The sequence below is a fragment of the Macrobrachium rosenbergii genome, chromosome 56, assembly GCF_040412425.1.
Source record: "Macrobrachium rosenbergii isolate ZJJX-2024 chromosome 56, ASM4041242v1, whole genome shotgun sequence".
Classification (NCBI taxonomy): domain Eukaryota; kingdom Metazoa; phylum Arthropoda; class Malacostraca; order Decapoda; family Palaemonidae; genus Macrobrachium; species Macrobrachium rosenbergii.
Genome location: NC_089796.1, coordinates 11,627,488 through 11,699,576, shown reverse-complemented (window position 1 = coordinate 11,699,576; position 72,089 = coordinate 11,627,488). Strand labels below are relative to the sequence as shown.

The following is a 72,089-nucleotide window of genomic DNA, read 5'->3' as shown; positions in this document are numbered from 1 at the left end:
TTTCTACACTATAAAAGAGTAAATAAACATAAGTGGCTGTAACAAGATGGAACTACAGCCACCCATTACAAAGAATTTGTATTGCATGTTTAATGAAACACTAATTTCAATTTTAAGCAAAAAGTCACGTTTCTATTTTTGGGTAATAAGGCATTATTTGTACTTGTATGATGCGTAATGGCTACATAAGCCTTATTTCACTGGCCTCTGCCCTAAATACCACATACATCCATCTTACCTTTTCTAGTGTCAAATCACCTTCCTTTTTGGGACCACTGATAGCCCTGAGCACTCTGTCAGAAGGCTCGCTGATAATTATGTTCATATTTTCGTCCAGGATGTGAAGACCTTGGAAGCGTTCCACTTGGGGACCAAAAACCTCACGCTCTATGTCCCATTCTCCCTCCTCTTCCTCTTCATTGACGTCATCGTCATTGACGTCATTTTCGTGCTTCTTTTTGGCTTCGATCTGGTACGTATAAAACAAACGAAATGAAGGAGATACCAAATATAAAGATATCAGATGGTAAAATGTGATATGATGGCATACTTACAATTCTAATTTAAGAATGAAATTACATATAGAAAGAAAGCCATTTTTTAGGTCGAAAATCATCAAGTGCAAGCAGTGGCTTCAATTTTATGTACGCGCAGCTACAGGAGCAAGAGTGCGTGCTGGCATAAGGCCGGTTCTGGTAACAATTTTCAGTTTTACAGTCTCTGCTGGTTGGACAATACCGGGGGAACCACACCAAGTCTCTTATTCCCTTTAGCACTTTACCTGGTCATTTACCACACTTTAGTTAAGGGCCCGTGTAGTAGCATAAGCCAACTACGCCAAACCAACCAAAAACCTCGGGTACAATCAAGAGCTCGGGTTGGTGCAATAACTTGCTTGTGCAGCAACAGCAGCAGTGATCACACTATGTGTATAATCAAGCAAGGTAAATGATACACTTAATATAAACATGCAATGTTTCCACATATTTTTCCTTCGTGTAATAGCGACAGTGCACGGGTGATATCTCCACGTTCAGATCTCCCATCGTCCAACCATGGGCCAACGTCTCTCACCAATGGCTCCTATGCAAGTAATGCAAAATCAAGGTATCTTGGCCTGAGCTTTTAGGCGGTACGTAAGTTCCTAGGGTCGAACTTGCCTTCTTGACCCTCCCTTTCATTCATTTGTACAGTGAACAGTTTAAGGACCCCGCATGCCACGCTAGCTGTGATGACATATGATTGTATCAAGTGAATCTAGTGAAATAAAACTGCGACATCAGAGGAGAAAATTCGAAATATAATCAATGCTTTCACCTGCGAGCATCTCTTCGCTCATGGTACAGTATCCTTAATTATTTAAAATCCTTCAGTATGCATTTGAATGCTATCTTAGATTAAGAGAGGATGGTTTATATACAGTATGGCGTAAAATATGTCGTTTTCCTAAAGCACACAAAATTGCTTGTGCATTATCTGTCCTTATCTGGATAATGGCTCTTTACCCAGTTCTGGTGTTAAGCAGTACTGTTCGTTAACACAGAAGTTTCGACAAGTAGGCTACTGCATAGTCAACTTCAGTGGTTTGACGACACTCACTTTTACCGAGATCATGACTTCAGAGGAGAAAGTCTGTTGGAGGACTTTCAGATTTAACTTAACGTAAATATCAACTTAATTTTCCCTCGGGCTTTTGGGAGCGTACACTTACGTAAAGAACTACTCATCATTCTCAAATCGGGTACCCTGTGATAGTCCTACAAGAAAAATTTGTGACAGAAGCATATCGTAAAGCGTGAAAGTACCCAAGGGCTGATGGCCATGTGCCCTAGTCTAATTTTATTTAAATGGGGTTTAGGAGATTGTGTCACTGTTTCTTTGTGCTAAAGAAAAGCTAAGTTATTTTTCCTGGTCCTACTCAAGAAGCACTTAAGTAAATTCCATAGTTCCTGTGTTGTTTTAAATTGCTCGGATCAGATATTTTGTTTGCAAAAGCGCCGTTTGTGATTGTTATAACAGAGATACGGACTATCGAAGTATATAAATGTATTAAGCTATTTAATAAATGAAAATTTGTCTGATTTTCAACTAATCATTTTTCAAAAATAAGTTAGTTAATAAATATGATAATTTCGTATTCATTTAATTTCAGAATATACAGAGACAAACTATAAACTGCTAAACTGTGGTGAACCATTATGTTGGGTAATAGCACCCTTCGATCACTCGTCACTGGTGGGCGTTAGACTTACGTATTGAAACGAGACCGATTATCGACCGACCACAGGTGCACATGAGGTAAGGAATTTTAGTCTAAATGACAGGAGGATATTAATAAAGTCATCCTCGTTTCGACACCATTCAGTGTATCAAGTGTGGCCATAAGTCACTAATAGTTTTTTGAATAGGTAGTTTTATCGCTTCTACTTTGGCTTATCTACGCGTGTTTAGTACTAGCCCCTTGGGGATCAAAGATATCGTTTATTAATATAAAAGTTGTCGACCTCGCACTATAGAAATGGGTGTATATAATACTCTCAGGTTTAGTACTATAACCTCGCAGATGAGTAGATAACAACCCAAAGTAGCACCGCGTTATCGTATTGCTGTTTTTAGGTAGATCCGGAATAAATTTGTTCGATATTTTTGAAGGACTGCTTTTTTTATTATTACCAAGCAGTCACTAAAATCAACTATTCATAGGGCATGACATATTGCCGTCAAAATACAAATTCATATTGTAATGAGCTGGTAGTTACCAGGCCCTCATATTTATTATCTCCGTAGTCGTTTGCTGAAAAAAATACTGACATTGGGGGAAGGTTATTTCAATGACTGTACTAGGTTTATGTGATGAGAATGGAGTAAAGTAAAAAAAATGTCCTTTAGAAATTTAAAATGATGACCGTAAACGTTCAGTTGTGAAAATGTAAATTATTTATTTTATTGACTGCATTAGAAATAAAATTTTCGGAGAAATATATATATATATATATATATATATATATATATATATATATATATATATATATATATATATATATATTATACACATATATATATATAATATATATATATATATATATATATATATATATATATATATATATATATATATATATATATATATATACAAGAGAGAGAGAGCGAGAGAATTCAAGTCACTGTCACTAGATTCGCAGTACTCCAACACCATCAATTTGGATAGACATCAGCAGGACTGTAGAACTCAGAAAATGACGTATTAGAATTACCAGGAATAATTTGATATTTTCAACGCCACAGTCAATTTTTGCCCACTGAGTTGAAGTAACATATTCTTGAGTCTAAAACAAGTAAAAAAATTAATATCCATATGTATAAACACAATTAATTACATATCCACATCTGCGTCAAGCAAAAAACCATAAACCGGTCAATGCTACATCCACGTAAGCAAAGACAAACAAAAAATATTTCCCGCTAGTTCAACTGATCAAAATCTGCTTTACCATGTGACGATATGGAACTCATTAATACGCGCAGGTTTGATTTTCAAACGAACAATACCTTTTCGGCGAACGTCACTGCAGGAAGCACAGCCCCTAACAAAAGAATGACTAAGCTGGTCTTCATGTTGGTCTCTGCGAAAGCAAGGCAACTTTGTCACTGAAGTCGCTGAAGGAATTCTCTCAGATGTGTGTTAATGCCGAGGCCATTAATTCAGGTGACTTAATGAACTAGTGAAGTGCCAGGTATTTCAAGAGCATTTTGAATTCAGCCAGAGCTATTTAATTACGTTAGGGTAGTTCTTGTTTAATTCTGAAATAGTATGAATTCAGCTATGCTGGTGCGTATAATAGCGTTCGAAAAATATGCTGCAAAGTTACTTAAAAATACAAATTTTCGACATTGATGGAGACAACCGACACAGATTGGACAGGTGATCCCTTTGGGCACAAGTGTTCCCGTGTCAAAAGTATTAAATCTTTGGTGATTCCACCATCAGATTGTGAGGTTATTACCTCATTTCTCTTAATTCTACTTGTGTATGGAAAAGTATTTTTCAATATGTTCTTGATAATATCACATTCACTTATGGTTATGGCATTGTTCTTTTCTTCACATCAGTTAGGTGATTGTTTTGCACAACGAAGCGTATTTTGAAAATTGTCTCAATTGCCCGACTTGTGTAATGTATTAGACATAATTAGTGACGAATATGAAATATATCAAGGTGTACTACCATATTCAAAGTCCAGAATTTTTTAATTTTTTTATTTTTAACCCTCGATCGGGAAGTAAAAAGACCAAGCAGGACATTTGCACAAATAAAAGACAAGCACGTATTGCTTAAAATTTTGACATGAAAATAACAGAAAAGCAATAATAAAAACAAATGCCCTAATTTCCCATGATCTCTAAGTCGTTATTTATACTGATGATGCTCATTCGACGTTATTAACAATAAGGCGAACACTTGTCACATTGATGTTTTACACGGCTGTAGTTTACAAAGTAACTACGCAGTTATCCTTTGTTTATTACATGTAGATCTTGAACAACGTTATTAGCACGAATCTTGATTAGCTTTGCGCTACTTTCATAGCAACGAACGAACCATGATAGTTTTAATATGTACAAATGCTAATTTTTCCGAACTGCATAATTTATTTTTTTATCTTGTTAAATTGGCAAGCAGTAACCAATCTTTACACAATCGTCTCCAGCAAATAAAGAGCGAAGAAGAAGTAAAAGTCTTGTCTAGCTAATGTCGAAATTTGCACTGCTCACTGCCAAGCTAATTGTAAAGTGTCAGGCTGTCAGCCTCTCCTTGTTCAGTCATTTGCATTCCTTCCTGGTCTGAGGTTTCAGCTTTGTGTCGTTTTGTGTTGTGTACCTTGCTTTACAACATTAGTAAGTATATCATTGTAGAGTTTTTAAAAAGTATTTCTTCGTTTGGAGAAAGTTTTCATTACGTGTATAATTAGCATTTTTATCGTACATGACTTAACTCCTTGTTAGTGTTGTCCATTGCTGATTTGCTCAAAATTTACGCTGTAGTGTTTTAGGATCGTTCAAGTTGTGGTTTACAAAATACGACAAAAATTATTTCCTCGGTAGAATAATGGACACGTAACCTATAAGAAACTGGGACTATAGGCTATTTATGAATACTCAACTGGCAGAAGCGCAAAGAAGGCCTCTTCACTATGACGAAGTTTTCAGGTATTTTTTCTTTTGTAAGCTCCCAAATTATGCCGAAACGCCTATATTTATTTCAGGAGAGTGTAAGTCCTAACTCGAGAAGCTTCGACTGTAAAGTTTTACATTAAACCATCTTAGCATTTTGGACCAGAAAATTTGTGCTGTGAACGTTTCTGGCATTCGGTAGTCAACAAATGACCCAACCAACCAAACTTAACCTAACCTAACCTAAACTAGGGTATCAGTTGTTTCCCCTTGATGCATATTAGTTTGAAAACATTCCATAAACTTAAGTTAATCTGAATGAAAACTATCAGTGGAACTGACGCCCATGTATTATTCGACTTGTTTTTCCTCCCACTATTTCTCGAAGAACAGAATTATTTGCCAGTGAAACAAATACGAAATGTTCAAAGCACACTTAAAAATAAAAGTTCAACATGCAATAATGTACCCGATAATGATTTAAAGTAAAATAATACTGCAGCTTTTTAGCCAGAAAGCCTTTTTCTGCTTTATTAGCATTCAGCTGCCTGGCAGAGTTTGGAAGAAATGGAAGGTTGATTATGCTAAGATGATTCAATTGCTATGAGCTAATACTTCAGAAAAAAATTATTTCCCCCTAGACTTATGTATACATAGGCTTTATTGTTGAATTCATTGTTGATGGTTATTGTTGGTGAAAACTGCTCATTTAAGTTACCCCTTACCTTCATACTATGGGGAGAGAGAGAGTTGAACCATTTGAAACTGGATTTTCAGAAGAATACCCAGAAGTATGAATTGCACTATGGGTATAGTAAAATAAAAAAAAAAAAAGGTAGATCAAAGTAGTAGCTCCATGGCGGCAATTTCCTTCTAACTTGACTTTTTCTACAGTTTTTTGGTTGTAATTATGGATTACTTTCAATTTTTGTTGCATGAATGTAATTAACTTGTAATTAACCCCTAAAGTCCATCCAGTGGGGTTTCCATACGTGATCTTCACAAGACAGAGCACAGGTACGTCTGTTTGGAATGTTCATATCCCGTCCGGCAAGTGCAATAACTTGTTAACGTATGGGTACCTTCCCCCCCTGGCCAGTACTAAACACGGCGAAGGGACATTCCATTTGGCCGACAACAAACAAATGCAACGCCAGTATCCAAAGCCCGAAAAGTGTAGAAAAAAAACCAGTTTCCAAGGTAAAAACAGGCGCGGAGCTAATATTTAGAAATACCAAAAAAACATGCAACACAGGAAAAACAATGAAAAAATATGGGTTTAGTGTATGTACCCAGTAAAAGTCATAAAATGCACAAAAAAGAGAAGCATGAAAATGTACTAGGATACATCCCAACGTAATCTTCATTATTCAAATGCAGCTTAGGACATCATGTTTCAGTTGGCCAAAGGGGAGGAAATCTTCACCCCTTGGACCCCATTACTTTCATAACCTTACTTGGTTTGGTTGTGATAGTAAATATCACAGGGTTGCATCCTAACATAATCTGGATGAAGGGGTTATACCCCTTCTGAACCCCATCTTAATTTAGCCAACATGTGTAGTAGTGGTATTTAAAAGGTCTCATCTTAACCTAACCTAGGACATTGGCTCACACCTAACCAGAGTTAGACGCCCCCTTCCAATAGCATTGCATGTATGGGTACTGTACTGTTAAACATGAGTGTTATGGGTCAAATGCTGTGGTTCATCAGTCTGGGGAGATTTTACTAACTCTTAATGTTGGTAAAATCTCCCTTGGATGCAGTCACTGAAAGATATGCATGAGCAATATTAGGAACTTTCAGTGAACGATTGTAAGCCTACTGGTTCTCTTGGTTCTAAAAACTTGGCTTTTGGTAGGTCGGCTATTTCACAGTCGAAGGGATTATTCCATGGTCCTGAAAAAACTGGATTGCCTCTGCACTTTTTTTTATTAGATTTTCTAATGATATGCCTCTTGCAATCAGAACATCCATCACAAAATGATGACGTGATGGAACTGAATGTGAATTGAATGGTGAAAACTGAGTAGAACCTGAAAACATCTGGGAACTTTACTTTGAGAAGTTATGAAGACTTGATTGGTTAAAAACTGTAGGTAGCTGCTACATCATAAAAAGATATAAAAAAAAAAATTTAAATAAAAAAAATAGGTTACTTAAGCCAAGTTCAGATATAAACTGCATTTAGAAATTTAATGATAATGTCTTGTATAGTAAATGAATAAGTAGATTATTAATTCCCGAATCCTTTGCATAGTAAATCATTATGACTCAAACATTCGTGTTATTTGTCGTTGATGAGACAGGAATTTATCTTAGTACCTGTAAAAGTAGTGATAAAGAAAGTGAAAGTGGAGTTACAGTAGTAAATGTTAATGGGAGAGTGTTTTATGGAAATTTTCAGAAAGGGCTTGATTGTTTGAAACACTTGGTTCCCAATAAAAATGGTGATGTAAAGTACGTTATATTATTATTACAAGTAGAAGGAAGAGGAGGAAAAGGAAGTTTTGGTTGATGGATGTGTTGGTGGGAAGTGATTTGTTGAAGAGAAAGGTAGTACACATAGAAGTTTAAGGAAGGGGTAAAAATGATGCTATGTAAATGTAAGGAAATGTGAAGGAAAAGATTAACTGTGGTTCTGTTGCATGAAAGAAGAAAAGGTCATAGACAGATTTGTGTGTAGACATTGTTATTTCAGTTCTTATGGTGGTAGCTGGGACCATTGAGAGAGTGACCAGAGGAAGTTCTGTATTCATGAATGTTCTCCAGTAATTTCATGTAAACAGTGCTAGGGGGGATATCTCTAATAACCCTTTGGGTAGATGTTATCACTGACTGTTCCATGCAGCTGAGCAACTTTTCAGTGGATTCATGGGGTTCACACCCAGCTCCAAGGTCTTTGACCAAGTCACTTCTGATGAATCAAGCTCTTCCTCTCTCTTAAAAGGAGAGATCTTTAGCTCTAGTTGCCTTTTGTCCTCAGCTACTCAAGATAAGCAGTCAGAAGATCACTGTACATCCTCAACTAGAACTTCTTCCCCAAGGTTGTCAACCATGCTTAGAAACTCCAGTGTGCTGAGGACCTCAAGTACAACCTCAAAGAAGGTGAGATATGATACTACCAAGGACAAAGTTTCACTTTTAAGCATTGTGATGAAGAAGCTGGTAATGACTCAGGCTCTGCAGGGTGAGGTTTAGATCCCATAGGTTCTGGACCACAGCTGCAAGATATTTCAATACTGAACACCCAAATTATTAAGAAATAATGACGGATATAACTCTTAAGTGTGTGAATTTGATCATCCAGTGGCAAAACCCATTGCTCAGTTATATTGAAGGACATTAAGCTTCTCTTGGAATTATCAGGGGCTATGGTCATCTTACGGTTGGTCTGCATTTGTTTTATTCATGCAATCAAGGCCAACAGAGTTCTGTTTTTCAATTTAGGCCCATCACCCTTCAGTTGCCACAGAAGTAATTGTGAAGGATGTCCCAGAGTTTTTCTGCTGCCTCTCTCAGCAGAGGTGGACTTGAACAGTCATTTCTATAGAGAGATTTTTGTCTTTCAGAACTGACAAGTTTGGAGCTAGGTGGTGGTAGTATAATTCTATGCTTCCAGGGGAGTATGGGGCTCGGAGGGGTAGGCCAAGGCTCCATTCTGCAGATGAAAATGAGTTCATATACCTAATAACAATGCTGTGGTGAATAAAAAATGATGGGGCCATCAAGAACTTGTCCAGTCTTCTGTCTTTTGGAATTGCAGGTCACTGGTCCCTCAGACCATTCACTATAGTATAGGAGTCTGTAGTCTGTACTCTTCTGTAGCTTCTCATTATCAGTCTTCACCAGTGAAGAAGCTGATTTTCATCCAAGCCATTCACTCCTTAGCATTTGAGACAATCACAACTTGGGCAGCTCCCCAGATGTCCATATCCAGAGGCAGTTTCAGATGAGAAGACTTCTTTCTCCCTTCCGTGTAGATTAATGGGGGTACTAATTTTAAAAGTCATTTGCCAGAGGAAGGAGAAGAGGATTTGGACTTTGCGGAACTTCAGTTACCAACTTTCATCAAGGGGGCTCATTTCGCTAGTTATGTGGGGGAAGTATCTCAGTGTGGTCAGTGCAACTATTCTGGTATTGCATAGTTCTTTGTCTTTTTCTGCCTTCATGATTAGTTATTGCACTTCGCAGTCAAAGGTTTTGGGGCTGTTCTCTTGCAGTTTTTGATTATCATGTTCTAGACTTTATTGATGACGGAGGTTAACAGACATTTTTGGAAATTATTTCATCAGTGAGCTCTACATCCCCTTGATTGGGACCTGGTACTAATACTGTGGATCATCTTAAAACAAGTATAGACTTCTACAGGAAGCACCTGTTTTAGATGTAACTATGAAAATGTGTTTCATTTGGCTTTAATTTCTCTAAGATGGTGTCAGCGAGATCCACACCTTGTCAAGAATGCTGCACATACAAAGAAGTGGTTGTCAAAACTTGGTTCCTTGGTGGCTCAGATAGTTGCCCCATTGGCCGACCCAGTTCTATGTGTATTCACTTCCAGCAAGGAGGACCTCTTCCATTTGATGGTGAGAGCTGTTAAACTGTTTATGAAGGACTTGGGACATCAGAACTGAATCTAGATTTGCTGAATACAGGTCATAGAAAAAAGTAGATTTTAAAGAAAATCTTTCCTTTTTTGTGGATTAGATAGTTGATTTTGATGGCATACTTAAAAGTTTTACACATAGAGGCAGGCAGAGTCAAGTGCTGGAACTTGAGGACAATACTTCCAATGTCTTCTTCCTTAGCCTGTGAACATGGCATTGTTAGCTATCTTGTGAGTGGATACTGTATTCCATTATACCTTGACTGAACTTTACCTAAAGGATATTATGCATAAAACTGGAACATGTCTTGACTTTGTCCAGTTGTTGCAGCATGTTATGTCATATCACTGGGGAGGGATAGCAAGTCTTCACCACCATTCACCTTATCCTAATTCACCATGTTAATGTTGAGTGCTCTACAACTGATGGAAGATTTTTGGATCTAGATTGAGCTTCTCATGGTCTTGGACCAAGCAGCAGATGAAATACTGTGGTATGATGAGTGACAAACAGTGAGGTAATCACATGTACTCATGCATGAGTCATTAAGCTAAGGGAGGTAACACTGCAGTTTTGGTCTCATCAGAAATCACTGGCTCAGCTTTAGCAGGTCACTTTTGGTGGCTATTTTCTTTTGGGAAGATTGTACCATGTGAGATTATACCTTCTCCCTGAGGCAGCAGCCAGCCCAATGTTAGTCAAGTATTTTGATTTGGTGGTCTGATTAAACTACCTAATACAGTACTGTATTAATAAAACATAAGGAGTGAGTCCAATTTAAAAGATGAGTTTTTCTTGTTGGAATCAACAGTAATGGTTTAAATTAAAATGTATATTTCCTAGACATAAGATCCTGAAGTCTCTTATCATAGTTTACCTCTAACCATTACCACATTTGTTCCTGTAATCAAAGGTAAAAGTAAGGGTATAAAGACAAGTGAATGGGTAGGTACTCTCCTAACTCGCCCACCTTTTTGATAAGCTTTAGTGGATGAACCAGATTGCACCAAGAATACTTAATGTTTCATTCATTCCATGTTTTATCCATTATGGACCACCCTTCTGTTCACTCTGCCAATGTTCCATAAGGGTATCTGAATCATATCTTAGCCAGCTTGCCAGGTCCCAAGTCAGAGCTGCCAAACTAGTTAGCTGGTTTGTCAGATTCCAAGTCAGAACTGCCAAACTAGTTTTGTTTAGTTGTAAGGCTGATTCTCTAGTGGGTTCACATGACAATATTTGATGTTGACTTTATCCAAAACAGAACCCTGCTCTTTGGTTAAGCAACCTTCCACTCGGGTAGATAGAGTACAGGCAGTCCCCGGTTTACGACGGGTCCAGCTTACGATGTTCCGAGGTTACGACACTTTTCAAATATATTCATCAGAAATTATTTCCCGGTTTACGACGCGTGTTCCAGGGTTACGACGCGTTGCATGCCAATCGGACAGAAGAAATATGGCTCCAAAATGGCAGAATAATAAAAATTTGGAGGTTTTTTTTATGAAAAACTCAATAAAAATGCAGTTTACATCGTTTTCTATACACCCAAAGCATTAAAAGTAAGATTTTCTTATAATTTTTGACGATTTTCAGTTTACAACACGGCGTAAAAATGGAACCCCCGTCGTAAAGCAGCAGTTGTCTACATAAGATGAAAGTGTCAAAAAAAAGCGCAAACTTCACTCATCACTGGTTACATGCAAGTATGTTTTGTAGACTCTCTCTCAAGAGGGATCTGTTACTAGGTTTTTTATTTTTCTTTCTTACTGATTATACACTTCTCCCACTGCAGAACAAAGCATGAAGAATCAGTTTGAATGCATAAAACAAATATTTTTCCGAAATTATTTTTCAAGTCCTCGTTAGTATATTTATCTTTGTTGAATAATTGCTCTTTCTATAAGCTCCATTTATAAGGGTAGTGTTGGTACTGAAAAATGTAGTGTTAATGGTAAGAATCAAGCTATTTCTTATTTTTTGTTTTCACTTTGTAGTTATAAAGTATTTAGATATTTTTGTATTTTCTACCTTGCCATGTACTGTGCTTACATGGGATGCCTTTATATTTAGTGTAGTGTGTATAATGTTAGTCTGAAGTAAGGGTCGACCCATTTTATTTTTATACAGTATACTGTTGTATGGTATCTTAAAATCTTATACTGTACAGGTATGAACAGGCATTTTGAAAACTGATAAACAAGGACTCCATTTTGTGGAGAGCTTTAGATGCTTTGAAAGTTTAAAGTACTATAATTCAAGAACTTAGTACTCTTGTAAAAATTTTGCATCACCACTTCAGAGGGTTAGTTTCCATTTTCTTTGTTTTAAATGTTAGCCACTGTACTGATACAGGCACAATAACTGCAGTAAATCCCAAAAATAACTACAGTATTCATACAGTTTTTTTTTATATGTTATGAATTTGCTTTCTCATAATATTGAAAGGTAATGTAAATCACAAACTTGGAGGAATGAAAATTTATTCAAATTCTATTTTTGTACAGCGAAGTAACATCAAATATGTAAATTAATTGATTTCCATATAAAATTGCAGCATAATCAATAGCAAGTTGGAATGACCTGTATGTAATAAATTAGACTAGAGATCTATCACATATTGGACGGAATACATTACAGTATTCAAGTTACAATTGTAAAACAGTATTATACTTTTCATATAATTTTATAAAGAAGGCAAGGTGATCTAACCTGTTTTAATGAGTGTTTAATAAAAATTTATTTAAAATTTGCCTTATTTAGCAGAAATTCCGTTACAACATTTTGTAACTTAATGAAAGTGAAACTACTGTATGAAAGTGAAACTACTGTACCGGACTATTTTACTTTATGTATTATTTCTTACAATACTGGAAGCATGTAGCCACTGAAAGCATATTAAACAAAAAATGCAAAAGTAACAAAAACATTGGAATTTCTTTTTCATGAAACTATTACATGCAGTAATTTTACATTTAAAACTGTGCTTGAACATTAGTGAATACATTAATTTGGTTTACTACAATTCATTAACATTCTACTAATACTGTTTATTTGAAAGAAAAGATCTTAATTGTTTTTAAACAAGCTAATGCACAATGCTCTTTTTTAGCCAGCAGTTAAGCATCTTAGGAAGAGGTCTCTTACTAAATGGAAAACCAGTGTTGTCACAGTTTATTTCATTGAAGCATGTTGGTAAAGCAGTAGTAAAGAACAAGGAATGGATTCGTAATTTAAAATTATACTTGATGGAGCATTGAGAGTAAATAAATCATGCATATCTTACAAACCTAGTAATATACAGTACCATGGTTAAATAAATGGCTGTAGGCAAAATATAACAACTTCCAAATGTTGTGCTAAATGATTTGAGGCAAAATAATACTACTACACTAGGGTAGATATCATTGTCCAGACAAATATAATCTGGATTGTTCCTCTTACTACGGTAGTTGATCATACATAAGCCTTATTCAGGTAGTGAAAAAAAAGGCATACTAACCACAATTAATTAATAGCTAAAAGGCTCTATTTGTTAGCTAAATAATAGCTCAAATTACCAATAAGCATTGCTTATTGGTACTGCTGAGCTTGCACCATGTTGGGTAAGCCATTTAACACCAATGTTAGTCAAGTCTAGTCTGAATACCTTACTTCATAATACATGAACGTATGATGCTACACCTGGGTAAGCCATTTAACACCAATGTTAGTCAAGTCTAGTCTGAATACCTTACTTCATAATACATGAACGTATGATGCTACACCTGGGTTTTGGGTTTTTAACTTTCACTTTTCCATCTTACATCAGTGTCTGAAGGAATTTCTGTATGGTTGTTGTGAATTAAGAGTAAAATTTTTCTCTAATTATTCTCTATTGCAATTTAGTCTCACTATCTATGGCCTACCTTCTGCAATGTATACTGTACTCTACATGAGTCCGTTCATAATATTTCATTCATTTTTTCAGAATTCTGAATGTTGTATGTAATGTATATAATAAACTTTCTTAGTTATGTAGTACACTAATGGCCATTGTTATTACTGTACTGTACGTTCTTCCTTTGTTTTTAACTCATAGTCTTGTGTTTCATTTTGCAATTTTACTCCAGTCTTTTTCTTGTTTAAGCATATTTAATGTTGCAGTTTTATTTCATAATCTTGTCATTATTTAAGCACATTTAATTTTGCAAAAGTTTTACCTTTGTAAGGGTGTATCATTCAAATATTGTACTCAAGACATTTCACTGAATCTTGCATCAAAGGACTGGCCATTCAAGAATACTTTGGTAAGAAATACCATACATCACTAGAAATATGGGTACTGACAAGTCACATGCTCCAAAATGTATTTTAGGATTTATCGAAAGGGGATTTCACTTGATGTAGCACCGTGGTAGATGATGGCAACAGCTTTTGGGGGGTGCAAACTACTTGGAGAGGTAGAGGAAAAAACAGATGCAAGTAACACGGAAAGGATCAAGTGTAAACTTCTCCTTGGACAGACTTGCAGAAGTGGTGATAACCTTAGCATATGGCACAGGAAGACCCCAAATTATTGAGCAGTGATAGAGAATAAGTACAGTACAGACCACATGGATATGCATCTGAAACTTGGAAAGAAACCGCTTCGTAATAGATTTATAGGGTAAAGGATTGTTGTTAATTGAAGTTCTGTTTCTTATAAATTGATATGTTAACCAAATGGCTTTGCCTATAAAAATGTGCAGTCACTATCAGGTAGGTCTAATAATCATTGGTGCAACTGTAAACTGTTTTAATACTGTACTATGAAAGTGTTCCAGGGAATTTGTACTCTTTATGTTTGTTATTCCCTAATATTTCAGAACTCTTTGTACTAATTCATTCTTGCTTGAGCTATTTATATTCAACCATTTACACTTCCAGAATCTTACATTACCTAACTATTTCTTGCTTGAGCTATTTATATTCAACCATTTACACCTCCAGAATCTTACATTACCTAACTATAACTGTCCCATCATAAAATGCAAGAGGCTTTTGGATTGAAAATCTAGACATTTTATGTTTTGGATATTTTTTTTCATATTTGTTACAGTGCTTAGCAAAGAAGCATGTCCTTTTGATATATGGAGTGTAACTTTTGAAACTGAAAATCCTCCATGAATTATTTGAAGCAATTTTATTATATCTTCTTGGGAGTTACCTAGTTATGATATTTTTAGACAAAAGAATTTGTAATATAAAAACAAATGGCGTGCATCAATTTCTGCATCTGTTGTATTGTTTGTGTATTCTTTACATGTGGTTTTGTCTCAGAAATATATATAGTCACTGAAGCTACCAGGTAAAAATTTGTAAATTTTAGTCAGAATAAGAAGTTGAAAATTAAAATTTAACACTGATCATTGAGTTAGTGTAGCTTGCACATTTCTTGTACAAAAATAGTTCCTTATCATTTATTGAGCTACAGTTCAACATTATAAATTAGGTGTTGCAAACAGAACATGGTGTTGTGCTTTTTTGTGGTTAAACGATCCACAGTTATATGTGCATATGTATATTTGTAACTAACAACAGGAGCTTTTGCATGTTTTTTTCAGCATGGCTTCGCTTGAAGAGGCACATTGAGAAAATTGTGAAAACTTTAATCATTAGTGTTAGAAGTGTACACATCCACATCACATACAACTGTGGATCTCATAACCATTATAAATACTGTTGTATAAAGAGAAATGCAAGAGTTGGACACACAAAATCCCAACATGACAGTAAACAATTTCATAAACTACCAAAAGAAAAAGGGATAAAATAATACTTATTAAAGTCAGCTCTTTCTTAATTTTGCATGGCCTGATTTGACACTTCAAACAGAAACAATAAGGAATAGATAGGCAAGTGTAGTTTATATTCAAGATGAAGTGAGCTAAACCTAGCGACACTGAAGTTCATCAATATGCCTCTGAAGTCTAGTGACAGTGAGTTTTGCTTGCCTAAGTTCATGGATTAAATGAGCAGCAGGTGTATCCTCTGATACACTTTCTAACAGAGTAACTCTCTTAAAGAGTGACTCTTTATCTCTTAATAATGATTCTTCTCTGGCAGCAGCCTCTCGAACTACTTGTTTGACGTGTGCAAGCAATCGAGATTTCTGCCTGACTTCTTCTTCTAAAGAAAGGATTCGAGATTCATATTCCAAAATGACAGCTGCACCGCTCCTTCGTTTTGATGCCATGCTTTGATATTCACTTATTCTTCTTTCTTCTTCTTCCTCTTTTTGTTGCAAGTTTTTCCTAAGAGCAGCTACTTCTTCCACTGCACCTTTGAGTTTGGTTTCAAGTCTTTGTTTATCTTCCAGAGATTTTTTAAGCTGTCCTCTCAATTTCATTTCGGCATCATCATCTTCATTTGCAATTCTTTTAGCCATGACAGGGCTGGTAGCCCTCGACATGGTTTCCCTTCTTGCTCTAGGTCTGTCGGGGGAGGGGCTACTATACATTTGCCTGAAAGTTTTTCCATGGGATCTACTTGTGTGGGCTGGGGATGACTCTTCCTGGACAAGAGAACTATTTCCCAACTCTAATGGATTTAGAGTTTTCAGGCATACTCCACACATCTTATCTGTAGATACTTTGTTAATGTTATTAAGTTTGAACTGTAGTGATAATTTTTCTTTTTCAATTCTGCTCAACAGTTCTTGACTAGTTTCTAATTTTTTCTTATTTACTTCTAATGACTCTTCAAGTTCTTTTACTCTTGCTTTCAGTTTGTCTATTACACCCTTTGATTTCTTCCTTTCCTCCCATCTCACTATTTGTTCTTGACTTCTGGCTCTGCGGTTCTCGCTGTCTTCTATTTCTTGAGTTGCATCCATTTTCTCAAGCTTTTCTTTCAAGCTTTGTATGGTTCTGACTATAGCTGCAGGAGACTTTCCTTCTAAATCTTCAAGTTTCTGCTTCATGCTATTATTGCTTCTTTTTAGTTGAAGCATTTGTTTCTCAATCTTTAAATTCTGACTTTTAAGACCCTTGAGCTCTTGTTTCAGATCCTCTATTTCTTGAATACTCTGTTCATTTTTTATGGTAAAGGAGTTAGACTGTTCATTCAACTTGTATTCCAAATCTGCTTTTGCTTTGGAGACTGCTTCAAGTTCTGTTTTAAGAGATTCCACAACTCTACTCATTGACTCGGCCACATCCTTCTCAACTTCTGAATCCTCCTGAATTTCATCTTTGGCAGTACTATTTGACACTCTCTCTTTCATTTCTTGCACAGCAAAGCTCAGTTTTGCTACTTGTTTTTCTTTCTCAATTAGTTGATCACGTAACTTTTCTACCAGTGTGCGAAGAATTGCAGAAGGTGTACGGTTTGCAGACTCTTTCAGAAGAGTAATCTCTTTGCGGAGATCATCCCTCTCATTTCGAATGTTATTGATTTCTCCTGACAGTCTATCTATCTCTCGCTGGTGTTGCTGAGCACGTACTTGACTTGATACTTCCATGTGTTCTTTCTCTTCTGAATATTCTCGTCGAGTGACAGTTAATTCACGTTCAAGTTGGGCAACTTTACCTTCAGCAACTAATTTTCCATTTCTTGTTTCTTCAAGCTGGACATCTAGCATTTTAACTGTGTCCTCTAAGTTATGAATCTGAGTAATTTGAGCTTCACTTAAAGCAGACATTCCAGGGTCACGAGTGGGGATGTTATTCAATTGTGACTGCAGCTCACGAACTTTTGTCATTGCTTCTTCTCTTTCCTTAGTTATACGTAAAATCTCATCTTTGTTTTTAGAAATTATACTTTGATTTTCTGTATGAGACTTAGAAAGAAGATCTTGGTAATGGCTGACAGCCTCTTGACTTAATGCAAGTCTCTCTTTCAAACCATTAATAATGATTGCAATACCTTCATCTTCAGGCAATGCAACTTCAGATGAACTACCATTTTTAGCCTCATCAGTAAACTGGGCTAGACTTTTAAGGTTACTTCCTTTGATCCTTAATTCGTTGATTACCTGGTCTCTTGCAATAACAGCAATATCCTTTTCCCTGAGTTCTTTCCTCATATCGTGGGCTTCATTTTTTAATAATTCAATTTCCTTTTCAAATTTCTCTAAAAGGACACTTTTATTCCTTAATGCATCTAAAGCTTTCTCCAGTTGCTTGGCTAAGGGTTGAGACTGATCTGGCAGGTCTTGTTGTTCCAGTGTTTTTAGTTCCAATACTGCTTTCTGGTGTCTATATTCATGTTCTTCAAGAGCCCTACTCATTTCTGCTTCACGTTCATCCCACACCAGCTGTTCATCCATCCAAGTCTTCTCCATACTGGACAACTGTGCTTGTAGCTCTACTAAACGTTTATCTTTCCCCTCAATCCGGGCTAGATACAGAGATTTTTCTTCTTCAAGACTCTGAAGCTTTTCATCCAATTCAACACTCCGTAGTTTTACTTCTTCAAGTTTACTGCACCAGCTTGAAACTTGCTTTGTTACATTTTTTGATGTAAGAGCACTCTTTAACTCATCAAGAGCTTCCTGTTTGACCTTCAACTGTCGCAAAGCAACTTTTGCTTCCATCTTATCGTGTTGAGCACTTTGAAGGGCATTCAAAATTTTATTTCTTTCTAGTTTCAGTGTTTCTAGAAGGTCTACCAGACGCTCCTGCTGTGAGAGAGGAACAGCACCTGCATACTGTTGCCTGTTAACAAAGAAGATACCATATATATATATATAAATATTAGTGTTACTTAGTGCATCAAATAATCAATTTTAATAGAAATGATTTATTTAAAGCCTTTTACAAGCAATTCTTATGGTACTAACATTGTAAAGCAGCTCCTTTTCTGTGAAGTACCGTAAACATTTACATTTACATATAAAATACTGAAAGAGATATTTAAATTAACAATTGTAATTGGTTAAAAGTAACGAACCTAAATCCCTGACTATGGCATAAAGCCTTATGGCACGACTCCTGCTTGAATCAGTTGCTGTCTCAAGGAGTCTTTCACGATCCCGTAATTGATGGCTTAACCGTATAATCTTCATGCCTTGTTTTTCATTTATAGCTTTAGTTTCCTCCAATTCTGATAATAACTCCAAATTTTTCACTTTCAGCAGAACAATATCTTGATGCAACTCTCCTGTGAAGGATATGTATAGCATTAGCAATTATTATTATTTTTTTTTTTTTTTTTCAAAATAATTCATTTATCTGATAAATAATTTTGGCCACTTGTAAAACATCAAGCTTTTATATTGGAACATTTTTCCACACAAAGCAATTAATCATATAGAGCCCTAATTAATAGACTGTTAATGTTCTAGACACCTATTCATGTCTTTAGACAAAAAAATGGCAGAAGAGCTAAGAGTGATTTCATCCATCAGGAGGTTTGGATGAAAAATAATTTAAAAACTTTATTTCATTACAGACTTATTAATTTTTTGCAGCCTCGATCACAGTTAAGGCAGAGACCAAGAAGTTAGGATTTCCAGACTTTTGTGAGGGACTGATGGATACCATGGAACACCTGGGCTGCATAATTGAAGAACCAAGGCTCAGAAGGCATTCTTGTGAGGGTACCGTAAATAGTGGACACCATGAAAGTAAAGTAAGATGTTCGTATCTGGTGAAATGTTAAAAGGCAGCAAAAATCAACTAACCGTTCTGGAGAGGCTTAGACATTCATTCTTACAGAACTGTGTCAATTGTGGATGGATGAAGTACAAACAAGGGAGATGGCTAAAAGCAGAAGGAAGAGGAAGACTGCCGCACTTTTTGCTGCTGGTAAAACTTGTCCCACTAAGAATAACAGTCCCAAGAAGTACAACCCCATCTTTTTGTGAATAGAATCTCAAAGGAAAAATCTAACTGAAAAGTAGGTATGCTGTTTTCTCATGTACCTTGAAGATATGTAGGCTTGCAGTAGGGCAGTTTTCATGGTCAAGTGCTGATAGGACAACTCTCTAGTAAAACTTCAGAGAACTAAATAGAGATCCCACTTAGGTGGCAGGAAGCTGTCACTTAAGTATCTCAGAGTTCCTACACTTAAGAGAGGGCTGCTAATAACACTTTATTGCAGAAATATATCTTATTCTGGAGATGTAGATGAAAAGGAAGTTTGCAATCACAGGAGCAGGTGCATTAAGTGACCTAATGGTTAAGGATTGGCAGAAATGGGGGATGGCTACAGAAGCAACCTCTGAAAGCCCTATAAACCCAGAGGCTACCTGAGCCATCATGGAATTTGCAGTATGGTTGCTTCAAGAATCTCCAACAGGGCGGTAGGTTCCTGGGGTGGTCCACAAAAAGCAGAAAAATGTTTACAAATCAGTAATGCTGTAGCCGTTATGGTGCAGTCAGTGTTAACATGGTGTGCTCTGATGCCCTGATCAAGCTGAATAGAGTGAAGGCATAAATGTCTAGGCTGTTCCAGGCATGTAGCATGGTGTTAAGTCTCCAGGCCACTGGGTCAGGCTGACCCAGTGGCCTGGAAACTGGACATAATGCTACATGCTTGGAACAGCCTGGATATTTGCCTTCCCTCTGTTCATTGCATAGTGTAAGTGGTGAAAAACAATGCCAACATGGAAGCTGCAGTAAAGTTTGTGGATAAATTTGCACAATTAGTGGGAACAGCTACTCCCGGAACAAATTGTACAATGCAGACGAAACTGCCCTGTTTTGGCATCGTATGCCATGCAAAACCCTTGCTCAAGATATTGAGGCAGCTCTAGTTGGAGGTAAGGATTCCAAAGATAGGGTAACAGTTCTCACCTGTTGCAATGCTGCAGGAACACACAAAACCAGGTTGATGGTTATTGGTAAAAGTGTTAGTCCAAGGGCCTGTAGAGTGGCCATTAAAGGAGTGAAAACTTTTCCACTTGTTACCATGGAAATGAGAGAGTGGATAACAAACAAAATCTGTCTTGAGTGGTTTGAAAGTCACTTGTGTGCACAAGAAGTTAGAGCGCACTGTAACTCGGTTGGCCTTGATCCAAAGTGTAAAATATTCTTGATCATGGATAATTGTTCGGCACAACCCAAAGCAGAATTTTTTTATTAAAGATGTTTATGCCTTATACCTCCTGCCTAACTGCACCTCTCTGATTCAGCCCTGTGACCAGGGTATATTATGGTAACTGAAATCTAAATACAGATCTGAGTTGATGCACTGTTTCACTGTTGCACTAAATAATGGGAAGCCAAAGGATATGGTTTCATCACTAGCTTCTACCTGGAATAAATTCGAATAAAGTCGAGAAAAGTACACTTCAAGGTGGCTGGCATAACCTATGGCCAAGTTTAATTTTTCAAAAAGACGAAGGTAAAGAAGCTGACTTCTTTGGATTTACTGTTCCGAATGAAAAGGCTTTGGTTGGGGAATTGGTTGAGTACACTAGGAACATGTCAAACCCAAATTCTCTTGAAATAACAAAAGAGATTACAGAAGAAAGCACTGAGGAATGGATGAGTATTGATAATAATGAGCCTGTTGTTTACCAGCCAACTGATCAAGAAATACTGGAGATGGTAAAACAAGGTGAAAAGGAGGAAGTGCACGAATTAAGTAAAGATGACAACAAAGACGTGGAAGAGAGAATTTCTATAGATAAGTGTATCCAGCTGACGAGATTCAATCGAAGAACTTGGGTAAAGGGATTTTATAACTGAACAAGAAATCATGTCTTTTTATTTGATACAAACAAAATCAATTAGGGAGAAGCCAAAGTGCCAAAAGCAAGCTACCCTGCAACAATGGTTGAAGAGGATTGGAACAGTGTAGAAAATCCACTTCCCTGCACCTTGTCTACCCCTAATATTCAAGTAGGCATACCTGCAGACCTTAAGGTTTCTCCCGTCACAAGTCCAGGAGGCTAAACCCCTCAGTTTCTCCCACACCTTAAGCTTTGGATTAAAAAGGTTAGGGTTCCCCTGTATGCAGCACTGGCAGGTGGTTTTGTTACTGAATCACATTTGAGCTTGGGTGAACTTTCAAAGTATATGTCTTATTGTTCATAAATGCACAGTAGCTGGTTTTGTTATAATCAATGGTTTTAATATTATCAAAAACACTTAAATGCAACAATTTTCAAGGATAGCAACATAACTACTCTCAGAATGAATTTACTGTGATTCTGAAACTTACTTAAAACTTGGTTTATGCTCACATTATACTTTGAGATATGCTGTTTTTATATATGTTTGCCCAAGACTCTTACATAATTCTATTTTTGGTTATAATGAAGACTAGCATTACAAATTTTAAAATACTAACCATGTATTCCCTGGATCTACTCCCCTCCAAGCTACCTTAAACCAAGAACCACTCTACAGACATTTTTTCTTTCATACAATCACTGCCCCTCTACTGTTGAGAGACAGAGAGAATCAAGTTCTATAACCATTGAAGAACTGAACTCAAGATGAGGGCATATATCTTTCATAATACAAAAGGACCATATTAACCCTTAAACGCCTACTGGACGTATCATCGCCGACTAAAATTGTCTGTTGGGTGCCAAGTGGAATGTGCCGTGACGTCGACTACAAAAAAATTTCAACCTTCGGTCAACTTGACTAACTGAAGTGGTCAAAACGAATTGTAAGCTAAACTCTCATTCTAATAATATTCAATCATGTACCTTCATTTTGCAAACAAATTGGAAGTCTCTAGCACAATATTTCGATTTATGGTGAATTTTTAAAAAAAACTTTTCCCTTACGCCCCACGCCGTAACTCTGGCTTAAAATTTCAGAAATTTTTACGTCATTTTATCGTAATTTTGCACTGTTTATATTAGCCGTTACATAAAGTTTTATATAAGAAATGTGCAATTTCATGTAAAAATACAAAAAATACAACCATGGTTAGCTGATCGGTTTGGAAATATTTTCACATAAACCACAATAAGCACCAAAATTTCAACCTTGTCAACTTTTGACTCGACCGAAATGGTAAAAACGCAATTGTAAGCTAAACTCTTACATTCTAGTAATATTCAATCATTTAGCTTCATTTTTCAACAAATTGGAAGTCTCTAACACATATTTCGATTTATGGTGAATTTTTGAAAAACCTTTTCCTTACGTCCGTGCCAGAAATTCTTTTCGTCCCGTTATCGTAATGTTTGCACTGTTTATATTAGATCGTTACATAAAGTTTTATATATGGAAATGTGCGCAATTTCATGTAGAATACAATAGAAAATAACTCATGGTTGTAGCTTTTATCAGTTTGAAATATTTACATATAAATCACGATAACTGCCAAAATTCAACCTTCAGTCAACTAGACGAAATGATCAAAAAACGCAATTATAGCTAAAACTCTTACATTATAGTAATATTCAATCATGTACCTTCATTTTTGCAACAAACTGGAAGTCTCATACAATATTTCGATTTATGGTGAATTTCTGAAAAAAAACTTTCGCACGTCTGCGTAGGTAACTTCGGCGAACATCTCAAATTCTTTCCTCATGTTATTAAGTAATGTTTTCATCGTTTACATTAGTCAATACATAAACTTTTATATATGAAAATATTACTGTTTAATGTAGAAATATAACAGAAAATAGCTCATGGTTGTAGCTTTTATCAGTTATAAAATATATTCACATAAATCACAATAACTGCCAAAATTTCAACCTTCGGTCAACTTTAACTCGACTGAAAATGGTCGAAAAACGCAATTGTAGCTAAAACTCTTACATTCTAGTAATATTCTAGTAATATTCAATCATTTACCTTCATTTTGCAATAAATTGGAAGTCTCTAGCACAATATTTCGATTTATGGTGAATTTTTGAAAAAACATTTTCCTTACGTCCCACGCGTAACTTCGGCCGAACATCTCAGAAATTCTTTCATCACGTTGTCGTAATATTTGCACCGTTTTATATTAGTAGTTATATAAAGTTTTATATATGAAAATGTGCGCAATTTCATGTACAATACAACAAAAAATAGCTCATGGTTGTAGCTTTTATCAGTTTTGAAATATTTTTATATAAATCACGATAAATAGAAAAAATTTGACTTTCGGTCAACTTTAACTCGACCGAAATGGTCGAAGACTGAAATTGTAAGCTAAAACACTTACAGTCTAGTAATATTCAATCAATTAGCTTCATTTTTCAACAAATGGGAAGTCTCTAGCACAATATTTCGATTTATGGTGAATTTTTGAAAAAAACATTTTTTTACATCCTCGCATTACGAATTCATGCATCATTTTGTGATATTTTCATTGTGTTGCTTTGATCGTTTTACAATTTGTTATATACCAAAATCATCGCAATTTAGTGTACAATACAAAGAAAAACCAAATAACCCGTTAGCTTTAACCGTTTTGCTCACAGCACGATTTGTATAAAATTATATATGAAAAATTTTTTGCGCTGTCATATATTTCCAATATTTATATATGATAATGATATTTTTTCATTTCTGATGGTTGCATACTAAACTTCAGGCAATGACAAAAATATTGAGCCAAAAATGAACTCTTAATCGTAAAAACTAAGCATGCTGTGATTTTTTGAAAAAACTTTTTTTCCGCTTCGTCGCTAACTCCCGAACACTGCCGGCATACGGGAGACGTTTTTGTAAATAGAGGCTCTGCGTTTAAGGGTTAAATACAATTTAACAAATATGCAAACCAGTCGCCAGCCCAGAGGGTAAAAAACCATATATTTTCACCTACAGAGCATTACACCATAATAATTAAATGCTCAGATGGCTGATGAACCAGCGTCACTTATTAATTACTTAAAAGGAGTTGGAAATTTCTAACTTGGAGTAACAATCTATCATTAACAAGAAGCAGCAGTTCTGCCAGTGGTAATAATTTTTTTTTTTTTTTAAGAAAAGGAATGCAGTTAATTTAGTACCAGTAGTTCAGTTATATTAAGTAATACATATAATGATAAACTTCTTGCCCTTCATTTTGTCATTTGTCACCAACTTCGATGACTGACCAAAGTCAATTGTCCAAGAATGAGGGAAAATGCGAAAATTTTATACTATGTGTCATTAATTTAGTAAAAATGTTTGAATATTATTACAGAATTAGGTTTCAGTGTGTCTTTATATATTAATTAAACTGTCTAACTGTGAAAATGGAAACCCTGTGTAATACTGTACACAATGCAATATCTTACCGATCTTAGCCCGTTCATTACTTATTGCAGCTAAATCATGTGCCTTTTGCCTTAGTTGTTCCATCTCTAAATTTTCTTTTGTTTCCATGAACTGCTTCTGCTTCATTTGCAAATCTGAGACTTCAGTCAAGTTCTGTAGTCTCTGAATATCAGAAGACAGTTGGGCCTGTGAAAATTGAAGATTTTATTGAATATTACTGCTTAACAACCACATTTATTTAATAAAAAAAAAGTACATAGTAAGACCTCTCAAACAAAAGTTTGTAACCCCACAGTCTGTATAAGCAGTTATAATCATTAATCTGAAATTACCCCATTATACTCTACCTATGAAGTAAGGGTAAATAACTCCTTTTCAGGCAATCTCATTTGTTAAGTTACTGTACATAACTAGACTGGCAGTAGAAAATTTAAAATTTATTGAGGCTGAATTACCAGGACATTCAACAGAAGCAATCTGTAAAACATTGGTTTGTATTTTTTTATAACCACAATATAACTGATGAAAAACTCAAACGAGAAGTAAAGCCATGCAATCTATGGTTGAGGGGCAATTTTCCCATTTCCATTACAGTACTGTACAGTAACTTTTATAAAAACTCTTGAGTGTAAGTTGGCAATATGTGTACTATATGTTTATTGAAACTGTCAAAGCACCTTACTTTTTCATCTTTCAACTGCTGAAGCTCTTTCAAGACATGTTGATGCTCCTCTTCATTTATGGTACCTTGCAATTTCTGTCTTAAATCCATCTCAGTTGTTTGTAGGGCAAGGTTCATTTTAGCAATACTGTCTACTGTGTTTTGTAGCTGTGTGGCATGTTGCTGCAGTTCTTCACATTCCCCTTAAAGATAAGATCAAATGTAAAACCTTGCTTTGCATCATGTAAAAGATATCTATGCAAGTAGAGACACTACTCGTAAAAATGAATGTGAATACAAATTTGATTACCAAGGTTTATTTCCATGTTTAGGAAAAACTGAAGTTTATACAGGACGTACTGTAACAGGTGTTTAGGGAAACTTGTAAAATGATGACTAATTCAACAATGGTAGTCTATGCACAATAGTATTTTCAGTTGTCTTTTTACCATTTAATATTAGGATCCATAGATAATGGCAGACAAAAATTTCTTTATACATTACTTATATTTCTACCAGATGTTTAACAAAACTAACTTTAAAACAAAAGAGGTACAGCACTTACTTTTAATATTCTGGTACATAACAGTTGAATGTTCTGCCTTTTGTTTTTCCCTCAATTCACGCAGCTCAACAGCAGCTAGTTGTTTGGAAAGAACCTCAACCTGAATACAATGATCAATGAAAATTCTCTTCAATTAGTAATTTTAGCATAAAATTACTCTGGATTATATAACTGCCATTTTAATGCTACTTTCAGTAATACACATCTTCATTGCTGACAAATTAAATGTAAATTTTCATCACAAAATAAACCTGATCAACGAACAACAATGCTGAATTGATTAACCTGGATATGAGAATTAGTAGACCCAACAAGATTCAAGGATGCTTGAAGTGAATGTACTTTTTCTCTAGCACTTTCCAATAATTGGCCGAGTTGTTCACGTTCCTCGGTCAACTGCTTTATCTGCAAATCTTTTGCATGCTCACCTTCTTTCTTTTGTGCCTACAATTGAATAAAAGATAATTAATGTTTCTTAACTATGCTTACAACATCTGTTTCCAAAAATAATATCACAAATATCCTTTTAATACTTTTATCAGTCGCTTTTCTTCTTGTCTGTAATTATTAGCAAAATAATTTAAATTACACTAAGCTCAACTGCCAACAAAAATATATTTATTTACATTCAAGAAAAACTTGGGATTATAAAAAAATAACTAGTTCTCTCAACATCATCATAAATGTTTTCATGTCAGATTTTTTCCATTGACAGTTAGATGTGAAAGGAATTCTCTCTAATCTCTGTCTTCTGCACTTTGTCTAAATTCCCTTCTGGTCTAGGGCTAAACCCTTTTCCACAATTTTTGGACCATCACTCTGATACTTCTATATTTGTTAATTCTCTTACTAATTGGTAAAATTCCAGATTTTCTTGCCTGTGGCCACCAGTCTGAACAATATGATAGCCCTACTCTACTCTAACCACAAATCTTGGCATTTTATGGTCACACCTCTCCAAATCAAATTTTGCCCTTTTTCCTAAGTGCTGATGTTTCTGCTGCGTACACTAATGTAGGCCCCATAACTGCATCATGAGTTTATTTCTCTTTTCACTAATTGGATAATCTTATTTATCAAAACTCCCTTCACTAATTGGATAATCTTATTTATCAGTCTTGCAATCCTTCACCTCATCCATGCTGTTGTTACACTTTACCTCATACTTTATTCTGTACTTCAAAGAGATATTTTCTCACTTTTCTAAGGCCTTCCCTTCTACCACATGGTTCTCTTCATCCCTCATTCTCTATTTGCACTTTTTACACTCGTAATGTTCACAATATGTTCTGTAAAACCAGATGTTAGCTGGATTGGATATTTTCAAGACATTACCATAGTCAATATAGGGTACTCTGCTGTAAAGTAACCCATACCTTTAAGCAGTTTTAAAGATTACGAATACTGTTTTATTTTAAATAATAATATGGATTAAAAAAATGAAAACATTTAGTACAGTACTGAAAGAGAGAGAGAGAAAGATGTACATAATTTGAGTACAACATATATTCATCATGAATGAATATGTTTGTTAATTTGTAATGACTGAACATATAAACTTGTTCCTCAGAATGAAGCCAAACTGATCACTTAATTTTAACAGCTCTTCTAAGGTTTCCTTCAACACTTTTTCCAATACTTTTGAAGCATGCTCAAGGAATCTTATTTCTCCAGTTTTCATTTTCAATTTTCCCTAGCACTTTCCCAATTTACAGTTTCACATTTGCTTTTGGTCCTGTCAACTACTGGTCTCAATTCCCTTTAGTAGATTTTCAAAATGCTGCTCCATTGTTTCATTCCTGTCATCTCTGATTTTTCCATTTTCACTGTTTATATGTTTTGCTGATTTTCCATCTTTCCTTGTGCTTTTGTGTCAAGAATCTGATTCTATTCCTCCCAATTCATCTTTGCCTTTGCCACCTGCCATTCAGTCTCCCAACATTTCAACTTTTACATCACTCCATCCTCTTCTCTGCCTGATATCAAGCTCCCACTTTAAAATACCACTTCCTTAAGATAAAAATTTACCTTTTAATAATCCTTAAATCCTTTACCAGCCTCAAAGTGTTTTACATTACACACTATGTATTCAAAAGAAAAAAATTAAAGTACCATGAGTGCCTGGTCTTGTAACAGGGAACGATATTTTGCAGTGATGTTAGCCATTTGTGCTGCAGTTTGATCAGCCATAGTTCTTGGCACGCTCTGATTCAGTTCTTCTTCAAGCCTGCTGATGCGGTGCTTTAGGAGCTCTACTTCTTGTTCATATTCATTCCTTATCTGAAAAATGATAAACATGGCATATTGTGATACATCACTTCTCTTATGGTCAATGTGTGAGTGTAACTAGTTATGCTTTTATCAATATATTTTTATTTTATTTTCAGGCCGAGGTCAAGAACTTCGATACTTAATGGATGTTACTAAGAGGAATAAATAGGCATTCTTCAGTGGGAATACAGTAAAAGCATTACCAAAATTAATATATGAATAACAGCATGACAAGATTTTAAATGATCTTGGAACCATGCAAACCTCTAGGGCCATGCAAATTAAGCCACTCAGTTTTATACAAGATGGTTAAGCAATTGGTAAATCTTACAGTACTATGAATAAAATTTTTAAGTTGCACATGTAATGTGAAATGAATGTCATGAAATATCTAACATATTTAACGTAACATTTTGCAGTGATAAAACCTTGTTTTCTGGCATAATGACTTTTATTTAAAGAAACTGAACCTTGTCAGTAATGCCATATGACTTTTACCTTTAAAAGTCAAAACATGCTAATAAAGCCATGTGATAAAAATCTTTACTTCAGTCTTCCTTTTTATAAGTGCAGTAATGTATCCATGATGTATTTTTCTAATATACTAGTGTGATTTTACTAGCAGTTGTGAAGAAATAATGATTCAGTATAGTGAAGAGTGAATTAGATAAAGATTAATATATTAAAATGCAATCAAAACTCCGGAATACTTTGTATTCTTGTTTTTATACATGGAAGGACTTGGTCTTGGCTGTACAAGTTACATATAATAAAATCTATTAATGAAATCTCTCATGATACCAGAACTACCTCATAAGAAAACATAGATTAAATGAAATATGGAACACAGATGACAGATTTCCTAATCCAGGGGTTAGTGGTATGGACAGACCTACCATACTGTACATGGTTAAATCTCAAATTTGCAACTTCCTACAAGCAAGTAGTGACTGGAAAACCTGATATTTGAAATGGACTAATAAAAAGCACTAGACCTAACGTTATATGTTAAGGAGATACGATCACTAACAGAAGTGCACATGCAAAACATTTTACTTCCATGCAGTATGAGGTTAAGTATACCTTAGTTTTACCAGACCACTGAGCTGATTATCAGCTCACCTAGGGCTGGCCCGAAGGATTAAACTTATTTTACGTGGCTAAGAACCAACTGGTTACTTTAGCAACAGGACCTACAGCTTATTGTGAAATCCAAACCACATTATAGCGAGAAATGAATTTCTATCACTAGAAATAAATTCCTCTAACTCTTCATCAGCCAGCCAGAGACTCAAACTCAGGCCTAGCGAGTGCTAGTCCACAGCTCTACCGACCCGCCCAACGAAGCAGTATGAGGTACAGTATTTCAATTCTAATACTTCAATATAACATCATTTCAGAAGTAAACTCAGTCATCAACAATTTTATAATTACAATGTAGAAAGATTTCAATAAATGTAGATATAGAGACCTTAAACAGTTGTCTAAAAGTCCCTGAAATATTCTATGAATTATTGATATACAATAGCCAACTTTTTATTTTAATATACTTCATTATTTTTTTTATTAAAATTTCTTCATTATTAATAAAATCTGTTATCCTGTTTAATACTAATTAGCAAATAAAACAGCTTTAAACATCACTTCAATGAAAAAAATATTATTCAAGGGGCACTCATACAGCATGACTAGTAGCACATGCAGGAAATGACAGGAATTTACTAATGAACACAAAGACCAAAAATACCAAAGGAAAGGATTTGATATGATGGAACCACATACAATACCTTCTTTTCCTGAGTACATTTTGAATGAAGTCCCTGAAGCTTTTCTTTCAAGTTTTGGTTAAGATCTGCGATTTCTCTCCCCTGGCTATTATTTTTACACTTAGAAACTTCAAGATCATACCTAAGTTCTGCTAGCCTATTAGCAATCTGTAAAATAAAGAAAATTTACCATTAAATGCTCATTTAGCAAAATATTCCTGTCAGATTATACCAAGAATTTTAATTTACACTTCATAAAATAGGTTGATTTTCATTCCTGGAAAATTTAATGCTTAAAAGTTACCCTACAAAACATCAACAAGATATACACTAATCACAAAGTATGCTTGTCATTGTCCAGTTTACTACATATTCAGTCAACATACAGAAGGCCTCGATTTTCACTATGCATCATAATTTTCCATTGATAAAACTTTTAATAATCTTCCTAGCATTTCTACACATGCTGGTAACAGTCTTACAGAGCTCATTCCAAAAGAATGACCTTCATTTTAGCGTAGGTTTGAAAACTATAACACATAGAAGTGCTCTTGACAAATCCAGTGTAATGAAATGAATTTTCACTGCATACAAAACCTGTTAAAATGAAATGTCACCTTAAACAAAATTTAGCTGCAGTGTGAAATAAGTATTATGAGAATTCTGATAAAAGTAAAGAGTTTTTTACAATAAAATAATTTATTTTTACAACCTATGTGGGAAAATCCAAGTGTAAGAAGCAAAACACCTCTAAGAGAAAAATCCCAGCACACATGCCCACCAACTCTTGAGTCCTTGGGGGACACTGCAGCTGTTTCTTTTATTTTGTTTCAATTCCATCTGCAAGATAGGGGAAGCAGGGGATGGCACCAGAATTCATGATTAATGGGCTGTATAAAAATGTTTAATTGTGAAACTATAGTTTGTTATCACAAACTCATTAATCATAAAAGAGCCTGAACTGCTTATTTAAGAGTGAGTATTAAGCAGACGAATCCAACAATGGGAATGTAGCTGTAAGTAGTCTAAAACCTGGAAAGTCCATAGGAAGTTGATAGAGGCAAGTTCAAAAGAAGTGCCTTCATCAGTAGTAACTTTGCACTGGAAGAACCTCCAGACATCAGGATTTTTGCAAATAATACGTTTGTAGAAGAAAAACCCAAAAACGGACACCAAACCACTATCCAAACAAAAGGATGGCAACAAGCTCCAGATTGTATCTGAAAGTCAGAGAGGATGAAAGGGCACAGATCTCATGGGCTTCAAAATTGAGGGCAGCAAGATCCACTTTTGAAATCGCAGAATAAGCCCTTGAAATAAAAACCAGTTTTTGGACATAATAATTTTTGTTTAGGCACAGGTGACACAGGGAAGGGTGAAAGGAAATCAGTGTTGGAGGTAGAATGAGAAAGCTCTCACAGGACACAGCAATTTTCCTTCTAAGCTATAAAAAGTAAGGAAGGAATTTCAAAGGGACTAAAGAGGGAAACGTTTCTGAGATCGAGGCAGGAAGGACGTGAATAGTCTAAGTACACATTACTCGATAAACTTTGAACACCCCAGTAAACAAAATGGGAAAAAGTTCTGTTAACAAGCCCAAACTACAGTATATGAAGCACATTCCCAATTACTCAAATAACTAGGCAAAGCCAGTGAATACACAACCAAAACACTGATGACCCTGAGTGAAAAATACTAAAAATAAAAATAAAGGCAGTAGGCTCTTCACAAGAACAAACAACAACAGAAAGTTGCCAGACAAAAGATAAAACACAAAATACTGTTACATTATGTTAAACACTAGATAAAAATGAATGACTTCTGTCAAAGACACTTCACTAAATGCACTGCCATCACTACTGGTCAGGGAAGCACACTTAGATGATGTGCATAGAAGAAAGAGCTTTAAGAACATTATGCAGGGACTTAGAAGTTGGTGGGCACTTGTGTTGTGGCTTTTTGAGACCCTTTGCTTTGTGCACCTAGGTGCATTCTGCAAAGTTTACAGCTCTTCTTCGATTAATGGGTCTGTGATAACTTGAATTTACAGGCTGCACAAAGTTTTTTACCTGCAGTTATGAAACAGGAGCATCAAGATATGGACTGAAAGCCTAGTATTTTCCATATCAATAAAACTCATCCCTTCAAACTTCTCATTCACAAGATTTTGAAAGGGAACAGGACTGTACATTTCTTAAGTATTCATTACCTGATGCTTACTCTATTATAAAACTCTCTTTCATGGATATACAATTCCCATTTCAAACAGAACACTACAATAATCGATGGTGCACCAAATATTCGTTCCTTAAAGAAATTTCAGAACCATGCTTTGAGTAATGATTTAAAGTACAGTACAGTTATGGCATGCAAAATTAAGGAAGGGTGAGAATAATGTATATTGAACTTTATTCAAAAACAGAAAACCTGGAAACAACTCTTAATTATGCCTTATAACTGACAAACAAAATATAGGCTGGGACTATTAAAATGGTAAAATGTGTATATAGTTTGTTTTTTCAGTTTAGACTGAGTGATGAAGCTGTGTAGAAAGGATAAGGATTGCAGGTACCATTACTCATTGAGGGGTAAAGACACTGAAGAACTGCACATAGCTCTTTAGTTGTTTGTCCTTCCATTTCTTACATTTAATTCAACAAATTTAACAGTAATATATGCCTCACCTACAACTAATAAATTAAGTGAAATCTACTTTGTCCTTATATTTCTGTAGTACTGTATTTACTCTCAATGAGGATTAATTATTTATCAAAATCCATTTAGTATCATGAAAGAGTATTAGACTTCCTTAAACGTCAATGAAAAATACAAAACATTTCATTACCTGTTTGTTCTGGTATTTTACTGTTAATCAACCAACCTAACTATTGCAAATAAAAATAAGTCATTATTATAAATAACTGTTAAAGCGATGTAAGATACATTATTTCACTTATTTAACCTTTAAAGTGTTATCATTACAGTATAGGTTTCGACTACATTTTTTAAATCATTTCCAAAATAACACAAAAAATAATGTCAGCTTTTTCAACAAACTGAAGGTTAACAATTCCTTCTGTGTATGTTAAAAGGAAGGCATGCCTGCCAGCTGATTTAAAATTTTATCTGTACACTAAAGTACTTATTCAAAGGCCTTTTATTTTGTTGAATTACTTCCTTATGTAATTAAAGACTAAATAAAAGAAAAATTCTAAAACTTTGGTAATCTAAGTTGTTACACAGCAATGTAGTTTTTGCCAATTTACTGTTTTTCCAAAGGTTTGTGTTGTTTTTACTAACAGGACTTAGAAAATTATAAAAAATATGTACACCACAAACAGTGATAAAATAAGCTAGATGCCTCTGAAAGGTTGAACAAAAAATCAGGCTTGTTTATACATTACATGGAAAAACTGATTTCTTCTGTCAATTCTACATTTTTATCATTAAATTCTAATGATAAAACTAGTAATTAAATAAAAATACATAAGTGGCTTAGATATTCAATCTTTTTTTAAATGGTGGCCCATAACATGCTGCAAGTAGAAACTAATTTTTCTTTTTTAATAACTGATCTCTTCTTACCATATTTCCTATTACCTCCCATTACTTCTTTCAAATGAACATCATATTCTTTGGAAGCTTGAATTTAAAGATATTGGCCCCTGTGGGCTTGTTCCTGTATGGTTCATCTTCTGAATGACAATAATAATATTAATAATAATAATAATCATCATCATCATCATCACATCATCATCATATAAATAATAATATAATAATAATAATAATAATAATAATAATAATAATAATAATAATAGACTACAGTGTAACTATAAATGGAAAAATATATGACCTCTTAAAAACTAGATGAAACACAACTTAAAAACCATGGGTTAGAAGTATCTATCCCCCAAGATTGAAAGTATAATGAGAAAACCAGAGTGTAGTTGCTTCAAGAGCAAAGTCAAGGACATTTAATTGGTGCAAAAAAATTTAAGGTATGAAAAATATAGCTAAAGTAAGCTGAATTATGTGCACAATTTTTAAGGTGCTCACATAAAAAGATTCTATAGTTTTCAAGTAGAATCTAACAAGCAAATACCTTCATGAAGTCTGATTGACTGATGCAGTAGTAAGTTATTTGGTCTTTGTGCAGCAAAGAATATCAACAGCAGCATCTCAAAAGCATTATATACCAATCAACTAGTCATCTGTAACATGTACAATAATTGAAATGGGGTAACAATTCTAAATACCTTCCCATCCACTCCATCCTGACCACTAGAAATGGCATCAATAGTGGTGCTCATCTCTTCTACACGAGCCTTCTGGGCACTAATCTCATCAGTTAAAGCCTCTATCTCTTTCACCAATGTCTGTCTTTCAGATGCCCATTTTTCTTTTTCAGAACTGAACTGTAAGATGATTAAATTACAGAAAATTAATATTAAAATGAAATATGAAAAATAGTGTGTTTGAAAAGACTGAAAAGGTTTCTAATAAAAGCATTGTGTTTTACAAACATGCTCTTTGATATTACATGTTTCATAAAGTACAATACTTTATTAATAAATAAAATTTTTAACCAACATACAAATGATGAATACACTTTATGACGGTATTGCCATGACAACCAGGAAAGAAACCTCTGGTGAGCATTCCTTTCTTGGGGACAATGCAAAATAAAATTAGTCCTCTAAACCTTGTGTAAGCCGCAAATACCCAGAAGTACGCTTGTGTCACAAGTCATGAAAACTTCATCTTTAACAGATTACTATAGTATTCACAAAATCATTCTGCACTTACTTGTTCATTTAAGCCAGATACTTGCTCATGAAGACTATCAAATTGGTTAGTATAAATAACAGCAGACTTTTCTCTCTGGTTTATTTCCTCTTCTCTTTTGTTGCATTCCTAATAATAAAAATAAAAATCAAGTCTAGTTATTTAACATGTACAGTAGTGTCATTTTTCAAGAAAATTATGAACAGTATAATTTTCAAGCAAATTTCAGAATTGAATTACTCCAGTGTAAACTAAGGCAAGATTTCACTGAACTGACCTTTTTGCAAACATTTCATGACTACAAGAGTATCTGTACATAGAAAGTAAATATAGCCAATAAGCTCTTAAAAAGCAGTAAAAAAAAGTCTTATAATTACCTCAAACTGAACAACACTATTATAAAAATGTGGAAACCATTGGTTATTAAAAATCCTTACCCCCTCAAGATAATTTATTTTTCTAAAGGCACAGTGTTTATTTAAAGCTATAAAAGATATCAATCCCTCATCCTAAACTTTGTACAGTTGAGAAATCAAAGCTGTAACTCAGATACAACCTTACCTGGATAAGGTAGTTGACCTGATTTTTAAGTTTGGCTATAACTTCTTCTGTGGATGGTGGAAGACTTCCCAAGGCAGCTATGAGCTCATCTAATGCAGCCATTGGTGATTTGACAACTGGTTCTGATTTCAACTCCACTGGTTTCTTGTCATCACAAAAAATTTCCTCATATGAAGTTTCAGACTCTCGAGTTACTTTCTTTTTTGCTCTATCCTCAGCTAAAATTCTTTCCAAAGATGACTTTTCTCCTTCTAATCTGAGAACAGGAGATTAAATCATGCAAAGTAGCCAGACACTTCATGTTTACCTTACTACTGTACACTGACACTGGCAGTTTGGTTTAGGAGAAAAATTAAAGATTCATAATTCTGATACGCAGTATATAGCATTTTTAAACCGAAGGTTCTGATAAATACTTTAAATATGTTACAACCTTTTTTATATCAGGATATTCCATGGGTTTCTAAAACAGCCGGCAAAATGATATCTTAAAATTTTACACTCTTGCTTCAAATTTTGTAGTATGTATACTGAAAATTTCCTGACTGTAAGAATTCTCTTATAACCACACCTGTCCAGTTTCAGAAATGACTAAGCAGGAGATTTTACACTCAAAATATACAGTGCACATACTTTTAATAAAACATGGCCTGAGATATTATGACAATAGTAATACATTACTATTAGAAAACCTGAAGTATATCACAAAGCACACACTGTGGAATACATATGTAAAATGTCAATTCATGATACGGAGATGCGAGACACTAATGAAAAACAAAAAGTGGTTACCAATAAATTCGGAAACTTAACAGGATTGTACAACCTTTTCTAATAATTATAATTCCCCAAAAAAACATAAACGATGACAAAATCACTCCATGCACTAACTCACTTGAGATATTTTTCTCTGAGGTCTTCTAGTTGTCGTTGACAATCATTACTTGGTTGTCTATCCTTCTCCTCAACTAATTGTTTAACTGCAGCACTCAGATTACTCAGTTGTTCTTCCAGGGGCTGTGTGTCTATTGCCATTGTATGGCCTGAAGAAAAGGAGACCTCCAAGAATAAGTAATGAACATTCATTCCATCAAACAAATGAAATACTGAGCGATTCTAATTAAAACATAAAAAATAAGGTAGTAAAATTTTATAGAGCCTGAATAACAGAATGGAATCCTTATGCAAAGCCATGAATTTTATCTAAACACTTAAATCAATTAACAGTTCAAAATCATATACATGGTCAAGATAAAATGATCAGTACCATAACCTCAAACTAACTTCAGTTCCATATACAGAATCATCTTTCATTATCTGCTGCTTGCTTAAACTCACCTGAAGAAAGACCTTTTGGAATCTCAAGAGTGGTCAACTGTAAAGAGCTTCTAGAGTTGGACAGCTCCCTAGTCAGTTCATAAACCTACAAATAAAATATTGCTTATATTTTCTTATGTTAAAGAAAAATGAATGATCATAATGTTAGCTTCTACTTCTTCAATTATAAATCTACACATATTGGTCAAGCTTAGAGTAAATCCTCCATCCTATATAAACTTACCAGCAACAAGACTAAAGAACATTGCTCAAAACACTCCATTTTTTTCATGAATACATATGGAATGTATGTCTCTAAATAAGGAAGAAAGATGATAACTTTTAAAATCTTGCAAAGACTATGTTGGGAGAAGGATATACATATATAAGGAGAAGAGGAGGCAAGTAGCAAGGCAAAGAGGAAGATATGGGAAGAATGGAATCAGAATCTTGACATGCAAGAAGAAGTCAAGAAAATGTTTGAAATGAAGTAAGTGGATGGGGAACGACAGAATAGGTTTGGAAGGGGGCAGTGCATACTAAAGAGTTAAAATCAGGAAATTAACATACCAAAGAAAGGAAAGAAATACTGGACACATGGATGCAATATTTTACATTCTGATATTTTGGGAATGTGCCATTCCAAGAAGTTAGGAAAGCTCTAATACAGTGGAAAAAGATGAGGCTCCAGAACCATAAAAACTTATGCAATCAATTAAAAGCACCTGCAGAACCAATCACAAAACAACTAACCAGGATATACCCAAAATGTATCCTCTGTAAGGGGTAATGCCATCAATGCACCACATGTGGTGCACTGCAGGCATTACTTAGCTGCAGCCCCTTTCATTCCTTTAACTGTACCTTCATTCATATTATCTTTCTTCCATCTTACTTTCCCCTCCTCCTAACAATTGTTTCATAGGGCAACTGGGAGGTTTCGTTCCTGTTACACACCTTTAAAACCTCTTTTAATTTCCCTTTCAGCACTCAATTACCTCATAGATCCTAGCACTTGGCCTTTGCCCTAAATTTTACATTCCAACTCCAATGTACCCAAATTGTAAGAATAAGGAGGGACCAGACAAAAAATAGATTAACTGACCAAAAATACACAACATAAAAACTAAACATGGTGCAAAAGGATGGGAGAAAGATTAAGAAAAAATGAAAATTAAATGTGTTAGTTTAGCCCTTAGGAAAATTTACCACAGAATTACCTTCATAATAATCCAAAAAATGTAGTATTATGACAAAAATCTTATTTTATGTGTACAGATATAATACTGAAAAGTTTGAAAGGCCCAAGACTAACAATTATGATGGAAAAGGGCACCAGCAAGAAGCAGTAAGAAAATTATGACACTACCTTATATCAAACACCATTATGTAACTTAGCATCAAAGGAGATGCTCAGGATTGCCAAGTTTAAAGGAAGTAGGAATTTTAAATTTTGATATGCACAGGAATACCTACTAGTGAAACAATGGAGAAGGTTTACTTTATAATGCTGAGGTATACCTTGGAGGAGGTAAAACATTTCTGTTATTATGATATACTGAATTGTTAAACCAAAAACAGGAGAAAAATAAGAGCAACAGCTTGGACTTAGTGCAGACCACAAGTCTTATGATAAATAAGGATATCCCTGTGTGCTTTCCTTGGTTTCCTGGTATGTGAATTGGGGAAAATATTTACATCATGCCTGGATGAGTAAGACTACTCAAGTCCTTAACTGGCTTCCCACTGCAGCAGAGACATAGGTCCTTTCAAAGAATATTCTAAAAAGGAGTGATTACTAAATGCTGTTTTACAGCCGAGTACATTGGGACGCTCTTATCACAAACAAGGAATTACCAGAAATGTAGTGTCCAGTGACTGGAAAATAGACTTAGACCTCAAAGAATAAGATCATTTTGGGAATCTAATGACAAACTGAAAGGAACAATTAGCTAGCAGAGTGGCAGATAGGGAAGGGGCATGATAATGACACATGGGAAAACAAAGACCACTGTACATACTATACAAAGACCTGAACAACAAAGGAATTCATGTACAAAGTACACAAGGCAGAAGAGAATGGAGAAAAATCATCAGATGTCTAACCCTTTAAAGGGAAAACCTAACATAAAACCCTGAATGATGATGATGACGATGAATATGAAGAAATACGTTTTGATATAAAGGATGAGTAAGATGCAAAAAGGCTTTTCTTGGAAGGTTATTTTCTGAGAGGCAAAATTATTTGAGATAATCTGGCATATTCTGCAGGACAGTCAACAATACAGTTAAGCATTAACAAACTTTGCCAAAATTTTTATCAACAATGAAAACTAACCTTCATCAACTCTAGTGAAAAGAACACAAAATAAGTATTGGGGAGATGGAAATTCCACAGCCATACAAAATTTTTCCAAAAGCCCTTTAAGCTGCAAAGGACAAAACCAGATATACCTTGGTCTTTAGGGTAACTTTCTCATCCTGAAGCTTGTTAACCTGGTTTGTGAGACGCTCAATAATCTTCTTGCTGTCCTGCCAATTAGTTCTGTTTACACCAGGAAGATCAATATCCTCTCGAGGCTCCAGCTTCAACTGCTCCCTGTGAAAGGTAATAAACGTATATAACTTGACTGCCTCTTATATTTATTAAACAAATATTATTTTGTCAATGATACCTTCTTGCAAGTCAAACACACACCATGCAAAAATGGTAACTTACTTTATGTGAAGCAATACTCATGTGCAATATATAATTTGTCTCAAAATTAATATAATTTAGCTCAGAATGGCTTCTTTAAATGCAAAATCCAATCAAGTTACATGCATACTATTTCCATTATACTGTTAAGGCTGCCAATCAAGACCTAGTTGAGAAAAAACTAAATCATACACTTCTACCAGAATTTTGTTTGTGTAAGCTGTAGCACAGACATATCATCTCACTGGTCTTATTGGCTACATGAGTCAAACTGTATTATCCTTAATATACTAGATTAAAACTACCAGTGTTGCTGCCATATCTAGGAGGAAGCCAACCACACTTTAACTGTCCTAATCCTAAGTCTACTAATCAACAAAGGAATGGAAGCCTAAGCACTTAAACCAATTATATACTGGCAGTCCCGCTTACCGGCAGCATCGGTTAATGGCATTTTGGTGTTATGGCGCTTGGCTAGTGATGCCGTTAACCGGATTTTCAGCACTGATCTCCAGTTAACGGAGCTGTTAAGTGGGGACTTTGGCACTGATCTCCAGTTAACAGTGCCATCAACTGGGGATTTTGGTGCTAATCTCCAGTTAACAGCTTCGTTAAGCAGGGTTTTCAGCACTATTATCACTGATTTTCAGTTAGTGGCGCTTGGCTGGGGATGGAACCCCCGCAAATAACTGGGGACTGCCTGTACAGTTTCTTTCAGACAAAAGAGACCCTAGTCTACAAGTATAATGTCTAAATGGCATGACCAAGTGAAGCCAATACAGTATCCTCAAAACCTAGGTTTAGGACCATATAGAAGCTCAAGGCCTAACTGAGTTTATCCTCACCCCATACATTACAAGTGTCAGTTTCTACATAAACAGGCAGTGAAAGTGAAAAAATACAGTAAAATCTTGGATAATGATGGATACAAGAGCAAAAATATAAGTTGTACCTCAAAAAGAGTTTTGCTTTACCAAAATGTGAAAGAAAGAACAGATTAAGTACCTGCAGGAAAGTATGTCATGTTATGAAAGAAAGAATATGGGTAAGGGTTGGCTAATAACTGCACCACTGCCTAAATATTACTCAGCCATTCACATAACATTCAAGACAGCGAGGTTCCTCAATGCTTTCAACATTACAATTTTGAGTATTGAAGTTCTTAGCAAGGATAAAATAATAACATCTATTATGTCTTGGAGGACTTTAGAAGAATTATATGCTGACCTGTCAGTGGCTCTTTGCAGCATGTGCATTTATGCTTACTTTGGCAATTTGCTCAGTTGGATACAGAGAGCTATTTGATCATGATCTTTCGAACATTGAACCGATCCGCTAGAAGTGTCCAGGTTCCGGTGGAGTATGTGCGTGGGTGTGTGCAATCTCCCACGGTATATTAACCGGGGGATAGAGTCTTGCAGGAGGATTGCATTAAGAGATCTGGGTCTGTTTGGTTAGTGGTGAAGTGTCAGAAGATCACCACTGGAAAATCTGTTATTTGTTGCCATAGAAAGAGAGTAACATAATTCATGAACACTTATCTCTTTACAGACATTTCTAATAGACAGACCTAATAGTGCTGCAGTGAAATACCTCTGGGTCTCCATTATGCATTGTCCTGTTTTGTATCCAGTTTCCATTTTTCTGTTTTGGATATTCATGACAGTTAACACCATTTCAGGTTTTAATATGATATGTTTCTTTCACAGGAATTCGAGTTTCGTCCTGAGAGGACGAATATTTGGAAGTGGTGTTTTTACTCTTACGTACTATATGACATATATTGTGATCTAGTATAATTATGACCTTATTATTTTGTTTGATGACCATGGTGTTATTCACTAGCATTGCTTGGTATCGAATTATTTGTGAAACAGTATTTCCCCTAGTTATGAATTCCATAGATAGGAGGTGTGAATCACTCCATTTCATGACCGTAGCTTTTGTTGAACCACTTTCATTAAATCTGCAAATAAAGTCTAGTTTTGTACTTCAGTGTTTAATTCCAGTAGGCCTTTGTGTAAAGATAGATTAGTGAGAGAATATGACAAAGGAGGAGGGATTTGCTGACCCAAGGATGAGCCGCACTACCACAGACATCTTTGAGAAGTAAGATGATTGATTCTATTCTTAAAACAGATAAAGCAATAAAGGATGGCCCTGTTTGACCAAGGGAAAAGGCCCATTAACACATCTATATGCAAGTGGGAATCTCTCATATTTGGAACTCCAAAAACTATAGTTTTAAATCACCAAACTACTCAGCAAAAAGGGTGGCTACAAAACTGAAAGGTTTAAGGATATTGAAAACATCTCCATTCACTGTAACTGGAATGGATCTCTTACCTCAATTCCCCATTTTCCTCAATGAGGTCATTAATGTTGATCTGAAGAGAGTTAACCAAGCCCGTAAGCTGCGTTATCTGACTGTCTCTCACACGCACTTGATTCCGAGCTTCTTTCAGTTCTCTGACAGCATCAGCCAAAGAAAATTCACCAGCCATGTAAGACTGGAGTTCTCCAATGACAACTGATAACTGTGAAGGAATAAAAGTCACCAATGTTATAAAATATGCAACTTTGAAAAGAAAATCTATTTTATTCCAATAGTCACTTTTATAATCCTAACATTATTACAGTATCATTATTATCAAAAGTTTTAAATAAATTAAAGCAAAGTTGAGTACTACATCAAAACCACTGATGAATCTGACCTAAATCCAAAACATAAATTGATTATCTTCATTATTTGTGCACTTTTTCAAAGGTGAATTCATTTATCATACATTTCTCAACATTAACCATACTGTGTAATATAAATGTCCGTGCCATATACTTCAAGATTTCTGTAAGGCACTGAAATTGGGATATAAAAAAAAAAAAGTGTCGACAGAGTATCAAAAAGTGGATGATGAAATCTCTGAAGGAAAGTTATACAAAAGGCAGCATACAATTTATGTGGTGTCATCAGAAAAGGGATATGTATAAGAAAGAAACGTGTTGGTGGAATTAACAGTTACACAATGTAACAGAGAGATATGATGTCTGTAAGTTGCAAAACAGATTCTGCAAAATAGACTATGATCTCAAAGACTGAGATAGTTTGGACATGTGGTAAAAAGGGGTAAGGAACAGTTAATCTGTGGTACTAGATAGAAGCAAAAGTATGAAGACCTGTAGGAAGGCCCAGAAAGTCTACAGAAGAGGATATATGAAGACTAGACCCAATGGCAATTCAAGCAGAGAGCACAAGAACAACACCACAGAGAACTAGCTTCACATTTAAACATGTACTGTACAAGGAAAATCTGAGAGAAAACACTAAAGATGGTGATGAAATGGAGTCACACTCAACAGAGTTTCAGTCTAGTGTCTTGGGCTTGCTTTGCCTGTTCAGTCTTTTAATTTTGTTAGGCTCTAGTCTTACTTCATGAAAAGTTTACTATTGTATATATTTGTTTTATAACAAGTGATTCATCTAATAAGCATTTACAGTAGTGGAAATACCAGGTTATTTGGTGTGGTAGTATTTTGTCTCAACTTTCTTAAGCCTTATGTGATCCTCTCTGGTATAAAGAGCAGGCAACAATGGATAAGAAAGGACTGTATATAATTAATTGTACCTCTTTTATCGAGTTATTGTAGTCCATATTTGTTCCAGTTTTTACTTATCCCTCTCATGCCTTGATAAGTAAACCTGAGAAGATTGGATAAGTGCATGTGGTAGGGAAAGTTGAGTACTAAAAATCTTTTGCTTTATATATTCTTTTGTACACTATCTTACTTGTGTACAGTAATGTTCTTTAAAGTGTAATTTTTCCTTGCATTTCCTTTTTTGCCTTTCTTGCTGTCCCAATTTTAATAGTGTACATTAATCTACATACTGGTTTACATGCTGTGTTTGATTCAAGTGAGGTGTCTACAAAACAATCTGTTTACATACACTGACCTTGGGAGGCATGTTATTAAAAACCATCCCAGTGCTTTCTCGTACTAACTACATAGCTACCCTTCCAGCAAGGATAAACTCCTCTCTTAGGGATTCTGTGGTGCTTATAACTGGATATCCACATTGCCATTAGTGCTATGTGGGTGTTCAGTCCTTCATAAAAACTACATTCAAAGCCTTACATGGCACTTGCACCTTGTTCAAAAACAGCATCTAATCTGATCTTATGAGTAAGGATGCACATTATCCAACCTGACACTCCTTCTCATTCGAAGAGTAATCAAAAACATATGCAAGGCAATGCATGGTTTGTTAACAAAAAGTCAGTCCTTATAGTCCAAGGAGAGGAAAATGGAGCAAGAAAAAGACAAGAAAACTCCTGTTAATTTTGTTTAGAGCAACCCCATTGGCTGAGTTATGTTAGGTAAGATGCCTAAAGGTTGGAATATAGACTAAGATCTCAGACTGAGATGGTTAAGACATCTAATGAGAAAGGTTAAGGAAAAATAATAGACATGGAAGTAGCAGGATGAGGACCATTTGGGCACAACAGGAAAACATGGGGAAATGGCAGAGATGATGATCTAGACCAGATTGGCGTTTAAGCAAAAAGTGCACAAAACCAGATTGGAGTTTCGCAAAAAGTGCACAAAACCAGATTGGAGTTTAGGCAAAAAGTGCACAAAACCAGATCACAGTTTATGTAAAGTGCACAAAATTCTAGTACTTTAAAAAAAAAAAAACTACTGTATAAGCATTAGTACTGCTAAGTACTTCTAAAAATATATTTTTGACCAAATGTGGTGTTATACCAGCATGTTTTCTAGTAGGTATCTTGAAATATCTTGGTTCCAAATCCATCACAAATAGCCAGTAACTTCCCTAAGCTGGCCCAAAATTGATTTCTCTAAACTAATTATGAAATCAACACATGCACAGTATACACTACATTAGACTTCAATTTACCAATGATATTGGTAACTTTATCCGTAGTTTGGTGCCCAAATACTAAAATAAGAAATACTTAAGTGATGCCCTCCCTATGGCAACAATAATTTTCTTTGATCAGGTAAAATTTCATATCTCTACTAAACTCATGAAAAACAGACTCAAATTTGCAGATCTCCCTCCCTCTTCATGAAACAATTTAGGAAATCTGCTGTGAACCAAAATATACCACTCTAGTATTAGCCATGTAATCAGGACTTTCTGGAGAGAAAAATCTAAAGAGATGACAGCATTCTGTCCTAATAAAACAGACTCTTAAATTTTCAACTAATAAACATACATCTTGAGCATGAAGTTGAGCATCTTCTTCAGCAGCTAAAAGCTGAGTTCGCATTCTTTGCATATGCTCCTGAGCTTCATGGAGTTCTGCTCTTAGCTGACTTATAACTGCAGCTTCTCCTTCGACAGCTGATCTGCAACAGGAAAACATTAAAACAAATAATGATTTATGGACATGCATACTACAACTTTGGATTTTATTACACTATACAAAACATTGTAAGCTACCTGAATTTGCATTGTAACAAACTGAACATTTGTTAGCTTATAGTCTTTTCCCTTGTCTCTATACAGTATACTGTACCTAATGCTATACAGTACTTCTAAATAACCAAATGAAAGACATTTTTTAATGCTAACACATACAAAGTCAAGTATAAAGGACAGTAACAGGGTAAGTGCAATTAATCCGGTGGAGGTGAGCAGAGGAAGTTGACAAAAGTTAATAAAACGTAATGCTCAGTAGAAACAATGAGTAAATGTACAACATTACATTTTAATAATAGTGAAGCTAGTTTTATATGCAATATATAAAACCTTATAACCAGACATCTACGTATGTAAAGCAAAGATGACTTTTATGTATTGTCACTTTTGATAGCATTTATACTGACATCTGACAATAACTAACACAATGATGAGCAGTAACACAATGATGATGCAAAATGGCTATGGTTTAAAACTATTGATGCTATTTACTGATTACACAGATTATATTTAAAAACCTCTTATGCTTATGCCTTTGCATAAAGAAAGGACAACTTGTGTATTGTTACTGACAACTGTAAAACATGTGCTTACTAATAAGAAATCTGGTAAAATGGATTTTGCCAGAGATACATCTTACTGCAATGAGTTTTACATTTTATTTGACTGAATTTTTATTTTTATATCTCTGTCATGAGAAACAGGGCATTCCATACTTCTTTGTAAGATATATATGCTGAATATAACTGCACTGGCACCTGAAGGTGGGAATTGTTGCTCATAGCCTATAGGTTAATAGTGTGTACCTGACCTTCACCTTATAAGATGCACCAAGAATTTCCTTTACCTTTCTTTTTTAAGAAAAAAGTGGATTTTATATGCTACCAATTACTGTATCTTTTCTCAGTGGTCTGGTTAAACAATTTAATAATAATTTCAGCAATAACTTCAAATTCTAATCTGGTTACAGCCCCAATGATTCCGTAGCAATAACTAAGAGTATATACAGTGCACAGAAGCAAAAAATTACGGTATGTACACAAGAAAGTACACTCACAGAAACATAAACCACAAAGTGAGCGAATACCTAAAAGCATAAACACTCATAACAGTATAAAAAAACATACAACCCAAAATGAAGAGATTATGATATAAATGTGTACTTTCTTAGTCTGAAAATGTGATTCAGAAATATTTACTTAATGGATAATTATGAGGTTAGTTAAGTGTTTTTTTATACTGTAATAAGACAAGATTTGGAAATCAAAGATGGTCATAAATTAGTCCAGGGCAATCTGTATTGCTATATAAACATACATCAGGGTATGACAGTGAAACTGTATCTAAAAAGATTTGGCTGATCTAAGAACAGAGCCTTAGGAAGAAAATTAGGAGTCAGATAGCAGGACAGAGTGAGAAATGATACCATAAGAGAAACTGCAAGTTCAAAATGCAGATGAAATACTGAAGTAGGGGAGATGGAGGTGATTTGAAGGTGCTGTTCACAACACTCTAAGGAGAACAATATGTGATACTATCAGCTGGAGATGTGTTGAGATATAAAGAAAACAAAACACAGGAAAGCTATGAGTGGTTGGAATTTCATAAAAGCCCTTTTTTTCACAGGGCACATGAGTTGATGATGGTGAATACGGTGAAACCATATTCTTAATTTATGCATAAACCTACACCAAACAAGCTCTTTACTAGAGACAAGAAATTTAGTCTAAAACACTAAAATAAGCATGCTTGGAGATTTATAACTAGACTATCAATTTTACTTACATTTTGCTTTTTTTGAGCTTAGAAATAAGGAGTGCGCTAGATTCAATCTCATTAGAAGCTTCACTTAATTTTTCTTGGAGACGTGCAATTTCCAAGTCCTTCTCCTTCAGTTCCTGTAGAATAATCTAATTATTATCATGCACATCACAATGAAGAAATTTTACCTTAAATGCTAATCACATTTTAACCATCTAAGGCCACTAACCTACCTTACACTTTTCAAAAAACTCACCCTATTTCAAGGTATGCATCCAAATGGTCTCAAGAGTGCATTCTTTAAAGAATGATTAAATTTGCACAAGAATACATTTGTAGATGCCCTTTCCTGGTTTACATTTTATTTGCACACAATACAGGATCCATTTTTGTGATAGTATTTTGTGTCTTGAATAATATACTACCTTATGTTATAATTCATAAATAATATTACTGTTAATTGAGTTTATAGAACTTAAAAGTTAACTGCCTACACACAGTATACCTTATTTCTAACTTCCACAGTTTCTTGGTACATAAGAATTGATAAAAATACCTGCATAACTATATACATAAAAGGAAAAATACTGCAATTTCCAAAGGAAATTTTTTGCTGATCTTGTCCCTGTTCACTGCAATCAGTACAGTATCTATCTCACTGTGAGGAATTATGTTTATGTATACAGACTTCTGAAAATTTACTTCGTGATAAAATTCTGAAAGTATGTTTTCTGAAATGCTTATAAAAGCCAAGTTGAGAAATAAAGCTAAAAAAAATTTTATAAGTAGAATAAAATGAAAAATCTTATTTACACAGTTACTTATGAAAAATTATTTGATTGGTCTGAAGGATTTCTTTGTATAGAAAAGAACAAGATGAAATACAGCTTTGTAAAAATATTATAACTCAAAATGTTGGAGATTCTGCCAGAAATTTCTTTGGTTGATCTGTATCCAAACATTTTGTCTTGTTGAATGAAGAGTATGTACTTGCACAAAATACTTTTTGCTATTAATGCTATATTCTATTAATTTTTTACTGCATTACCCAAAAGCTGGTACTTGTTCCTGAAGGGTGACAAGTAACTGCATTAAATGTGCTCAGTTCTACAACAGAATACCACTTCAATCTAACTTTTAATCTTGATGACTGCCGTAACCAAACTGTTAGCTTAATCTGCTGTAATCTGTTATCAATCCATTTCCAAAAATCCTGCCCTCAGTGATGTCACTATTGTTCAGGGGAAATAGCATGTTTCGTCTGACCTAGTTAATGACTGCAAACGCAGCTGCTTTCAGCATGTCTTTATGACCTGTTACACAATGTTCAGAACAGTACACAAACAAGCTTTATATAGTTTATGGAAAGATTATCTGATCAACTGAACAACAGAATCACTTGGAATTTTGTTAACAGTCTAAACATTAGCAAAGACTACAGTCAATTATGTATTGAAAACTGTCCTGTAAATTAGCTCTCTTTTACTTCATAATCACAGAGTGCATCAAAATTGTATTACAGAAATGACAAAAAGTACCTGCATCTTTAAATGTTTATCTTTTTATGGATGATTCAATACTCAATATTTCTTCATCCTCTTAATTCTCCAAATTAATCTAGAGTAGCCTGTGTTTATCTATTAAATCTGATTTTGCGATCGTAAATGAATGGTAATCCACAGCTTAAGTCAAATTCAGTACCTCCAAAATGGAGTTTTTACATATTTCTGTCTCCTCTCCTACCCAATTCTTCAATTATCCTAGATGAAAATTCAGCCAGCCTTCTCGCTTAAGCAATATTTCAAATGTTCAAAGTTCTTTAAATGTATCTTGGAGACCACTTGGCTCAAACTGCTAAATCTGCCAGTAAAAAAATAATTTCGTCATGCTAATTCTTAAAACTTTATGTAGGGCTTAGTCATCTCTGTCTGGAATTTTGCTCTCAAATTTGGAGTGCTTCCTCTTTTGACTAAATCTTACATTGGACTATACTGTATAAGATGCAATTAATTTCCTGAATGATCATACTTCTACATCTCTCAATCCTACTTCTCTCTGTAGCAAAGTGGCTTCATTTTTCTTTTTTTTCTTACTTGTACTATTTTAGTCATTGTTCTGTTGAGATTAAGGGGAGAGTTCCTTCTCCTACCAGGCAAACTTGCACCACCACTTACATTTACTCAGTGGAAACCAGTACAGTAATACTTGGGATGTTCTATACTACTACCAAAGATCTTAAGACTTTCTCAAATATGCATTGGAGAATAATTAATGTACTGTATATTAACTAGGTGAAATGACTTAGGGAGATGGACCTCAACTAAAATTTAAAGATGAAATTAGCAAAGCAGTGCTTGAAAATTAAGGGATCACCTTTCAAAAGTCTTTTTGCTATTGCCTTTCCCTAATTTGCCAAATCTTACCAAATCAATACTGTACTGTATCACCCAAGTGACCAATTCAGTGGTGTAAACTATCTCCCTGGATTCATCTTGTCTGGTTTTTACTGGACTCCTGAGAGTTTACAAGTGAATCCATAAACCTGTACTAATATTCTATTTAAAACTTGGGTTCTTACTTCTAACAGTTCATACCCTTACAAATGCAGTGATTTACTTCAAGCTACAATGGAAAGTAACAGAAGATATCAGAAATCAATAAGGTAAAATAAACATTCCAATTAAAAAGTAAAATATACCTGTTCTAACTGAATAACTTGAGACAGGTCACCCTGAACTGGCTGTACAGCAGATGATGCTGCAACAGACCTCTGGTGGAGCTGTGACCTCAACTTTTGCAACTCCGCTTCCCGCTGGGCAACAACAACCTGGAAAGTTTTCATTAACTTGCAGAAATATGGTTAACACCACTCAAGTCTTCTATTTAACATACTTCCAATTTTATTAGTGCCATGTTACTGCATTACTCTAATTTCACCTGTTCTATATTGAGCATAAGGATGCTGGTAATTTAGATTAAGCAAAATAGAGTCGTCCATTCTTTTCAGACATTTTATTTCTCTACTCTTTCAATTCTTGACTGTTAACTAACTTTAATTTACTACAGACACATAAAAATGCTACGCAATTAACCTATAGGGTATTACTAACACTGATGACATTTTTTTTAATATTTAAGAGTTAACTTTACTTAATATCATTAAAGGGTACTTGCAATTCAAAAAAGTTCCTGAGACACAAAAATACCATACCGAGTACTTCCTTTATTCCTTGGTAATACAGAGATAATTTACTTCATCTCTTCAGTTCTTTTTATGCAAATAAAGATCTGCTAACTACTTTTAAAAAGTAACCATTTTAAAAATCCTTTGTGAATTTTAATATGGTACAGTATTAGGAATCAAATCAAACCCAAACAAAGCTCATGTATATAACAAATAAAACTACAAATCCTATTAACTGTAAGTCTTCAATTCTTTTAAAACCTAGACAAAAATCAAGCAGCATCTTTATATAGTTGTCAACCATGAAACCTTGAAAATAAGTACTTCAGAACATACCTTCAGCTGATTGACTTTAGCATCAACAGCAGTACTTAATTCATCATACTTCTGCTGTATCCGTGATTTACCAGCTGTCAATTCTCCAGTATGGCTCTTCAAACCATTTACCTCTTCTCGTGCTAACAAAAGGCTCTCTGTCAAGGAGAAAACATAATTTTGCTTATCCTGTATAAAATAACTGAAGGCTAACATAATCAAACCTAGCAATTTAATGCTGCAGTTTGCTAAACTGGCATAATCATCCTCAGGAACAGATTATGGCATAAAACTTACTTTGAGTTAAAGCTGGAATAATTACAAACATAAAAGTTTACCTTGAAAAGATAAAACTTCATTCGTTGATCTGAACATACATACTAAATCTCACAAATCTGGCTTTTCTTACCTTCTTCTTCATGAAAAGGCTTCTAAATCAAAGATAAAAGAAACCTATACTAACCTTGTGCATGAGAGAGGGATTCCTTTACACTGAGGTAGTCAGCAGTTATACTGTTAATATCCCGGGTTGCTTCTGCCAGCCGCTCCCTGAGTTCCTCTACAGTCATGCGGAGGTCAGAACGTTCACTTTCACAAGCCTATGTTACACCATAATTACATTGAAAACATTTAAAAGGTCTTGCTACAGTTTAATATCACATTAGAAAAATTAGCTACCTTAAGAATAAAACTGTGAGCTTAATTAACCAAAAACACTATGAACAAAGAAAGAGTAACTACAGTATGTAGATAACACAGTACAGTGACTATATTCAAAATGCAAGTACCATACATATAACACTACTAATAAAACCTACTTGAGTAACATTTCTTGCTATATATCAAAAATAGGAGAAAACATTACCTGCAGGTCATCCATGAATTGCTGTATCTCATTGTTTTTCCTCTGTATGGCTTCTTCCATCTCTTTCTTTTTAAGACGCCATCCACTAGACCAGTCCTTAATGCAAACAAATAAAAACAATTCAGCATCCACCTTGCAAAAGTAGTACAGTAAGTGTAAATGGACCAGTAAATCATTATCATCTACATGTAGTGACTACTGTATTACATTACTGAGGCCTTCAGTTACTATGAAGCAAAACCAATCACAGAGTAGTTAATAGCATCTCATCTGATTTTACAAGACGTAAGGTAATTTTTACATAATTAGTCTATTATAAAACATTAAAAATTCTTTAAATATAACAAAAGTAATTCTTACATATGCAATGTTTTCATCTTCAGCAATAGCCTGTGCCTGCGCATTAGCGACCATTGTTTTAAGTCTCGAAACCTCTGCCTCCAGTTCTTGTTCTCTCTGTGCATCACCTCTGCCAGCTGCTTCAGCTAAGCGACCTATTTCTTCTTCCAATGACACCACCTGGGAAAGCATAAAACATTTAACACAACTATATTCATTCATACCCATTACTTATAATAGTCCCAGGTTTACTAACCATGAATGTGGGGATGTTATGGTAGTGTATGTGGGTGTTATAAACACTTAACAGTATCAGCAAACAATAACACAGAATTCTGGCATAACTATTCAGGGAACTTTTAGCTTTTCATTTACACAAATATTGAATAACACTGCACAATAAGTTAACACACTATGATATTCAAAATACAAAATGATAGTATATCTGTAAAAAGCTATAGCATGTACTACATAATTCAATTTAAAAAATTGCCATGCTTTTAAGCACAGTATCAAGAATCTTCTATTGCTAATATGATAGAAAAAGAAATATAACATATTACCTTACTTGTATTAATGTATCATCACACCACCTATTATTTTACTAATTATTTTACTTCAGATCTCTTTGGTCTATCCTGACAGCTAATCAACTGCTTTAACTTTATAAGGCACTGATTTTCAGTTTTGAGGCAGACATACTCTTCCCATACTACCAGAGGTATCAAGTGGGAAGAATGCTAAGAAACAAGTAATGAAATAGATACTGTGGATGATATACATCACAAGGGAGAACATCTCAAAGGGAGTCTTGTGGAAACTGACAGACGCAGCAAGACTAGAAAAACTAAATCTATTAAAACTTTGTCTTACTGGGGAGCAAGACCAGTGTTCCTCCTGCAGGAGAAGGAATAGTCCTAAATAATCATGCCGAATAACCAGCGGAGAGACTCCTGACCAACGCTGTTGTTGTAGCCCAAAGGCCAGTGGAGAGGGCAGAAAACACATAAGAATGGGGGGGAAGAAATTGGACCAAAATGATGGGGGAAAATGTAAAAAATTGGGTTGACAGTCATGTGAATGGGTGGTTCCCCAACTTCTCACCTCCTTGCTGATAGTTAACTACCCTGTTAGCATGTTTCGACAACTAGACAAGCTGTCACCAAAAGTATATCCATATAAAATACAGTACGAAGGTCAGCATCCTTGTAGGAATAAACCATGTTCCCAGGATCATGTTGAATCTTTACCAAGTTCTTAATAGCTAAGTCAGAACTAAGTTTATTTTTGTTAATTCCAATTTTCTCTAGGAATGGAAATACTGTATGTAAACAGAAAAAATGAGTTGTTTGACTAATCATTTATTAAAATTACAAATACAGTATATTTACCTGAGAATACTTGCACATCATGACAGCTTGTGTAAGTGTAAATAAAAGCTTCCAGCTTTTCTACAGCTTTGTCCCGTGACCGCAGCTTTGAGATTCCTGCTAAAGTCTGTGAAATTAGGATAAAAAGTATGAAGTTCAGATCAACATTTGAAAAATCTAACACTACTATACAAAAAACCAGGCAAATTATCTTCCTTCTTAAAAATAACCAAGCAAAAAAATTCTCCTATAAAGAAATTTTTAACAACTGTCTATATTTTTCATGTTTTATGTTCGTTTACTTATACATAGAGGAGAAAGCTGTGAGTCTTTGTTGCAATTTCCACTGCAGAATTCCTTTAAGAATGAATTTCCATCAAATGGTGCCTAAACATCATTCAGACTATTTTCCCACATCGTGTCAAGGATATTCACATAAGGTTCTCTCAAAACACTATTTCTCTGCACTCAGGTCAGAAGACAGGATGCAGAGGATTTTCCTGAAAAATATCTGATATTGTGAAATAAAATAAAGAGCTGTGAATATCAGTGCTCATATATATAACAAATGTTCTTATAAATGCTTATGGAAATGAACTGAAAGTTTGATGCACAAATGTACAGAGAGAGAGAAAGAGAGAGAGAGAGAGAGAGAGAGAGAGAGAGAGAGGGGGCATATATACCAGCCTTCTGTAAGTGAGACATCCATCACTTCCAGCAAATGAATAACTGAAGCAGTGATTTAGGAAAAAGTAATATAGTTTCTTTGAGTACTGTCGTCCAAATTTAAATCTTACCTGGTATAGTTCTTAGCTCTTCTTCTCCCATTCTGCAGCCTCCTGGTAATCCCAAGATATTCCCACTTGATTCCCATGATTTAGCATTACACAATGCTGCTTGCTGTCCAAAATCACAAACTGAAAACAATGATGCAAAGCCCACTACAATGTCTATATAGATTTTGCTGTCGTTTGCAAAAATGAACTGAGTTCAAGTAATATAAAACTGATATTACAGAAAGAAAAAAATGGTTATATGCTCTTTCAATGTTGTTGCTGCATTTCAATACAATGTCAATGTATAATTGAAAGGTAGAAACAATTATGCTCAACATCTTGTTCTTTTACACTATTATGTCACAGGTATTGTGAAATTATAACTACTGGAAAGTCTTAAATGATTTATTAACAAACAAGTTATTACTTAATACAGGACATTAAAACCTGAGAACCACACAAAAAATAGGCCACCAAAGAAACCAAACTGACCTCATTAATGATACTGTATTAAAGGCCTTGTTGCTACAATAGAATGCAGAGAATAGGGAAGGCCAGTTGCCCTATTGATGTTTTGCTGTCTACCTGCAAGCATCAGTCATCCGTGCATTGTGAAACTTCCTTCACATTCAAATTCCCAAGCCACTTAACCTAATCTATAAATCATACTAAAGTAGGTTATCTCACACCTCCACTGCCATTAGCCATTAAGTTTAGCCCCACTTCATAAACTCTTATTGGGGAAAAGATTCTGTACATTTATTCATAAAACTATATGTGATAAAACAAGGGTAGCGATATGAAAATTGGCAACTTAAGTGCAATGGTGTTGAACCTCATAATGGTGAAAACTTAGAGACTTTTACTGTACTCTGGCCTGAAGACCTTCACAACCTTTAGGTAATGTATGAAAAATACTGGTTTGTCATGATATAGGCATGTTTTTCCAAGTCCTGTGTGTGTCTTTTGGACTACACTACTGCTGGGACATCACTTATTCTTGTCTTACTTCACTTAACCTCTAACAACTGTGTTGGACCACAGTGGAAAACACATATGCCTCATGCATTGTCGTAAAAATAAAAAAGCAATTGCAAAATAGCGAGTATGGCAGCATCTTATACCTACAAATACAAACCAATTTCATCATCACATCTCGTTGCATAAACGCCATTATCCAGCTACAACAGTTACAGCATTCATAAATTAATCCATTGAGGAACAAAAATACATTTCTTTGAAACATTTTATACAATAAAACAGTCTATAATCTACAAAGAAAGAATATTCTAGAATATTCAGTAAAATTCTGACACAAGGCTTGGATTTATCATCACCTACCCAGCAATGTAAGTCAATGGGCCCTCAAAGTATTATTGTGTTTGTTTACTTCAGAACAACAAGACCTCCACTTCCAATGAGGTTTTCTGCATCCACTGAGGGTCATATCACTTAGCACACAAAACTTTCAAAGGAAAAGGTCTATTAATCTCTGATTTTGAAATGTAAAGTAAATTCAATCTTGATATTTTGGCTTCAATGAAAAGCTAATACTAATACTAACTCATTGCCAATGAGAGTGATAGGGCCTGATATGTGAACTTTGAAAGATCAAAATCTTCCTAGGTACATGAATAGCCAAGCCTAAACTAAAAATAAGGTGAATCTAAGCCGGCTGTCCATGTGAGCTAGGCTATGGCAGTTGACATTTTTCTATAGAACTTTGCCGGAACAAGAATTTAGTAATATTTTGTCAGCTTTCGGCTGTAATTAAGCTGTAAATTATCTTAGAACTAGTGGTAAAACCCTTTGAGAATAGCTAACAGCAAGGGAGACCTGTTGGGAATTTGGGTTTTGGTGGGTAAATAACTTGGGAAAAAGGTTTTGGTACCTTATTGTTGTATTTCCTGTTATATATGTCATTTGGAACATGAAAAACAAGCGAAAAGATGGGCTTAATAAATGGATAGTGAGTCAAAACCAAAGGCACTTTTTTATTCATTATTAGGAAACTACTGATTCTAAGCTGTAACATGCATGCGCTTCAGCTTGGTTCAATCAATCGAACACTTCAGTTGTTGGTTCATCAAGCTTAGTAGAACTGCGAGAGACTGGCAATTGATGTTTTTCTATGTTATTTTACTTGCTGAACAAGAATTTAAAGTAATTACCTCTTGCAGAAATTGTAGAGCATGCAGTAATCTTTAAAAATGCGATATAAGGCGCGCAGCGGATTTCTGCAGCCAACTATAGAGAGCCACCCAAGTTCAAGCGAAATGGTAATGTTTTGTTTCCCGTTACAAAGTCAACAATTGGTAGCGGAGCTAGACTAAAGCAATTGACGCTTTATATGTTATTTTAATGGTTTTTTACAAGAGTTTAAGGTAATATTTTGCCGGTTGGCTGCTCTAAAACTGTAATTTAACCCCTGAGCTGTGTGCACGATCCAAAGTGGCACAGATGTGCAGTTTTCAAGGGTCAATTACATTTTAGTTACAGCCTGACTGACAAAATATTATTTTAAATTCTTGTTCTGCAGGTAAAAATAAACATAGGAAAAACGTCAACTGCCTGGAAAGCTAGCTTCACCGCGGTTTACAAACCCTTAGAATTACCAATTAGAAACTTATGTCATACAGAGGGAACCTAAATTCTACACAAAACATGTACAACTGTTCTTCGGAGCTGTCATGACTACCAAAGAAGTACCGCCCTGGTAAACTAAAGAATGCTACCGCAACCCTCTGGTTCAGCAGCTACTTGTTTAAATGCAAAATTAGCGTTGCGTTGAGTACCAGCCCCTTGAAGTTGAACTTCAAACTAACAAAAGACTGATGAAATATCACAAACAAATAAGGATTATGCATAAGCAAAGACAGTAAATTTCATATGACAAGCCAGAACCAAGCCGCAGTAGTGATCCCAGTTTGCCCCAATAGGAACCTGATAAGACGGAGGTCGGGAAGAAGAAATAAATCGTCACATTAATCCAGGAAGACTAACCTTCTTGTAACATCTGCTTTAGCCTCCTATTACATTCTGGTAATAGCGCAACCCAACTTAATGGCTTCTGCTTTAAACCCTTGACATGGGCCTCTTACAGTCCATCCTAAAAATAACCTATCCGTCAGATCTAAACTGACTTAAAATAAATAAAATGTTGTCTAAAGGACTTAGTACAAGGCCGTGACCCTACGACTGAGAAGCAATAGCTCATCGTTCAATATACCTAAATGATTGGGTTTAGCTTATTGTAATACCTCAATAATAAAATAACAGACAAGCGTCAAAACAATATCTACCATCGACGTCCTCCGCAGGGTCTGATAAATCGTAAAATCATATTTCAACCAGTTTGACAGGACCTGATATTTTTTCAGAAATTTGGTATGTGTCCTGTTGTTGTCTGAATGACGTCACTCAAAAAGCAAGCAATAAGAAACATTGCTTCGGGTTCCGCGCCAATCAGCGTCGCCTTCATTAACTGTTACCTTAGACGCGCGAGCTCAGTCAGCTGTCAGTTTGATAAAAGTACAGTTCAGTATATACATATTAAATATTTGTCAGTCTGATAATCCCCATACTTCGCAGAAAAAGAGGTATAAAGTGTTTGAAGTGTTAATTAGAATCTTTTATAAAATATAATTTCGCGCAAAACTGATAAAAATAGTGAAACTAATCAGTGCTATAAGATTGACAGCAGAGAACGAATATTAAAGGGCTAGCGTAAACAAAACTGCGGTGATTGAGACTTGGAGGATGAAATTTTAGTTACATTATAAAAAAGAATGCGCCATCAAAGAGGATGTTTTATTTGAAAGCACACTAGTTATATGACTTTTAGATATTCATTCGTGTAGTCAAAAGTGATGTTTAAAATTAGTCCAGTCGTGTTTTATTCATTTACTTATTTCCTCATAATTCAACTAATCCTACATTCCTGGAGAATTCGTCATCTCCACTGTGTCAAGTAAATCTTTAATTGAAATTCTATTCTCTGAACTGACTCATCCGAAGTTCCAAATCTAAATCGATCTTCAAATCCGCGATCTAGGCTATTCTCTGCACTGACTCACTAATCTTCCCCAAACAAAATCGATCGGGGACTGGACAGTTAAGGATTCCGTCCAAGGCTTCAAAAAGGCCCTCTTGTAACAATCTCATGAGTTGAAACAGGGGCAAAAATTAATAAATAATCATTAGGTTATCTAAATTTACGACATAAAATTGACTGTCATTAATAAACGTGTGCACTAGAATATTCAACATCAGTTTCTAAATAAAAAAAAGTGGAATCTGAATAATTGGATATGATTTACTATGAAAACTACATTATAATGTGACTTAAAAATAATAACATGAAGAATACTTAAGAAAGTTGCATTTAATCCTAAGAAATATTTAGGCAGTAGGTGTAGGATTTCATTTGCATTTTGAAATGATGGGTGGATGGGTTTTCAGAAATACCCTCACGATTTAGTATCAGTTTACATATTATTTTTACGTTTTATAGTCATATGGCTTTATTTATAACCGATTAAAAGGCTAAAAAAGAAGTTTCTCAATAGAAAGAGCGATATTAAATGGCCAGAAGATACGAGAGGTGTAGTATCAGTGTGACAGAGTATGATGTACATCTATTTCAGAATTTGATGCCATTTTATATATAAAAAACGTGATTACGCTAGATAAAGTGATTATGTAGTACATAGATCAGATTTATACTGCAGCAACACAACAACAACATTACCAAAAATAATGGCAATAAAAACAGTAAAAATATACTTCCTACCGAAGTTGATTTTGCAATAATTACTTGAATTATAAGAACAGTGAAATACCTCTATCATTACCTAAAATATATAAGCCCCGTTGCGAACATTTGTTAAAATGGAATTAACCACGCGTTTCCCAAACAGGAGGAGCTCGTTGACGCACAAGATCATCGGAATGTATCAGAATAAAAAGAATGCAATAAAAAGGTATATCAAATATCTAACTTTTTACTTCATTCCCTTCTTAAACGTCATTAAATACGAACATTCGTAGTCCGATGTAGAAAAAAACATTACAGAAAACGAGTAAGAAGTTCCGTAAGGGTAAATTCAATGTTGTAAGGTGTCAAAGAAACGAGCATAGTGTTACTGCTGATTTATTACAGATCCAGGCGGGTTGATATTATGGCGACTGGACGCCGGGCCGTGAGAGACAATGGAATTGACTGGGTGACCTGAGGCTTCGAAACAATAAACAATAATATACAGTGAACGAGTACGGAATTACAATGGCGAAACATACAGAGATACAATATGATACAGTCTTGATGCTCAGAATGAAGAAACATGTGATACACAATGTGACATCTTCGTGAGCAAATAATTTCATAAAGTAAAATGATTAAAATATGTGACCTGGCACGTTTAGCGTGACTAATTTAGTTTAAATAAAACGGGAAGTCACCAAAGAAAACAAGCTCAGCGGAGACTTAATTAATGGCGCCGCGAAACACTATCCTGGCGCCAGGTGGTGACTTTACAAATACTCCCAAGACGAGGGACGCGTCTGATTAATCCCTGTACCTGGTGGGACGCTGAAGGGTGCCGCGGCTCCTTGAGATAACTGAGGGCCTCCTGCTTGTGAGGCTGCTGTTTGGGCGGTCCCTTCCTGGGCGGCCGCGCCTGCGGTGGTGAGGGCGTGCTGGAGTGCGTTTGGGCGGAAGGGGTGCTGCGACGCTGCCGGGACTCTGCGGGATTGAACTTCTTGCTGAAGAAGGCGATGGGCTGGGAGGCCAGCTGATAATTTGCCTGAGAACAAACGCAGGCAACGCACTGGCGCTCTGTCACAGCTGGAGGGAGCCTTGGGATCCTGAAAACAGGCTGCTGCCTTGCGAGGGCGTCATTCGGGAAAAGGCTTGTTGCTGGTTGGGTCCCAAGACAGGACTTCGGTTGACCCTTAGACTTCCGCCAGGGGCCGTGGTGTGCGCGATCCCGGGATGAAGGTCAGGAAGCTTACCATCCCGGGCGAACCCTGGATCGCCTTGATGGAGGTGGGTGTCGGAACCTTGCTACGTCGCTGCCACCTTCGATGTAAGAGGCTGATGCCTGTCGGAGATACCTCGTGACTCCAGAACTCTGCTTTCTGGACGCCAGCGACATCCACTTAATAAAACGGACGATTTAGGCCGTTTTCTCTTGGGAGGCGCTGGAGGACTGCTTTGATGTGCCTTCTGGTGTTCGCCAGAGACCTGGAAACATGAGAATGCCGTCGACTTAGCAGACGCAGAATTTTAGGTCCCCAGGATGCTGTCCATGAGCCGCTGAAGGTGGCCTGCCTGCTCCTCAGCCCGAAGGTGAGAAGGCGCACATAGGACCCGGGAAGGGCGATGATGGGATGGCTGTCTTTTTGGTATGTCCTCCGCAACAGGTACCTGAAAATAAGATTTAAGAAGGTCCAATGAAGGAATATTTTGGCCCCGTGAAAGGAGGCCGAAGGTCTTGCATATTGGGCAGAGGGTAGTGGTCGGGCCTGCAATGTTGAGCCGCCTGTAGTCGCCCGCAGGGTCTCCAGGAGCCGTCCGGTTTCTGCACCATGGGAGGGGGAGGCCTGGACTGGAGGCTTTCCTGCAGATGCCCATCCGCTCCATCTCCGCGAATGCTTTTTCGCCCTCTGCAGGCGCTGAGGGGAAGCCTCATGAACTTCGCATGTCGGGGGCCGCTTTAGTCACTATATGGTGGTATATGCCGTAAGCTTGGCTGGCCCCGGGACTTGGCGGCTCGGCCTTAAACACCGGGAACTCCGGGCGAAGGTGTGCGCACTGGTGGGGGGGCGACGGCGCTGATGGTGGGTCTGGGTCCCTGCCGCAACGGAGACCGGCAGGAGTCGGTATCGAGGAGGCGCTGGCGCCCCACGCCGACTAGCAGGCCGGGCGCGCCAGAAAATCGCCCTCAGGAAGGGGTCCACGCCCGCGACGATGAAGTCCCAGGAGTAATTCTGCTGGCGATGGAGATCGACAGGAGCCTGCCGAGGGGAGAGGATGGGGTTCGCTGGCGGCCAGGAAGGCTGGCCGGGCCTGGTGTCTGGTTGCGGCCCTCTGATGCTGGGAAGACCACTTGAAGGCTCCTGTGCGACCAGCATCATCCTGCCGGAGACGGTGTCGCGGACGAAAACCTACCGTTTTGAGGCCCCCTGGGTCCCGCCTGCCATGGCGTGCCTGTCTCGCTGGCCGCCGCGCACCGCTTTTTTGAACGTTGAACGAAAGCAGGGCGGCAGGGCAGTTTCGGGCGTCCTTTCGAACTACTTCAGATAGCGACAGAAGCCCGGGACCACCGCTTACTGGGTTCGTGGACGCCTGTTGGCGGCGCGTTGACGGGCTGTTTCGACGCCCAGGCTGGACGGAGCCGGGACCGCTGAGTGGCCGGTTTTAGCCGCTGTGAAGCCTTGACGGAGTCTCGGAGGGCGTTGTGCCGCCTCTATGAGGTCCCCGACAGGCATGGCAAGGGTGAGCGATCTGGCTGCGACTTCCGGGAGGAGTTGGCGAAGAAAATTTCCGTATGAAGTTTATCTCCTGCCGCTTGTTCGTACTACCCGAAGACTGGTGTTGACAGAGATTCACGCATCATGCCCTGCCGCCTTGGATCGAGGGTCGTGGGCAAGGTTATTGGCAAGGTCGACAGCACGGGCGCCCGCTCGGCGATGGGCAGGGAGCAAGCTTGAGGGAGGAACTTTGTGGTGCTGTATGTGAGGTGAGTGTTTCGGGTACCCGCGAGATGAGTTTGTTGTACACGGTCCTCCGGAAGGGCTGAGCACTGTGTCGGCCTCAGGGGATTTCGTCCGTGAGGTCCGCGATTCTGAAGTGGCTCTCCACCCCGACAGCTACCTCGATGGGTTGCCCGCGAAACGGGCGCAGCTTTAGGTGAGGGCGGCCCGCTGACAGTGTTGCCCGCCGCCGTGGGTGTTCGGGCGCTGGTGGGAGTTGCGGAGGGCTCACGGAAGGGCGCGCCGGCGATGGGAGGTAGGCAACCGAGTCCGCGCGTTAACCGCATGAAGGAGGGGATATCCGCTGGCCCATGCTCAGCCCTTGACCCCTTACTGGAGCAGGATATCACACAGTACGCACTTTCGCGCCCGTGGGTTCCGCTTAGTGACGCTGGCGGGGCACGATGAGAGTCGGGGCACGCCAAACGCTGGCTACAGCGCCGTGCTTAGGCCGCTAAGAGCGTTTTTTTGGAGAAATCCTGAGCCAAGACTGAGCCGCCGCAGAGTCCGCTAATGGCTCCGGGATACCCAAATACCACTGTAAGGTGTCAAAGAAAACGAGCAGGCAAAGGTTACTGATTTATTACAGATCCAGGCGGTTGATATTGCGGCGACTGACGCCGGGCCGTGAGAGACAATGGAATTGGACTCAAACCTGAGGTCAAACAATAAACAATAATATACAGTGAACGAGCACGAATTACAATACGAAACATACAGAGACACAATATAGATAGTCTTGATGCCTGTGAATGAAGAAACATGTGATACACAATGTGTGACATTCGTGATAAATACCATAAAGTAAAAATGATTAAAATGCGTGACCTGGCACGTTTTAGGCGTGACTAATTTAGCTTGAAGAAAAACGGAAGTCACCAAAGAAAACAAGCTCAGCGGAGACTTTAATTAATGGCGCCGCCGAAACACCATCCTGGCGCCGAATTGGTGACTTTACAATGTCTTTCTGAATCCGACGCGCTTGCTCTCACTAATGAGTAAATTTTTGAAGATTTTCACTCGAGATAAATAAAAGACTCTTTTTTTAAAGAAAATAATGATAAAATGTGATGCTGCAGAGATGCGTAATGTGTATGGACTCTCTATACTAAACATATGTCGCACAGTAAGAAACGATTTCAATAACTTCAACAGAATTTTTCTCACACTAAATTGACGCTGGTAACGTAGCTGGGAGGATGGTCAAAGATTATTTACTAAGAACACTATAATCACTAGATAAAATAACAAAAATACTTGGTTTTCATGAAAAAGTAACGTGAATAGTGCCCGACCTTTAGATCAGCTCAGATGATCTCAAAATGCATAGAAGTCAATATTTTCTCTTTATGATTATTGGATAGCATGATATATGGTATGCAACAATATACTTTAAAAGCTGCATAACGACCACATGAATCATACGTAATTATGTATTTCATCTTTATAATTACTGGACAGGGTAAAATATGATATGCAACCATTGTTTAAAAACTGCATAACGACCACCATGAATCATAAGTAATATGTATTTTTTTCACTTTCATTCTTGTTGTAGTACCAAAAGCAGCAGTTGAAGAGCCAGTAGCAACGATTAAGTATGGAAATTGTTAATTTGTAAGTAATTATCGTACTTAGAAGCATAACTTCTCGCTGTGTGGCTACCATTATCACAACAAAAATATAGCAGTACAAAAGTATGAAAACTTAAGAAAAAATATTTTGATAATTTTAGATTCCACCACTTCATGTTCTCCGAGACCTACCTTGAACTTAAAAAAGGTCAGGTTAGTTTACCTCTTTATTTACTTATTATCTGTCAGCATCGGCTGCGGAGTTCATCAGAATACTCGGAGAGTACCGCTTACCACTGCCTTAGTTTGTTTTATTTGTACTAAATTAAATTTATGTATGTCTAGACTTATACATATTTGATGCTTTGACTTGTCTTTGTTTGTTAGTCTCACCTTTCTTTCCTCATTTTTCAGTTGCGCTCAATTTATTCTACAGATGCTTGCTTTTCAAAGTGATCACCTATATCTGGCATGTTCCTTGTGGATGATGATAATAATAATAATAATAATAATAATAATAATAATAATAGCTGTTAATTGATAAACTGTCTTTTTTTGTATTTCTTGTATCTTGAAAAATACAGTTTATCAATTACATTACTGTGGCTTTTTTACTCAAGACTGTATAAATTAAATGCCATGGAAACGGCTATAATTTTTTAATGCAACTGCCCTCAGAGAAGGTCTCCTCCCTAACAACAACAACAATAACAACAACAATAATAATAATAATAATAATAATAATAATAATAATAATAATAACAATAGCTGTTTCTACGGCATTTAATTCATACAGAGTCTTCTCTTTTCTTCTTATTATCTTTTTCCCTCAGAAAAAAAGATAAGACGAAGAATAGAGAAGACTCTCTATAAATTAAATGCCATGGAAACAGCTATAACTTTTAATGCAACTGTCCTCAGAGAAGGTCTTCTCCCTAATAATAATAATAATAATAATAATAATAATAATAATAATAATAATAATAATAATAATAATAATAATAATAATATCTCGGAAGAAGATCCTCTTTCAAACAAACTTCATTAAACAGAATGGCCGTTTGGATGCCGTTGAATTTGTATTGTAGTTTCTCAGTCTCTCGAATGAGTCAGTTTGTGGCAGCAGGTAAATTCTATAACAGCTGTCCGAAGTGCATTTACTCCTTGACGTTTCAGTGGTACTCCCTACCATTTAACAGATAAATACAATAACTTTGAACAGCTGTTACATAATTTACCTGAAAACTCAACGGCATTCAGACGGGCATTTTGTTTAATAATAATAATAATAATAATAATAATAATAATAATAATAATAATAATAATAATAATAATAATTTAAGTTCAATGTAGTTTGTCTTAACTTGAATCGATTTCACTGCTTGCTCTAATTTAGAAGCTTAAGTATTGATGAGGACTGCTTTTCGCTCTGGTGAAGTTATAACGAGAACGTTTTTACTTAACTGGCAAATCTAGTCTAAATGCAAACTGTCTTTCATTTATGCTCTAGTCATATAAGTCATAATGTGAACTGCTTTTCATTTTTCCACTGTTCTGTTTCTTAGTCCTGGTATGACATGTCATAGGAAAAAAAGTCACAACTTTGGCCAGGAAAAAAAAGTCACATTAATTTATGGTGGCCAGTTATAAAGTCACAAGGAAAAATTCACAATACTTCTTTATGATATTTACAGTCTTTTGTTTGTTTTCACGGTCATCCCCAACGGGCTTATGCTAAACACGTCGCAAAGGTGGATACACGGATACATACCGGGTTAAAACCCTTGGGGGTCACTCTCTAGGAAAGATTAATGTGACTTTTTTTTGCTGTGACTTTTTTACGTGTGGTTTTTTTGCCTGAATTCGTCAAACGAACCTGTGCTTGCTAGAGAAGTCGTGCTGGAATTTGCTTCTCATTGTGACCTCATTTCTGTGCTTTTCCTTAGGTCGCTTCTAGCTGCAAAACTGGGTAGCAGGATGGTGAAAGATGCCGGAAAATGTTCTCTTGTGATACAGACTTTGCTTTTTCCTGCTATGGTTCATTGTGTTAATATTCTCTTTGGAAAATACCATCATAAGAGTGTTTTTTTTTTATTTTGATAGGCAAAGTCTGTACGAAAAATGAAAAACCATAAAGCAGAAGAGCTCATACATGTGCATGGTTTCACTCAAATATGGTGGATGCGTAGTCTATTATTAGCACGCAGGTCCTTAACTAGATTAAGCTCCGATCCTCCTAACTATTATTTTCTATTTATCTATTTGTTTTACTTTGCATACTTAACGTAAAGTTTGTATGACTATCGTTATTTACACACCATGACATAGAAGCCATTCAAAAGGAGATTAAGAATCATTAGTCAACAGAAATACTTAAAAGTGGCCCTCACAGCCGACTTCACAGACCGGATTAGGTCAGGAATAGCAGGCGACGTCGGTCTGGTGGTGAGTCTATGTACTCTGTAATTTTTACGGCCGTAATCACTCCTTCTCTTTCCGGTCTTCTTCGGTGTTATGACTTTATGGACTGAACCTGGCACCTTCTTGTAGGCGACAATAAGCAACACTCTGATACCTTGGCAGTCGTCATCCCGATGTGTGAGCGGTGGCATCCATCCACCGGGCATGTAAGTTCGTATATGTTACTTTTCTTCAAATCTATATCTAAGGACGACAGTTTTCATGTTTATAGTCACTGGTGAGTTGGATCTTCTATCCTGTTACAAAAGTGACGTTTTCTCCAGTTATTTTGGGGGTACATGGATCCTAAATAGTTTGATGGTGCCATTTTCTTCGTCTTCGCTACCATGTCATTTATTGAAGTTGATTCTGAGCTGAGACAAAAGTGTGTTATGGTTGTCTAACATTTTCATGACTGGGGTGATACAAGAAGTCAGAGAAAGGACAGTAGGTTTATGTGTTGTGTTGTGTACTATAAGATGATGGGTCGTTCATGGAATGTGGAATGGTTGATGTATACAGACAATAACGCACTGACTGGTGATAGTGAAGAGGAACGGCAGAAATTAATGAAAGAGTCTGAAATAGTTTGCAAGAGGAGATAGTAAACGTGAGCAAAAGTGAGGGTGTGGAGGTGAACGGGAACCAGGGAGAAGGAACACTGAATGTTAGTATGGAAGGTGAGATCTTGGAAGCAGCAGATTCTTATAAGTATTAAGGCCTATCCACACTAGGAAACATTGTTTGGAGACAAAGTTTGCAAACTTTGTTTCCAAACAACGTTTTCTAATGTGGACAGACCTTTAGAGAAAAGTTGTCACACAGTAGGTGAAGCAAGAGAGGTAGCAGGATGTGTACATAACATTGGGAGAAAACTTGGAGTTTGTATGGAAGCCAACGTTGGAATGTATGAAGGGAATGTTGAGCCAAGTCTCACCTACAGAAGTGGCGTGTGAATGTTGCATACGAATGAAACGAAGAAGGTGGAAGCTCTGGAGATGAATTTTACCTGGTATTAGAGGTATAAGAAGAGCTGAAATAGCACAAAATTTGGAGATACATAAATAGGATGGTAAAAAGAGTTGACATAGGCAGAAGTATGGACCAGCGTGTTCTGAGTTGGTCTGGTTATGTGGAGAGAATGGATGGAGATAGGCTGGTGAAAAAGAGTTTTACATTCGGAAAGTACTGGGAAGGGGAAGAAGAGGATGACCTAAAAAGGGACAGAGAGATGGAGTGGAAGAGTTACTGGAAAGAAATTGTGTAAAAGATAGACGTGAGTGGCACAGTAAGTGTATGTGTTGGAGGGCTCCATGTATGCTGCTGGTGAGCCTTCTGTGTGTATGAAGCAGCTAGGTCAGTGAAAGTATCCTGTGTATAGGCTGTTTAACAACAGTTAAGAAGTTTTATATATATATATATATATATATATATATATATATATATATATATATATATATATATATATATATATAGTATATATACAGTATATGTATATGTATATATATATGTAATATATTTTATATGTATATTATATATATGTTTTTATATATATGAAATATATATAAATATATATACTATGTACATTTATATATATATATATATATATATATATATATATATATATATATATATATATATATATATATATATATATATATATATATATATGTATATATATATATATGTGTATATATATGTATGTATGTATATATGTGTGTGTGTGTATGCTTTCTTAATTTACTTAAGCACATTTTACAATATTCTGCCCATTGCTCTGACACACTAAATAATTACATCTGATTCTATAACATCTCTGATTTCATTACCGGCTTCATAATAGCTTTTAAACACAGGCAAACAGAAACGGCCCATATACGCGCAAATGCATTTATACAATATACTGTATACAGTTTTATATATTTCCACTCGTTCCTATTTCTTATTCAACGCAATTTTTTCATTAAACTGCCAGTCCGTGAAATATAGCAGAATATTTTAAAAATTATGGATGATAAAATAGATTTTCATTTTTATTTTCAATTTATATTTTCCGCAGCGCAAAAGAGAGAGAGAGAGAGAGAGAGAGAGAGAGAGAGAGAGAGAGAGAGAGAGAGAGAGAGAGAGAATAACGGTTGCCGATTCTCTGTGTCGTCAATAGAGAGATTGTTTTACGAAATTCTCAGTTCATTGTTTTATTTCATAAATCTCGTTAATGAGAGTAATATTCCGGCTATTGTCAGAGTCGCCTCTACAATTCGCTCCATAACAATCTCCGTTGCCCGGTTTCGCTTTTGGAAATTTCGGAACTCGTGCGTACGCGTGTGCGCGCGTGTGTGTGTGGCGTATGGCGTAAAATATTCATGATGATTCTACTTCCCATAATATTGTTACTACTACTACTACTGTACTACAACAGATTAGAATTTCCACAAAGAACAAAGACAAGAGGAAAGATTATTATGACAAAAATTTCATAAAATAGAAATTAACAGTCAAAAGTACAATGCACAGCTTGTAATTGACACATGCAAAGAAAAATGTTTGAATGGTTAAAATAACAATAAATGTAACTGTATGAACTAGTAATAAAACTATTCTGTAACTAATATAAAAGTAACTCTTAAAACATTTGGACATTTGGTAATGCGTAAGTTGTGCGTATTCATATTACTTCTACGTAATTCGCTAGCAAAAATTCGTAAAACTACGTATTTTTACTCATCTCTAAATTGCGTGTTAGCGGTCAGTTTCAAGTTAAATTTGCGTATTTTCATTCCTGAAGCAAACATGATATACTCGTATAGCACATATATAGGACTACATAAACTAATATCGCAAACTAAGTATGATAATTGTACATTTGTATTAAATTCTTCAATAAATGACTAAACTTGAAATTATATCTTGTGAAATTGGATATATATATATATATATATATATAATATATATATATATATATATATATATATATATATATATTTATCCCAAAGACAGGTGTTTACGAAATCCCTTTGCCTCGATCGTGACCAATCTTATATCTCGGCTTTAGGCAAATCACTTCGGAGATTAATACCTTTTTAAACGTTCAGTTAGGTACGACAACAGAGCTCAGCTCCATCCCATATTGTTAAAAGAAGACATAAATAACCATAATCACAGAATAAACTGGAATATGTCACGTATAATTTATAGATTTTTGTTGTTCAAAAAGCCAGATAGTGGAATCATCCTGATTCAACAAAGAAAATACAATGAATCTTTCAAGAGCGCCTGGGATTCAGATATTTTTATAGATAAAATCTTCACCAACCAGCAATTAAGAAGATTAAAGAGGAAACTGTTAACTGAAGTGATGTAACGGCTGACCTATGGACCTTCTGGTATGAATACTGTTTTTCTGTAACTTTTCTCATTCACTTTTGCCTGAGGAGAGAGACAGCCTGGTCTCTGAAATATAGCCTTTACTTTGCACATTTGGCATTTTTATGGGCTCCTTATATTTGTTGGAATTCTGTTTGTAAAGAAAATTTTTAGTAATACATACAGTATATATATATATATATATATATATATATATATATATATATATATATATATATATATATATATGTGTGTGTGTGTGTGTGTGTGTGTATGTATCTTCTTCGTTTCACAAAATACTGTATTGGATTTAGTATCTGTCATCCGTACCACAAGCAATATATCACAGTAAGTTACCTATTTATACATATTAAGTAAACAAATACATTGAATCACCTGCTATATGTATACACAGTGTTGTTCTGTGTCATTTTTTCTTGGTTTCTGGGTTAGTGTCAGTTAATCAACATTGGTTTTGAATCACAGACCACACTAAGTACCAAAATACCAGACAATAATATGTTCGATACACTCCAGCTGGTATAGTAGTTAGAGTCGTGGTTTGCCACTCAGATGTTGTGGGTTCGCGTCTCCCCCAGGGCGATGAAAAATCACTGGCTCTGTATCATTATCAGTTACTGCTGCAGTGTGGGGTCTGCGGTGGGAGGTTGAAACCAACATTCTTTGGAAGCTTGAATTTCAAGTCAATGGCACCTGTGTGCTTGTTCCATGTGAATAGGTTTCATCTACTGAAACCAGATATCACTGGCATTAGTTCCCCTTGCCATCTGTGGGGCATGAGCTTGAAAACCAATGCTTAGACACTTGCAACAGACATTAGGAGTCCGGCGTGATCGGTAATGAGTTACAGTGACGCGCGGGGAGCCAACAAACTTAATCCGACATAAAAGATAATTTCTTTTCCCCCACAATTTTCAGTTATTATTATTATTATTATTATTATTATTGGCATTGAAGAAACCACAGTGAATGTAAATAGATGTATATATGTTTCATTTTGGAAATTATATATGCAAAAAGAGAGTTTTCAGAACCTGCCTCGATTATTGCTGCATATTTAATCTTGTATTATTATTATTATTATTATTATTATTGTTATTATTATTATTATTATTGAGATTTTATAATCTTACTACATTTTGACAGAATAATGAGTTTTCACTCCATCAATCATTTATTTTATTTTGACGTTTTTATGATGGATTTATGTACATCCTTTATTACTATTTTAGGACGAGAAAATATTTCTTTGAACTGGAACAAGGAATGATAAAAAAGCCCCAGAGTCTGAATTTTAAACATAATTCTTTAAGTACATTAAAAAAAGAAAACATATTCCATATATTCATTTTTAGAATCACAAATTAGTGCCTGGAATTGTTAACAAAAAATAGTCATAATAATGTAAAAAGTATAATGAACTAATTCTTAAAGTTTGGCTAACATTTTATCTCAGGCTCAAAACTTATTTCTAGACGAGCTTGTTGACGCGCGGAACCCGTTGCTGCTGTCTCCCCTACCCTCCTGATCCATACCTACCACGCCCTCATCCGGGGAGGACAAACAGGTTTGCGGGAGGAGCGTGGATGTCTCCCTTACCCTCCCGTTCCCCCACCTACCCTGCCCCAACCCGGGGTGGACAAACAGGTTTGCAGGAGGAGGGTGGATGTCTCCCTTACCCTCCCGTTCCCCTACCTACCCCGCCCCCACCCGGGGCGGACAAACAGGTTTGCAGAGGTGGGTGGCTGTGTCATTTCTCCCCTACTGTCACCCGGAGGAGGACAAACAAGAAAGCTCCACTCGGATTTTATTATTATAGATGGACAGAGAACCAAGACGGGGAAGAAAAACGTTTTATACCGTATAACCCTGAGATACAAGTATTTCTTTTCCACCATCACTACAGAGCTTCAACTGCCCTGTTCATATACCCCATCTCCCTTGCCTCCCCAAAACCAAACCACTTTCCACAAGACTCGTACTTATTTATCAAAGTTTGAATCGTCCAATAATTCATTCGCACTAATTAAACAACAAAAGGCCTCCTGGTTCGAGCCCCAAATATTTTCCATTGCCCTACGACACTCAAAGGGCCTCATATGACTGTTGTTGGCACCTGAATTTATTTATACCGGAGAGGGCCATCAGTGTATGAAGTGCCATCTCGTCGGGTGTTACGCAACACTCAATTTACCGCCCCGTAAACTTTGATAATATTACGGCCTGATGGTAATTGAACTGAGGATTTTAACTCGCTCCCAGCCTAGCTTTCAAAGTGCGAGTCGACGATTATTTGAGATGTGTTACCGATTATAATTTCGGTGCTAATGTTACTAAGATAATGAGGCCAGCTATTTTCATTAAAGGATTGGACAATCCGAATATTAACGCTAGTTTTTTTATGTCAAGTGGCCTTGATTGGCAGCTGATTCATATTTGAACTGGGGGTGCAAAAATATTTGCATTATTATTATTATTATTATTATTATTATTATTATTATTATTATTATTATTCAGAAGATGAAACTCACGGGGGCCACTGACTTGAAATTCAGGCTTCCAGAGAATGTGATGTCCGTTTGAAAGATGTAACAGAAGGTAATAGGAAATACAGGAAGATGAGATCAGTAATTAGAGAAGTAAAAATTACTTAACAAATTAATAAATGAATAGATAAAAATGTAAACATATTATGAAATACAAAAAATATTGCTTTAGGGGAGTAATACATTGCATCTTCGCTTGAGCTTTTGAGGTTCCAACTGTACGACATCCTTAGGGGAAACTGTTCCACAGTCCCACGGTGTGAGGGATAAAGGACCTCTGGAACTGGGAAATTCGACAGCGAGGCACATTTATTGTATATTGGTGCTGCTGTTCATGAATCTGTCGCTCGGCATATAAAAGGATCAGGATCAATTGTGAATGTGAAAGATCTCTGTTAAAATACAGATTATGATAAACTGACAAACAAGAGACCATCCGTCGATGGCCAATCATAACTGCTAATGTTAGGAAACAGAAACCTACCACCACGAACCACTCTGTCTAAAAGACATACCTCTGGCAGTGGCAGACATCCACACCGGAGAGCAGTATGCTAGTGAAGGAAGGACAAATAACCTAAAACAGGTTGCATTGATTTACATCACTTTATATATATATATAAATATATATATATATATATATATATATATATATATATATATATATATATATATATACATATATATATACTATAAGGTCACAGTTAATAGTAACTTGCATTATTCATAGTCAAATTTATCAACAAATATATAGCTATATATAATATATATATATATATATA

The 72,089-nt window shown here is 35.9% G+C and overlaps 2 protein-coding genes across 2 annotated transcripts in view; both read right to left on the bottom strand.

The window, feature by feature from the left end:
• Positions 1 to 3,702, bottom strand: part of LOC136836391 (uncharacterized) — a 4,719-nt gene extending 1,017 nt beyond the window's left edge. Inside the window, exons 1-2 of the mRNA XM_067100585.1 lie at positions 3,550 to 3,702; positions 239 to 469 (exon numbers count right to left, since the gene is read on the bottom strand). Coding sequence (XP_066956686.1) covers positions 239 to 469; positions 3,550 to 3,615 — 297 coding nt within the window. The 5' untranslated portion in view covers positions 3,616 to 3,702. The remainder of the gene's footprint in view (positions 1 to 238; positions 470 to 3,549) is intronic.
• Positions 3,703 to 12,249: 8,547 nt separating this feature from the next.
• Positions 12,250 to 59,743, bottom strand: LOC136836648 (centrosomal protein of 290 kDa-like). Its single transcript, XM_067101117.1, is given in 26 exon segments — positions 12,250 to 13,467; positions 13,551 to 18,461; positions 18,693 to 18,906; positions 24,932 to 25,097; positions 25,594 to 25,775; positions 26,138 to 26,237; positions 26,423 to 26,581; positions 28,250 to 28,417; positions 30,196 to 30,342; positions 34,431 to 34,589; positions 34,981 to 35,088; positions 35,521 to 35,776; positions 36,416 to 36,563; positions 36,859 to 36,943; positions 39,292 to 39,436; positions 41,882 to 42,072; positions 44,773 to 44,905; positions 46,764 to 46,876; positions 49,438 to 49,566; positions 50,260 to 50,396; positions 50,702 to 50,837; positions 51,104 to 51,199; positions 51,464 to 51,622; positions 52,834 to 52,881; positions 52,883 to 52,939; positions 59,615 to 59,743. Coding segments are annotated over 25 exon segments (6,129 nt in total). The 3' UTR covers positions 12,250 to 13,467; positions 13,551 to 15,697.
• Positions 59,744 to 72,089: the final 12,346 nt, after the last annotated feature.